A 71,765-nucleotide genomic window follows, 5' to 3' on the forward strand; every position below is an offset into this window, starting at 1 on the left:
AATTGGGCTAAGTACAATAATGCGCCTATTGCACCTAGATAGGGAATTTCAGCTCCCAACACCTTTTCGCCATCTTCCTTTGGACGAAATGGATCTTTCCTTGCATCCAAACTTCGACCGATCATGGGAGTGCTAGCAGGATGTGCTTTGTCCATGTTATATCGCCTGACTTTTGGACATATGCAGACTGGTGGATTAGTATTCCACAAACTCGGTGTTCTAGTTCAAGGCCTAGACAGAATCGAGTTTTCCCAAGATCCTTCATCTCAAATTCAGATTTCAAGTAGCTCGCGGTTTCTCTTATTTCATCAAGAGTACCTATTATGTTCATATCGTCGACATATACACCTACAATTGCAAATCCGGAACTTGTTTTCTTTATGAATATGCATGGGCATACTTCATCGTTCTTATATCCCTTCCCAATCAAGTAGTCACTTAGACGGGTATACCACATCCGCCCGGATTGTTTCAATCTGTAAAGTGAGCGTTTCAACTTAATTGCAAACGCACTCTGTGGATTAGAGTCACTTGACTTGGGTAATGTAAGGTCATCAGGCACTTTTCATATATATCTCTGAATCTAGATCCCCATAGAGATATGCAGTAACCACGTACATGAACTGCATTTCCAGTCCTTTGGAAATTACTAAGTAGCGGAACGTTATAACGTCCATTACGGGAGAGTATGTCTCCTCGTAGTCAATTCCAAGGCGTTGTGAGAAATCTTGTGCCACAAGGCGAGCCTTGTACCTCAAGACTTCATTCTTCTCATTACGCATTCTGACAAAGACTCATTTATGTCCTACAGGCTTTACACTTGATGGGGTTAGCACTACCTGACCAAATACCTGTCTCTTTGTCAGAGAATCTAATTCTACCTGGATTGATTCTTTCCATTTAGGCCAATCTGCTCTTTGTTGACATTTTGCAACAGAGCGTGGTTCGATATCATCGTGCTCTATGATTCCTTAAGCAACAGTATATATCATCAATGTGTATGGAAGATCTTTCTATCAACTCATATGCACTCTCATAATCCTCTGAGATTTCATTGTTCTCTGGAATCATTTTTAACATCGGAGCGTCCTCTAGTATTGATTCATGGACATAATTATAATCAGAGACAATCTCATGAGAGGGATTCTATACATTGATGATTGGTTTGTGCCTTACTCACCCTCTTCTTCCTTGGGTGAGTGTCAATCGAACCAAGTGACCTCCCCCTCTTCCTTGGGGAGCCACTGCCTCAACCATACCTCCACTAAGTGCGGTTGCAGTGCCTCTATCTGCGGCACCGTGCCCCTTATTGGGGACTTCTAACCTTGCAGGCACATTTGCAGCTGGTATATGTGATCTCGTCATTTTTACGATATCAGTAAACGCATCAGGCATCGAATCTGCTACGTTCTGAAGATCGATTATTCTTTTCACTTCACTTTCACTTTGTGAAGTGCGGGGATCAAAATGAGACAGAGTGGGGACAAACCACGACAATTCCTGTCGTTCCCTTGGAAAATCCTTTTTCCTATCTCCCCCTAACGACGGGAAGACTGTCTCATCAAAGTGACAGTCCGCAAATTTAGCGGTAAAGAGATCGCCTGTCAAGGTTTCCAAATAGCGGATAATTGTTGGGGATTCGTATCCAACATAAATACTTAACGTCTCTGAGGACCCATTTTGGTGCGCTGTGGGGGCGCAATAGGCACATATACTGCTCAACCAAATATGCGTAAGTGTGAAGTGTCAGGCTCATATCCAGTTACCAACTGGTACGCAGAAAATGGTTGGCTAGCTGTGGGTCTGAAACGAATAAGTAAAGTTGCGTGCAATATTACATAGCCCCATGCATATATAGGCAAGTTGGTGCGCATAACCAATGCCCTAGCCACCATCTGTAGCCTTTCGATGGTGGCTTCTGCGAGACCATTTTGTGTATGCACATGGGGTACAAGATGTTCCACATCAGTCCAATAGACATGCAATAATCATCAAATGCTTTTGATGTAAACTCTCCAGCGTTATCAAGTCTTATAGACTTGATAGGGTGATCAGGGTGGTGAGCCCTTAAACGTATAATCTGTGCTAGGAGTATTGCAGCATTTCTTGTGGACAATAAAACAACATGTGACCAGATTGTCGAAGCATCCACCATAACCATAAAGTACTTGAATGGTCCGCATTCTGGATGGATAGGTCCACAGACATTTCTTTGTATCCTTTGTAAGAATGGAATGTTTTGTGTTGTATCTTTAGCATAGGAAGGTCTCGATCCTGTTTTTGCTAAAGAGCAGGCTTCGCAAAACGAGTGATGTGCCTTTGAAATAGTCAATGAGGCATAATGGGAGGGAGGTAGTGCTTCTGGTACTTCCGAAGGCAATGACTGCATTTGAGCAATACTAGAACTGACACCTTGCAGTGTGGCGGATTTTTCTCCCATTTTTCACTCGAAAGAAGGGATGTCCGTGTGAGTTCTTTAAAAATACGGATCATCATCTCACGACCGGGGTGCCCCACGGTCGTGCCAAAGCCTGTATGAGTCAGTGTCCCACATTTCACTGTTGGTGACAGTATAGGATTCAATGATCCGAATCGTAGTGAGGTACAGTCCACTAGATTGACTCATAAGTTTCTCTAAGATGCGTTTCCTTCCACAGTCATTAGATGTAATATCAAGGTATTCAGTTCCATTCTCACGGTGTGTTTTTACATGATAACCGTTGGCACAAATTGCTTTGAAGCATTAACAAGGTTCGATTAGCTCTTGGTGCATATAGAGCGTCTGTGACTTTGAATATATCTCAGATTGTTTAGAGTATTTCTATTTTAGTAGAATGATAATCTTTTCATTCTAATAATAATTTTTCTCTAGATGTATTGCTTTACATCTTTATATTGCAATTTCAAACCATGTAAATATGTGTAGTAAATAAATTTGAATAAATTCAGTGCTTGAGAATAAAATTCAAAATTTATTAATGAGCCAACGATAATCAAATCAAGGTCTTGTTCTAATTCATCAAACCATTATTGAAATAAACTTTAAGACCAAGTAATAGTCTAATTAAAAATGAGGCATTATGCCTTCACAACTGTTTTTGGAAAATAAAGTAAATAAAGCAGATCAGTCAAAATCTGGTGCATCGGTTGACTGAGCAAATTCCTTGTTGCCATTAAAGTCTGCAATTGTGAGGTTGACGTCTGGGTCATGGCCTCCTTCTTCCATATAGTGAGCCTCTTGTTCTTTAGACTCCCTATACCTCTTGTAATTGGCTGCTACTCTGTAGCTTGCTTGGCAGTTCTTGTACCAATGACCAATGACTCCACACCTATAGCATGGTTCATTGCCAACTCTATTCTATTTGACTGAAGGGTTCTTAGGTGCCCTTTGCACCTTGTTTCCATGACCACTAGGGCCAGCACCACCATCTCTGCGCCATACATTGGGAGGGCCTTCACGGCCTATATCACGACCCCTATGTCCCTTGCCACGTGGTGCATTGTTGCCACGTGGGTAGGGATCAGCACATCCAACCCCCTTTGCATTGGGGTTCATTCCACCTTTCACTTTGCCATAATTAGTCTCAGGAATTTTATTTGTCCCAACAGGCCTGGCATTGTTGTTCAAAAGAACCTCATTATGCCTCTCAGCCACTTGTAGTAGGTTGATCAGCTTCTTGAAGGTTGTGATTCTTTTGTTATCATACTCCAGCCTATACTGGTTCGCTAGTCTAATTGCTGAAGTAGGAAAAGTGGAAAGAGTCTTCTGGATCATATCATCTTCTGTGAGTTCCTTTCCACAGAAATTTAGACGTGCTTTTAGGCGCAACATATCCTTGTTGAAGTCATTTACCCTTTTATAGTCAAGCAAGCGGATTTCATTCCACTGAACGGTCAGTTCTGGGAGCAATGTGTCATGAATGTTCCCAAAACGTCCCTTAAGGGCATCCCACAGTTCTTTGGGTGTCTTCAACTGAAGGTATTCCCAGCGAAGGCTAGGATCAATATGTCGCCTCAGAAACATTAAGGCATTTGCTTTCACCTTGTCAGACGGTCCATTGTCTTTGGGGTCGGTAATGGTGGCAGTGTAATCTCTTGCCACAAAGGCAGTTTCTACATCGGAAACCCAACGATGGTACTCAAGTCTGTTTGAGTCTAAAATGTCAAATTCAGGTCGAGTTAGATCAGCCATCTACATAAACAAGAGGGAAGATATAAATTACGCAGTCATAAAGACATCCACGTGAAATATTTTCCAAAAATATGAATTAGATTTCAAGACCAAGATTCGTAATGGTCACATTTTTTTTTTTCGATGCTATGTGAAAATACTGTATCACAGTAAGTGTGTGTGTATAATGCGCATGAATTTTCATTATCATGGCAAAACGCAATTTTTGTATATTGCATTCTAAAAATAGCCATAGCATATTTAATAATAAATCATAGCAAATAAAGGCATGCATAGGAAAATTATATAAGCATAAATAAAATAAAACATGCTAAAATTGCATAAATCACAAAATATATATGGCATGCTAAAAAAAATATAAGCAATAACATAATGAAAATGCATGTGTACGCATAATTATAAAGCGTAAATGAAATTCACAGAACATGCTTGAAATTTTACTAAACAGTAAAAATATATAAATCATACTTAAAGATAATCATATAAAACATAAATGACAAAGCATGCTTAAAATGATTAATATAATCTAACTAAACATGCTCGAAAAATTTATAATAAAAACATAAACAATAAAATATATAGCATGCTCAAGAAAATAAATAATGAGAATCTACTATAGTATGAAATTAAATAAATTAAAGATAACATACTTGGTTTCGAAAAAATAAAACAATCCTAACGCACGGGCGTGTTGATGCGGGCGTGCGTAGCGATGTTTTTGTGCTTATGACACTAGGCCGCTTCGTCTCCCTTTTCAGCAGTGGGCTTTGATCTTTTTTTTTTTTCGGGGCCTGGTCTTTTCTTTGGGCCTTCTCTTTTTTCTTTTATTTTTTCGTTTTTTTTATTGGACCGGAATTCTTTTTCCTCTGGGCCGGACCTTTTATTTGGGCCGGCTTACTTGTTTTTTTTTTTTCTCGCTTCTTCCTCCTTCTACTCTTCTTCTTTCTGATTTTCTCTGTTTTTTTTTTTTTTTTTTTTTCTGGTTTGCAGACAGTCCCAGTTGCTGCTCACGGTGGACTGACGCGAAGGGTGCTGCGCAGGGGTCAATAGCGGGGGCTGATGCGCTGGGATGCGAGGCCGGACGCGGCTGGGCTGCAGGGAGGTAAGGCCGGGCGCTGCTGGGCCGCTGCGACTGGATCGCTGTGATCTGCAGGTGTTGCAGGCGGCGAGGTCGGGGTGAGGTCGAGGCTGTTCTGGGGCCATTGAGGTTTGGTGGCAACGACTGCAAGGCAGGGCTGGGCAGTGATCGGGGTTGGGCTGCGCAGGTGAGGCCCGTGTAGGCTGGGGTATTGCAGGCAGGGAGGGCCGGTGGTCTGGGATAGAGTGGCCTGGGCGTGCAGGCTGGGATCGGTGAGGTGGGCACGGCCGCACGGGGATGCTGCTGGGGGATGCCGCGTGCAGGTGGGTTGGGGTGGAGGCCCGTGTGCTGGGCTAGGCAGTGTGGTGCTTGGCTGGGTGCTCGGCCGGAGAGGCAGAGGTGAGGCCGGTCTGGGCGTGGTCGGCCTAGGGAGATTTTTTGTTTTTGTTTTTATTAGTGGCGGCAGAAAAAGAAAAAAAATTCTCTAGGGTTTTGAGGGCTTATTTGCTCTGAGCGTGCTGATAACTTGTTAAAGTAAAATGACAATTGGAATTGGTCTACTCATTTCATTCATAACCCCTTTATATAGGGATAGGATTACAACGGAAATATCAATTACATTGATGATACTAAATACTGATTGAGCTGTGATTTGTAATTGCTTGATTCCCTCTTTGTCTGTTTCTTTGACGAAGGCACATAATGTGATTTTCCTTTAACACTTAAATATTAGTTCTGCAAATAGAAGAAGAGAAGTTTTAAATACACACCCTTAATTACTCAATACACACTCCTTACTCAATACACCTACCATTTAATTACTCATTCTAATATTTTACTAAATACACAACCCAAATTACCTAAAATATCCTTAACCTAAAAAACCATGAAATACACTATTATTTAACTACATTAAGGCTACTATTTAATTTGATTAGTATATATTAACATATTAGTATTTTATAATTGACCATATTAATTACTTGTGTTAGTCATTGAGAAATCCATAAGGAATTATTATTGTTCCCTTCAAATAGATGCTTAGAAATAGGTTTTGTATTATTTAAGTTCTCATCCACCAAACACCATACTGATCAAGTATAAAATTTTGAGTCGAACATTCAACCAAGACTGTATCAGTAGTTTCTTCACAATGGCGGAACTACTAAATTGTCATTGTATGGTCAAACAAATTAATAATTACAAAGTTTTATACCTGTGATTTTTTTATATTAGATAATAAATTGACTAGTCATAACTTTTAGAAAGAAAAAAAAAAAAGTGGGAGTAAAGCGATTTGTTTTTAAAAACATTTAATGCCATAGATTTTGAAATTCTAAATGATATGGTTTCTCACCCCATTTAATTACAATTTATTTAAGGAAAATTTAAATTAGATGGTTTCTAACTTTATTCTTGTTTTAAATGAGGATGCATGTATAGAAATATATTGTGTTTATAATGATAGAATCATATCAGGAAGATATGATTATTATTATTATTATTTTTCTTCTAATATGTAGATGTCTATTTTAGTCATTAAATCTACCTATAAAATCTTATTTGAAATATAAAATAATAAGAATGTGTATTAAGTAGTTTGAGGTGTGTATTTAAAATTTCCCACAGAAGAATGATAAAAGAACTCGTCAACACATTGGATATTGAAATCATTTTCATACGTAAATAGAAATCATAATATTGGATACTGTTTTATTTGTTAATCAACATCAACTACGGTTTCCCATGGTTAATAAGAATTAAACACTTTCTTTAGTTTGTTTTTTATATGGAACATATATAAATGTGAATTTATTGTCTTAAAACGGCACAAAAAGTCAACTAGATTTTGCTATGCCTTCATACATAAATCCATGGCTAATGAACTATGAATATGGATACTAGTGTGCAAAAAATGGTAGTGCATTGAGTACATATATATATATATATATATATATATGCGTAGTTAATTTCCAAGTATATGTATTAAATTAATAATAGAAAAGCTCTAATAAAATTTTAAATAGAAAAAAGGTCAAAAATCTTATTTTTGGCGTATTTCCAATACTGCTGCAAACAAGGAATGATTAATTTGTAAATTTGGATAAATTAATTATTAATAGGAAAAGCTCTAATAAATAGAAAAAATGTCAAAAAATAATATATTTTGGCATATTTCCAATACTGCTGCAAACAAGGGATGATTAATTTGTAAATTTGAATAAATTAAATGTAAAAGAGTGGTTTGTTAACATTACTTCACACCCTTAACAGTATGTATATAAAATGTTTATCTGAATATTAAATAATAATACATTAATTTAGCCATTTATTTAGCAATGAATACGGATATTTGTGTTTATCCAAATTTGTATTTTTTGTAAAGCATTTTGTAGATTATATTTTTTTTTATTTTGTCACAGTTATCATTACTCATAAAACAAATAATATATAGGGAGGTCTAAAACTCTAAATAATGCAAACCCTAGCCTCTCTCTAACAGCGCTCTCTCTTGCGCTGATCCTAGCGTTGCTCCCGAGCAGCACCGAACACAGCGGCTCCGGCCAATCAATCTCGGGATGCCTTTGCCCCCTTCCTCTCGATGATGTTTCGTTTTCAGCACTGGTTGGACTGTCCTCTTGGGCTGGTTCCTCTCCATCTCAGCTTCTCTGGTCGCGGCTGGCTTTTGGCGTCCCTTCCAAACCTTTGTGGTGGCCAGATCGTGGTCTGTACCAAGGCATGCAGAGCCGGTGTCCCAAACCCGGGCTGGAAAGTGCGGATTTTGGGCCACTGGAATTTTTGTGGCTCTCGGAGACTGCTATGATGGCGGCCGGATCCGTGCTACCAATATGCGACGATGCAATCTGGGTCGTCACTATGCTGATCACGGCGACGTTGCTGGTTGTGTCAGGCAGTTCCTGGGTTGGGATTCTTACGGCGAGGTGGCTGTCGCAGCGACGCCGGTCTAATTGCAGAAATGCCTGTCTAATTAGGCCAATATATTGAATCTAACCTGGACTGTTTTGCTGCTGATGAAGACGGTACTGGGAGATGCAAGCTTCGCAGTGATCGGGAGAGAGGTGATTCGAAGCGGTGATGCTAGGGCTCTTTCAATTTGGCTCTGGGTGTCCAAATCAGTATGGATGGCTATGTATCTGGGTTATGGGTGGACCCAACGTCAAACCGGGTTCTGGCTGACTTCGACCGCAAAAGTCCTCACTTGCCGGTGGCTTTCTAAGCTGGAGGCGCCGTCGTCCTTGTGGAGGCCAAAAGTGCAATTGTGTTTGGGCCTTAACAGGCTCATCGAGCCTCTATTTGGGTCAAAAGCCCGGATAGTAACTGAACTGGGTTTGTTGAGGTCCAGAAGGCTTAGTGGATCTCTTGTCCTTGATGGATTTCTCGGGCTGTGGACGAGGCCTAGAGCAGTGAAGATAGATCTGGGGCCTGGCTTTCTTGGGTCCAGACTGACTGTTGGGTTTTTATACCCACCCTTTAGTTAGTTTTCTTTTAGACTAGCCTATTACTATGCATTTTGGTTCATAGTTAAATAGGCTCGCTTTGAATAAGTGAGCATAACATGTCAAATGAATGGTCTTATCCTATGTATCACCGTGGTGTATTCATCACAACTTCTTGTCTATCTGTACATGGTAGCGGAAGGATATGTAATGGTCATTCTAGCCTTACTCCTACATTAATGAAATCTCTATAATGTTTTATTCAAAAATAAAACAAATAATATATACCACAAATACAAAAAGGTGTTATTTGTTATATCAAATGACACGGCTAATAAAGTGTATCCAAAAGAGGGGTGGCTAGTAGCCATATTTCTAGTAGTGGCCGTCATTCAACAATGACAAAACATGACTTTTGATCGAATTCTTCGGAAAATACTTTCTTTGGGATCATTGACCTTCAGCTTCTTCCTCATCCCCGAGGGTCCTAGTCAACTGATTTCAGACTTGGTTGATGAAGACACCACTTGCATGGGCTTCATTGAGTTGGGAGGGAGTGGCAACTGGCCGGCTAGGGTAAGAGCTTAATAAAAAAGGGTTTGTCTTCCCTTTTGAAACATACAAAAAGCAAACCTCGATCATATGTTTTTAACTTTTTAAGTGTTTGGTCTCGCGGTTTATTGATTCTTCATTATAGCTATACTTGATTTGTCGATCCTTGAAGAATTGCATAACTAAGGAGATGAAGAATGGGAAGAAACCACAACCAACTTGAGAGCTTCTCTCTTTAGGTTTTAGAGAGAGAAAACAGATCTGAGAACTACTTCCCCCTCCTCCTTCTCTCTTGCCCAGATCTTGATCCACCAGGATCTAGATCGACGGCTTCAGAGTTGGGGGCGGGTCTATTGTTAAGGCTTTATCACAAGTTCCTTCCACCTCCATTTTCCAAGCTCTTTCAGATCCTTTCTCACCCTTGTGGTCTTGTGGTGATATTTTGTACCCTTTGTGGTGATTTCTTAGCTATGTCCAGATTAGGAGGACCTTGTTCCTTGAATTTTCTTTTTCTTTTTCACATTGTCAACTGTTCTCATATGTTTCCAGATCTAAGATCACTCGACCTCCTAATATGGCATCTCTCTCTACCTCAAACCTCCAAGAGGATTCGTATGGCTGCGATTATAAAGTGCAAGTCACTTACCTTGGCGAGTATGGGTGCTCACGCATGGCCACCCCCCATTCTCCATCGTCATTGTTCTCTACAGGCTGGTTCTCGGTTCCATCTTTGCAGCCATGGTTCTTTCTTGAGATGTGTCTATGTGGTAGAGGGAATGATTTTGTTTTGAGGGATGTTCTCCCCTTGGATGTTGGGTGTCACATGGTTTGTGTTTTGGGATTCAATTGGCATCGGACAATCAGTACAGTACTTGAAGCTTTTCTGCTTCCGGCGGCATTTCAACGGCGACTTGCAGTTGACGGCGCAAGGATTACAATAGCTAGGGTTTCTGTATTGTATTGGGTCTCTGTTCTAGCTTTTAGTTTTTTAGGGTTTAATTTCCTTATACTAGCTCTTTATTTGAGCATAGGTGGAAATTAAGTTTCCTTTTATTATTAGTTCGATTGGGCTTGTCCATCGGACTTTATGTTGTGGTTATATTTTCAGCCCTTTGGGCTTGTTTTGGGGCAGCTTAAATGATTCCCCATTTACCAAAAAAAAAAAAGGAGATGAAGAATGGGTTTGTGAAAGTACGTGATGATAATGGAAATGTAAGAAATGATCGATAGATATTCATAAGAATATCATATGTTAATTAGGAAAGTAGGAGTTTCAAAACTTGCCCTTTCCATGGCGTTCCTATAATCTCCTGCCCCTTTTCCTAGTTTGAGTGGGGGTCTTACAATTCTTAGCTCCTTTTACAATCTCTAACCTCCAGGCTCCACTCATGGATTTTATCAAAACTAAAAAGAAAAAAAGCAAATCCTCCACTTACCAAAAAAGTGAATGGGCTAAAATCTTAAATTGTTTACGTACTTACCAAAAAGATGGGACTCTCACCTTTTATAGGTATAATTCTCCTATAAATACAATGCATGATGACATTGCTTCTCAATCTTCTCTCTCTGTTTAAGGGTTCTTCTTCTCTTTCTTCGGTAGTGTTATAGGCTTATAGCAAACAATTAACATACAATGACGAATGCAGGCAAAAGCAATCTGCTGCTGCTGTTATGCACTTGTCTTTTTTCAGGGTTTGAAGTAATTGCACCATCCTATGACTACACAGCCAGCATTGAGTGTTTGGAAAACCCTCACAAACCCCAATATGGTGGAGGAATCATTGTAAACCCTGAACTAAATCACGGCTTGAGAGGGTGGTCTACTTTCGGCTATGCAAAACTCCAACATAGAGATTCACAAGCAGGCAACAAATTTGCTGTGGCTCGTAATAGAAACCAACCACATGCTGGTATTTCACAAAAGACTTATTTGCAAAGAACAAGCTTTACACATTCTCCGCTTGGATACAAGTGAGTGGTGGTAGAGGTGTTCCAGTAACAGCTATTTTCAAGACGAGTGCTGGATCATTCATTCATGCTGGTGCTATTGTCGCGGAATCCAATTGCTGGTCCATGCTCAAGGGTGGCCTAACTGCGAATGCATCAAGCGCAGCTGAGCTTTATTTTGAGAGTAAGAACACATCGGTTGAGATTTGGGTTGATAGCGTCTCATTACAACCATTCAACAAAAAGGAATGGAAGTCTCATTATGATCAAAGCATTGACAAGAACCGAAAGAGCAACGTGAGAATCCAAGCAGTTGATGCAAAAGGAAACCCTCTACGGAATGCAACAATATCCATCCAACAAAAGGCTCCCAGTTTCCCTTTCGGATGCGCTATGAACAAGAACATTCTCACCAATACTGCTTACCAAAACTGGTTCACTTCGAGGTTTGGAGTCACAACTTTTGAAGACGAAATGAAATGGTACAGCACAGAACCTTCACAGGGACAAGAGGACTACTCAGTGGCTGATGCCCTGCTTCAGTTTGCTAAACAACAGGACATTGCAGTCAGAGGCCACAATGTGTTCTGGGATGATCCTCAGTACCATCTAGGTTGGGTCAAATCACTCGATAAACAACAACTGGCTCTGGCTGCTTCCAAGAGGTTAAATTCTGTCATGAACAGATACAAGGGCCAAGTTACATTTTCATTTCTTTGAAAGTAAGTTGGGTGAAAATGCTTCAGCCATTTTATACAATTGGGCTACTAAAGCTGATGGAGCAACCACCTTGTTCATGAATGACTACAATACCATTGAGGAGAGCAAAGATGGAGCCTCCACCCCGGCTAAGTACCTTCAAAAGCTCAGAGATATACAAGGCTTTCCCGGTAACAACAACTTAAGGATGGCAATAGGACTTGAGTCTCATTTCAAGACTCCTAACATTCCTTACATAAGATCTCCAATTGATACTCTGGCTGCGCTGCAAACCTACCAATCTGGATTACAAAGTTGGATGTGGAAAGCGGTCCCAATCAAGCATGGTACTTGGAGCAGATTCTGAGGGAGGTATGCGCTCAGCCTCAGATTCAAGGAATTGTTATTTGGGCTGCATGGAAACCACAAGGATGTTACAGAATGTGTTTGACAGACAACAATTTCAAGAACTTACCGACTGGTGAAGTTGTTGACAAGCTACTAAGTGAATGGGTTTGAAGGCTGGCTTCACCTTTTCTGCTACAACAGATACTAATGGTGTCTTCGAGGCCTGCCTTCCCCATGGAGATTATGAAGTGAAAATCACTGATCTGGAATCTGTGAAAGTTTCTACCGGTATGGTTCAGGGATTGAGTGTGGCAGCAAGTTCCACTGCATACCAACAACCATTGCTGGTCCAACTTGCTGCATGAGCTTTTCGTCATTGTTTTAATTAAAAATTTTGATTTTTTTTTCAATTTTTAATTTTTTTATGGAAGTCTAGGATTGGTAATTTGGTATTCACATTATGGTGAGTGATATTGGAGTTTAGTTAATTTGAGTTTGCTTGAAAAACTAGATTTTTTTTTTTTTTGAGTAGGAGGTCAGCCATTTTTATTCAATATGGAAAGAGCAATATTATACAGTGACCCGCCCCTGCGGGTTCAACAGAAAGAGACACTGCTAAACGCAATATCACTCCACCTATTGAGTGAAGCTCCGGGGGGAGTAAACTAATAAGAAAATGACAATAAAATTTTTCCGCATAATCCATCACTAGACTCACTGACAACCTCAGACCAATAATCCCTGCAGTTTCTAGCGAGCATTGATCCCAATAAAAAATTAGGTATCGAGACGCAAATTGTCCTGGATCCCAAATCTTTATAGGAAATCTACCAGGATCCCAAATCCGGATCCAGAACAAAGAGAGCTGTCATATTGCAACCCTTAGTCAGCCCAATTGGGCCCAAGCACAAATGTAATGGGGTTTTGCCCTTGCAGCCAACCTAGCGGAGCCTGTGATCTTGCCGCCGCTGCACCAACCCGCCACCAAGCCTCCAGCAGTCCGGTACCGCAGAACCAGTGAAACGTCCCTGACTCCCGTACCAACAGACGACCCAGATGGAGAGATGCGACGACAACAAACACCTCGGGAAGCCACATATCCCTCGAAGAAGTAAGACTCCGGCGGACCTGCAGCTTCCCCACAACTCCAGCCACCTTGCTTCTTCTCCACAGCCTGGTCCATTTGAATGCGCCCTCACCGCCGTCCATGGAGGACGAACTCCAGCCGAACCCGATCCAATCCCGGCTCAGTTGAAACCGTGAAATGCCCTGGATCCCAAATCTTCCAACAACCAGCAGCCACCAGTTCAATTTGCATCCGAACGAAACTCAGCCTCAAACCTTGATGCGAACCAAATTGAGAAGGAGAGAAAGCCCTCAATCTCGACTTAAAGTAGAAAACAAGGAGGATGGACTGAAAAGTATAGATAAAGAAAAAGTATATGAGTTGCTATTCTTATATATATTTCCCATATCAAGTCTATTCTAGAGAACAAATAATTATGATATAGAGACAGAAATTTGATGCCCTGAATTCATAAAACGTCTAAATAAAGCTAATGTACCGTGGTGTATTTCCAAGCATGCCATGAAATTGCTGTCATCTCAAGATGTCTGAGATACAGAATATATATCCCCAAAGTAGCTACTAATATCAGGCAGATCAAATTTGATAAATATATATTGATTTGTATTGTTATCTCTAATGATTTATCATTCAGCTTATTAAACCATCTAACAGATACATGAGAATCTATACATCTGCAGGTTTTCTCAACAGAAGTTAAGCAAACTAATATCATTTCTTGAATATACAACAAACAAAAAGAAACCTACACTGATATGAAGGAGACATACTTGAGAGATTTGTAAAGTTTGCATGAAAGGTCCATATCAAACTAACATATGGTTCCTTCTTTTCCCGACTACTGTCCATCTGCATTTGACAGTTCCTGAGATAAGAGTCTGATTGACTTACAACAGTTACACAATAGTGAAATTTAATGAATGGAAAATAAAGATCTACAGACTGCAATACAGGAGACTACAAGCTTTGGAGCTCATTTTTGATTTGCTTCCTTAGAAACACAGCGCAAGTTGGCTGAAAGTTGAATGGAAAACTGAGGAAATTAAACCAGCGCAAGTTGACCGAAAGTACCTCATAGAGCTTGCGTATATAATCCCAATATTCACAACAATTAACATATTGCAAACATATTTTGTAATCAATATCAAACATGTTAATGCAGAGACGTTTTCCTTGTTAGTGTTTACAGTCACTTGTAATCATCATATTGGAATATAGAACTTATGATATAAGTTGAGGCCTATTACACCATGATATTGTACTGAAAAGAATCCATCCAGCAATGAGTTTAGATATTTGAGAACATACTAGAACATGGATTACACAATAATACATCCAAGTCATTAAACCCATAAAAGGGTTGGTAACAAATGCCATTGTCAACCTGATCAGTACTACACACATCCACTAAACCTGCGGAGATAAAAGTTAAATATACGAAAATGAGAGATTAACAGTTGTTAATCTAACTTGTAATGGACTGCAAGGTATAAAGGCTGAGACTGCAAGAAAGGCCTCAAAACCATAGTTATCTTATAGGTTTTTTATCTGCTAAAGCAAGTTCATTTTCTCGAGTTTGAAAAAGAAAGGATCTGACAAAAGAGATTAGAAACATGCTCCATGACTAGAGATTTTATCTTTTACATAGACCTGAGTTATATATAAACCGATCAACATGCCAACTACCACAAGTATTTGTTAAGAAAAAAAAACTCATCACGTACTTCCATAAATGTTCATCTCTCATTTGAATAAAAATGCTTTGAGCATACAAACATTTGATGCCAAAATGGCACAAGGAATGGTGTGATTCATTCATTTGAAAATGTAAAGGAAAACATACAAACAGCTGTGCTTCTTGGCAAATCAAATGCTGATGGCTGACGATTAATTCCTTCAGATAGAAAGCGACATCCTTCAGTAGCATAAGCCTTCAAATCATTTAACTTCTTCGTTAGTCAGTTCAAAATGCAACTCTTCAGACTCTCATCAATCATTAGCATAAGCCTTCATACTTTTGGACAATTCTAATCCATGATTCAGCCAAGTAAGATTACATGAATGACGGTAGCAAGCTGGTTCTGTGACAGCAAAATGACATCCAAATCAGCACAAAACAATGACATCAGTATCTACAGTCTCTAATGGGTTTCATTCAGCAGCGGGAACCAGGCAGAACCCAGATACTGCCGAGTTCAGCCTAGTTTAGTGATCTATTTCAGAGAAAATGATCACTATCGAGTCATTAGACAAAACAATCAGGAGCATATAAGGATTATGGTTTCTTTAATAAGTAGCACGTCAACATTTGGTTCCTGAACTAGGAAATTAGAAAAGCACCCTTCAAGGTTTGTATGTGACATCTAAAGAAACAAACGAGGAGGTGCAAATGGCTGGGAGTTCTGCCCATGCCCCGACACAAACAGGTAATTACTAAGATATAATTACTCCCAAATATAAATGAAAGTAGTGATGTACCTTATCTTATTACTTCAGGATTGATGCATCACTCTCAAACCTTTCCTTCCACACTTTCCAAGCATTTCTAAGTTCATCCAATTCTATATCTGGAATACCTGTGTTTCTATCCAAGTTTTCAATCCATTCTTGCCAAGGATATCCTGAAGGTTCTAAGAACTTTGCAACTTGAGGCAACATTACAGATGTGAAGAACTCATCAACCTGTTTGATAATTTCTTCTGATTCAACCATTGCAATCATTTCAGGCCTTGTTACATTTCCAGGTCTTTCTCTAATTGAAAATCTGTTTCCTCTTAAGATCAAAACTTCAGATGGAGCAAGGGGTAGGATTACCCGTGAGAACTTGGCCAGTGATAATGTCAGAATATCTCTTGGGAGTAACTTGCGCTTTATGGCCACAGCAGTTCCAACCATTTTGCGAATCTGGTGAGTGTGTCTAAAGATTAGTGTTATGTAATTAGCTGTCAAGCTAAGAAGCAGCCAATGACTGCAAGAACAAATCTATAAATTATGAAGATGCAATTTTGAAACAAATAGATGATGAAATTAGGGTAAAGCAAACAGAACTTACTTGATGTAACATGAAAGACTCTCCCCATATGGAGAGCTCAACATACTCATGTGCCAGCGATTTTTCAAGCTTTCCACAAGAACAGCGAAATATCTTTCTGAAATGAGAAGCACCGATTCTATCGCTCTCATCAGGTTCGTATAACCATTTTGCACGGATAACTGAATCAGTACTTTTCTCCTTCAGAACATCTTCCTGCTTCTTGCATGCTTTCAGTAAGTTTTCATTCCCATTGCTGGACAGGAAAGAATTTTGGTTCAGTACCTCAGTTTCTGTTGTATTTTCTCCCTCGAACTCATCTTCATCGTCACTTCCCTCAAGCTCGGAGGCTGATGCCTCAACAGTTGATCTTTCTGTTTTTGACATATTGCGGTATATAGGTGATTTCTTCCCAGAAAGTTTTTTCCTGTATTTAGATCGTACTGTATAGTTATGAAAAGGATGTTCACCCTGCAAAATGCATTCACACAGATAATTCAGCTATAGGAAGCTCTTCTCAATGCAGAGACTAAATTAGGTGCTTAAAACAATCAACTCCAATATCAATAGAGAAGCTTAAAACTCACATCAGTATAAGAGACATAACTATAAGGACAAAAACATCAAACCTCGAAAGCATTTAGTATATCGTTGAAGTCTGCAATGTGATCATCAATTTCAGCTGTGCTAAAGTGACTTTTGATTCCAATAACATCAGCAGGAAGGAGGTATGAATACATACGGAGATTACACTCCTTTCTGGGATCAAAGCTCCTACAACATAGGCAAACAAATTGACAATTGGAAAGTACATTTGTAGAGTATAAGCAAATGCATGCCATCATAATGAGTATGCATCTAAGGAATATCAAGGTTCAACTTTTATTAATACTTCCAATACTCAAGAGAGTTATATCTTGGAACAATCACATCATTAAGGAAATGCATGTCATCACTCCTCTAACGACCAAATCTATCTCTTTTTTCATGACTACCAAAATTTATAATTTGCAGAAGAGAAATGATAAATAAACTCAAGGTCTCACCTCTGTGCAGGTAAAACACTAAAAATTTTGATATTATGAGGAAGGTAACAATTGATGTGATTCACAAGAGCAATGCCATACGGGTCTCCGTCCCACGCATTTTCAGGGATTTCCATTTTCAATGATATCATTGTCGCCAAGGAGTGAACCTAAACATAATAAATTCACCACACCAAAGATAACAAAACCAGCATTAGATGCAATCACAAACAATATCACTACAAGTCACAGTATCAAACACAAATTGGTTATAAGTAAGCTTACTTACTCCCTTATCGGTTCTGCTGCTTCTGGCCCACGCAATCTTGTTCAGGTTCCCGAAATTACTCTCGCGAATACCACCGGCCTTGAATATGGCAGTTTCCAGTTCCTTTTCAATAGCTACATTTCAAAATTACAATGCTTTTTAGCCACATTCCATCCACGCATGCTAAGCTGATTCAAGTACATGACATGGTTATTTTAACATTACCACTTCATCAACATTTCCAGATTTTGATTACTCTTATCAGTAATTCATCAAAATCAAAAAGTTAAAAAGAAACAAACTTTTACATTTACACCAAGCTAAACCCAATTTCCCAATAACAATTAACCAGTAAAACTAATTTTAGCAAGGTAAAAGATGAAGAAGAAACTCACTAGATATTGAAGGGTCATCTCGTTGCATTTGCAGACCTGAAATGAATTAAAAGAGGCATAAAGTATTGAACTTTAGAGTATTAACGTTATCAATAACATTGGTCAAAGTTGAAACGGACCTCGGTAATCGGTGCCCACATACCCGACCCGGAGAACCACTTTCTTCTTTCGAACGGGTTGCCATTTTTCAGTGCGGGTTAAGGTTTGTTGAGCAGTGGCAGCGGAGGGGGAGCAGCAGTAAATAAGGTTCAATCTTGAGGGTATTTTTGGGTTTGAAAAATGGAAGCTCTGGTTTGGGTGTTTTGGAAGCCAAAGCGAGACCGGGAGTCGCAGTGAAGACAGAGCCATTTTCACACAGCTCACGTACTGCAGTGAGGAAGAGGAAGACGGAGTCTTTGTTTTGCTGAAAAAATAGAATAGAAAGACCAAAATGCCCTTCACCTCGCAGGCCCATCGACGCGCTTAATTGCACTTATTTATATTGCAGGCCCATTGAACGTATGTAGGCCGACAGTAATAATGGACCTAATGCATAAAAATATTTAGGTGGAAAATTAAGGGGGGTGTTTAGAAGATTTCTAATTTTAATTTCATTATACAACATATGTAATTTTTTTGAGTTTCCAAGGAAGGAATTATACAACATATGTAATTAAAATAAAGAAAATTGAAAAATCTATGGTATATTAATATATCAATACAAGAAGTAAACTAGATTTGATATAAAGATAGATTGACTCTATGCATCAGTAGATTAACTATGGAGAGAGAATAGTTGGGAGCAAGGTTCTAAAAAACGGCCTACGCGGCCGCCTAGGCGGCGCCTAGGCGCTGGAGTACCGTTCCGATTTTGGCCTGGGCAAAAGTATTAGGCGCTGGCCTCTTAGGCGCCCGCCTAGACGAGCTAGGCGGAGGTTAGTCGACCTGGGCAGAGTCGGCAGGGAGCTGGGCGCTTGATTTCTTTTTTTTTTTTTTATCGTCATTCGTCAAATCGACTTATTCTCCTCTCATTCTCTGTTCACCGATAACCCAGAACTAAAATATTCATTTTCTAAGCACACAAATCAGATTTCAAAATCAAAATCATCTATTTGAGTGCAGAGAAAACATGGGATTCTGCACTTTGGTTCAAGAAAAGCAAAAGCTTCAATAGAACACATTTTCTGGGCAACGAAACAGAGAAAGAGAGTAGTAGCTTACATGATAAAGATTAGAAATTAGATTGAGGTAGGTGGAGATCATGGAGATCTCAGATATGTGGTGGCCATGCTTGGGTTCTCAGATCTGTGGTGCCTTGGGTTTGAAGCAGAGAATGGAAGAGAGAGAGAAAGAGAGCTGGAAGAGAGACAGAGAGTGGAAGAATATTAGAATAGTGGGAGGTTGGATTGAGCCGAAGTCTCAAGCTGGGGTTTTTAATTTTATTTTATTATTATTATTATTATTATTATTTTTTTTTAGGAGAAAAATGTCAACCAACAAATGGTGGAGGCCCAACCCGAACTTGTCAATGAGTTATGTCTTGGTACATGCCATTCTTTATATTTTCAAAGATTATCTATATATTTTATTTTTTATTTATATAATTATTTGTTATAAAAATAAAAATAAAATATAAAAATAAAAACCGCCTAGTCCCCCTGGACGCTAGGCCTTGAGTCACCGCCCGACTAGCGCCTAGCGTTTTTTAGAACCTTGGTTGGGAGGAAGTAGAATTGTTCTCATTCAGTCTCATTTATATAGAGGTAGGGTTTACATCAAAGTACATAACTAATGAGTATTTACATGGACATCCACATAGATAATAATATTTACAACATTCCCCCTTGGATGTCCACCAATGAATGATGGTATTAGACGCGCTTATTATTGCCTCGTTAAAAACCTTGTCATGTAACAAAACAATGGGACAAAAATAACCCTGGTCAAAGGACAAAAAGAGCACAACTCGCATATGTCCTAGGTAGCATGCTTCTGGATGCTCCCCCTGATGAGAATCTCCCACTGATTGTTGCAAGCCTCATTCATGTATGCGATAAGCTACATGTACCATGTATATTAGTTTAATGTGTCTATCACTGAAGTGAGACCATGTGTGCTTTGCATACAGGGGCTCATCACAAAATTTCATACCTGCAAAGTTAAAGCAATACTAACAAAGCTAAACGATTTTCAATATGCCTTACCTCATATGATAAGGTTAGAAAACAATCTCATATGCTCAAAATCATACACAAAGTAATAGTTAAACAATATAAAGAAATTGACACATTTAACTTTGTATAGTTTGAAACATTGAAAAATCATCATGACATACCTAGCCATACACATCAATATCTTTATGTATTGATATGTCTCATATAAACTCTTCAAGAAATCTAAGTAATTCATAACTTTACGAAAGTTAGAATATGTTGCAACATTATATTCATAATTCGAATTCGATAGTAGTCTCTTCATAGTACTCATTAAGGCAATTTAGATCTCGTTGACTAGAACAAAATGAGTACATATGAGCTAGCTTTAGACTCTTTGATTCCATAAGTGAGCTTCAAGCTTTTTTAACCTTTTGGGAATAACAAATTGATAAACCAAACAATGAAAAGTAAGAGTACTGACAAAGGGTTGCTAAATCCAATTGAACCAAATGATTTGATAGCAAGTCAGCAGCTAGCCATCCCTTAATCAAGATATGTTAGGAAACATGGTAGTATATCCAAATCAAAACGATTTATTTGCATAATTACATAACCTGCGAATATAGGTTAAACAAAATCAACCGCTATAATTATGAAAATTAAACTCATAGATCATGAATCATGGTCAAAAGCAACAAACGTTGCGCCAAAATGTCTTAGATCATCATCGAGTTTTTAAGAAAAAAGAAGAAGAGCAAAACGTGTTGATAACGTGTTATAAAGTAGAGAGAATATGGAGAGAGAATAGTTAGGAGGAAGTAGAAGTGTTCTCATACAGTCTTATTAGCCTCTTTTATATAGAGGTAGAGTTTACATCAAAGTATATAACTAATGAGTATTTATATGGACATCCACATAGATAATAATATTTACAACATTGATATATTAATGTACCGTAGATAAATATTTAAGTAAAAAAATAGTACGTAGTAGCATAATCAATTAAAAACGTAGAAAAATAGTTAAGCATATAATAAGTTAAATAAAAAATATTTTTTATTTGATAAAAGTAAATAATTATGTATAACAATTTTTTAAACTCAGCCCATCTCGAAGTGTATATAATCTCGTTGTTGTTGGTCACGGAGATGTCGAGCATATTCCTCATCACGTTTCTCCTTGGCAGACATCATTGATGTTTGGTTCGTTGCTATAGTCTCCACAGCGGATGTCAGATGACTGGAATCATTACATGCTTTCTTTCCTTTCCGAAGAGCTTCTTTGGTAGCCTTCTTTCCTTGAGGCCTCACCGAAGGATTGGGAGTTGCATCGGCGTTTACCTCATCTGCATCTATGTCCAACTGGACATGAGAATCAGGAACGGATTGTTGTGTGTGCATCCGTTGAGTTCCTCCCCTGGAGGTTCCTCCAGCCGAAGAGGAATGGTTTGGAATGTCATCAAATTGTTGAAACCCCTTAACAATCTCGTAACATTCTAAACTAATGAAATCACCTTTTTTTTCTTTTCCTTTCAATTTGGTCATCGCAGCTCTCCACAAATCTTGTGCTTGACGTCGCTATTTAATTTAAACAAAAAAGTATAAATCTATTAGTACAAATATAAACGAGGTACAATGTATCAACTATTTAAGTATAAATTGGTATAATGTATAATTTAAATAAAATGAAGTATAAAGTTTGATTATAAAGTACTAATTTGAAGTATAATTATCAACTAAATTTTAATATATGAACTAATAATTTAAAGTATAATTATCAACAAAATATTTCAACTAATAATTTAAAGTAAGATGTATCAACTAATTAAATTTTAATATACACTAAAAGAATCATAAAAATTAAAATTCGTGTTACACTACAAATTCATACCTCATCAATCATATTCGCACCACTCTTGTACCAAATTTTCGCTTGCCTTAATGCACAATGCCAAACATAAAGTTCGACTTTCAAGGTTTTCCACCTCTCTTGAAAAGCTTGCAATGATCGGACATATCCATCCCAATGTTCGGCATAGTGTTGGCGTACCTCTATCCATAGATCATCTTTTCTTCGTTCCGTACCCTTTGCCGGATCTTTGCTAACATCTTTCCAAGACTTGCACAATTGAATGTCTTCACTAGTTTGCCAACGTGTCCCGTCAATACTTGGATCTCCTACGGGTTGGACAATCGTATTGCCTCGTACACTCATATTGGAATCAAAAAATTGTAGAGTATGAAAGCTATGAGGAGAAGGAACAAAAAATTTTGAGGAAGAAAGATGATTTTTTTGGTGTGAGAAGTAAAATAGGAGGTGAGGTATTTATAGGAAATTGTGGTTATTTTTTTTTTGTTACCGTTGTAATCTAACGGTTAGTATTTTTTTTGTTTTAAACCACTTGTACCAGCCGTTGGATCCCTTGAAGGCTCAAAATCAATGGTCCAGATCTGTGGACCGTTGGCTTCAATTTTCCAAGCAAACCAACGGCTACATGCCACGTCATAAACCCACATGCCACAACCGGACAAAATCCGGCCTCCCACGCGCTGCAGCCTTTTCTCCGCTAGAAGACAAGCGAGTGGCAACACTCCACCTTCCTGGCGCGTCTCCCCTCAGCTCATCTTTTTGGGCCAGTTGGAGGCTTGGGTCACGGGCTCGGGGAGGAAGTTGCCCGAGCTGTTGTCCTGGGTCACCTACTGTTGGGGAAGCCCAGCTCGGTGGAACGGTGAACAGTGAGATTTTGGTGACTTCAGTCACCTTTTGACGTGGTGCCCGGGCACCACACGCCCCGGTGAACTTGCTCTAGCAAGGACTAAGGAGGGATTTTCAGAACATATCGAGGCCCAATAGATAGGCCCATTTGTATTGTATATCACGTCATTTTGTCTTATTTGCTTTTGCTTCTCTATCTTCACTTTCAAACTTTCACCCTATCTTCTTCTTCTTCTCCTCCTCTTCCTCCGCTGGGTCTTCTTTAGTTGTTAAACCCTATATATAACAAACCAACTCTCCGATCCCAAACCCTAGAAAAGTAAGACTTTTAGCTCCTCCACAGTCCCCCAAACGACGTCGTCTGCTCTTATCCAGAGGGAGCCATGAATCCCTCCACCCTCCTCGCCCCTTCTTCTTCAACGCCGCAGCGTTCAATTCTCCAGTCGCAGTTCCTCAACCCTATCCCTCTCCGCGCCACCACCTCCGCAACCGTCCCACGGCGCCGTTTCAGGGTCTCATTTCCCCGCAACTCGGCTGCCCAGTCGGACGGCGCCACGTCACCACCACCGCCGACAGATGTCTTTGGGGGCAAGAGAGAGCTCAGTGGAGTCCAGCCCCTTGTGGAGAAGCTTTCGCCGCCGCTAAGGTTGGTGACATCGGCAATTGTGTTCGCCGGAGCGGTGGCTGCGGGTTACGGGTTGGGGCTTCGGGTCGGGAAGACCCAGAACACCGCGTTGGGTGGGGCTGTGGTGCTCGGAGCTGCTGGTGGAGCCGCTGTGTACGCTTTAAATGCCAGCGCTCCGGCCGTCGCCGCCGTCGATTTGCACAACTACGTTGCCGGCCGGGATGACCCCAGAGCTGTGAAGAAGGAGGATGTTGAAGGCATTGCAAAAAAGTGAGTATCAAGAAGTGAAAAATTTGAATTTACAGTGTTGTTAGTGATTGAGTTTCGGTTCAAATGTTTCGAATTTGCAGGTATGGTGTGAGCAAGCAAGATGAGGCATTCAATGCGGAGCTCTGTGATTTATACTGCCGGTTCGTTACTTCAGTGATACCTCCAGGAAGTGAAGAACTTAAAGGGGATGAAGTCGATACCATAGTGAACTTCAAAAATGCTCTGGGCATCGATGACCCTGAAGCAGCTTCAATGCACATGGAGGTGGGTGTTGGTTACTTATCAGTTTATTAAAGAAAATGAATTTCCGCAACTGATTTGGTGCTTGTTGGGTTTTAGATTGGCAGACGCATTTTCAGACAGAGGCTTGAGACTGGGGACCGTGAAGGTGATCTAGAGCAGCGTCGGGTAGGTCTTTTGTGATTGAGATTTTGAGGTTACTGTACTTTTTTTTTTTTTTAGTGGTGGAGGGATATAGAGCTTTGACCATTGTTAGTGACCCTCCAGTGCAGGCATTTCAGAAGCTGATATATGTCTCAACACTTGTGTTTGGAGATGCTTCATCTTTCCTCTTGCCTTGGAAGCGTGTTTTCAAGGTCACCGATTCCCAGGTAACTTTATAGTTCTTCCCATCGTAACAGTTAATGGTATCAGACCTTATCCAGGATCGAACTCACAAGATTTCATAATTCTGCTTTGTTTTCACTCTTTACTTCATGATTTATAACCATGTTATTCTGGCAGGTGGAGATTGCTATCCGTGATAATGCACAGAGGTTGTATGCTTCCAAGCTAAAATCAGCTGGCAGAGGTAACCAAATTGTTATTGATCCTTTAGGGAATTGTTTCTGGGATGCAAGGGCAACTAATACTAGCGGAGTGGTGGGTGATGAGAACTTTGAGAATTGGGCCTAAAGTTGATGTCTTGTGTTCATTTGTTTTGTGTTAGTCGTGGCATTATTAGTTTGATGGTCCAAAACTCTAAGACACCTGGAATGAACAATTTGTTAATTTTTTTCATATCCTTTTATTAGAAGTGTATTATATGATGCTACTCCTTCAGAGGCCGACTTTAATTTTGAACAATTCTTTAAGAGAGTTTGATTACATGAGTTGAAGATTCATGTTTTTATGCTTCAAGTGCTGACAAAATCAGCAATATTGTTTGACAGATATTGATGCAGAGCCACTTGTTAGGCTTAGAGAAGCACAACTCATGTATCGGCTTTCTGATGAGGTATCTTCTGTTCAAGTTGTTTGGTAGGCTTTCTGTAGTCTGCTTTTAGTTGTTAATTTTATAATGTGGATGATACTGTTCCATACAGAATGCTGCAGACTTGTTCAAGGAGCACATAAGAAAACTGGCCGAGGAAAATATTTCATCAGCACTCAATATTCTCAAGTCCAGAACAAGAACAGCGTATGTTCATCACTTCTATGAATAAGTCCAGTCAATATAATCTTCAGTATATAGTGTTTGTTGCATCTAATAAGATTAAGATTTCCAGGGGGGGTGTCACACGAGTTGTGGAAGAGCTTGATAAGGTTCTAGCACTCAATAGTTTGCTCATCTCACTAAAGAACCAGCCAGATGCTGTTCGCTTTGCACCTGGGGTTGGGCCAATTTCTTTACTTGGTAAGAATCCGTACAGTTTTCTTGTATGTTTCTAGTGGCTGCTTTCTGAAAATCGTAACTCTACTTATTTCTCTTGCTTAGGGGGTGATTATTATGGTGATAGAAAGATAGATGACTTGAAGCACCTTTATAAAGCATATGTCACAGATTCTTTATCAGGGGGTCGCTTGGAAGAGAATAAGGTAAACATAGAATGGCCTGTATATTTTTTACCTCATGAACTGAGGTAACGACTACTGCTGATGTTTCCATTTAGGCCTATTGTTATTCATATTTACTTTATTCTTGTGCAGCTTTCTGCATTGAATCAGCTTAAGAATATATTTGGGTTAGGCAACCGAGAGGCAGAAGCCATTGTGCTAGATGTTACTTCAAAGGTATACCGTAAACGTCTTTCACAGGCTGTTAGTGGGGGTGATTTGGAAGCAGCAGATAGCAAAGCAGCCTTCCTTCAAGGTATCTGTGAGGAGCTGCACTTCGATCCACAGAAGGCGAGTGGGATTCATGAAGGTAATGGAAGTTGTAATTCTTGTCATTTGAAACTTGACTCATCCTCTCAAGTCTATTTTTACATCACCAACATTTGCACTAGTGGTAGGAAATTTTTTTATCCAATTTTAGTTGTATGATCAATCTTCTGGCTTTTGTATTGATTGCTGCCTTGTGATGACTGCATCAAGATTGCAAGAAAACAAAATAAGAATTGCCATTTGTAGTATTTATCATGTCGCATAAGCGCGCCCATTCCTATTTTTGTTTTCTGTCAATCAAACAGTTCACTGGGCAATTGGGAATATTGGTTCTGTTCCTTGGTGCATTCCAATGAGAACAACACTAGCTTTATGCTATAAGATTGTATCTGTTTTGTTCCTCTTATAAGTTGACTTTCTTTTCTTTTTTCTAGAAATTTACCGGCAGAAGCTTCAGCTGTGTGTTGCTGATGGAGAGCTTGATGAGGAGGATGTTGCTGCCTTGTTAAGGCTGCGGGTCTTGCTATGTATACCAAGGGAAACTGTTGAAGCTGCCCATACAGAGATCTGTGGCAGTTTGTTTGAAAAGGTAACTGCATTGTTTTTCTTAAAATCCTTTTACAGCTGTATGAGATGAAAACCCTCTGATTTACATGTGCACGCTATCATGAAAACTTGTTGCTGAGTTTTAGTTGCTCTTTAACTGTTTTCTTTTGAGGGACTTGTTTAAGTTTCAAGATGCTTTACTACGCAAAAAAAAAAATTATGTAACCTTGAAATCCTACTTGGTACAATATTTCTGGTGGTGTCTGTTCAGGTTGTGAAGGATGCAATTGCATCTGGTGTTGATGGATACGACGCTGATGTGAAATTAGCTGTCAGAAGGGCAGCCCATGGCTTGCGATTGACTAGGGAGGCAGCCATGTCTATTGCAAGCAAGGCAGTGAGTATCCATTTTGATTGCTGTTTTTTTGTTTTGTTATCTTTTATGTTAAGTTTATCTTTGGATTTAACATGTTGCCTTTCTCTTTTATTATACTGCTATCTATGCAGGTCAGAAGGATTTTTGTTAACTACGTAAAACGAGCACGGGCAGCCGGGAACCGTACTGAGGCTGCAAAAGAACTTAAAAAGCTGATAGCCTTCAACACATTGGTTGTGACTGAATTAGTGGCAGACATAAAAGGGGAATCATCTGATACATCGACAGATGAGCCAACAAAGGAGAAAGAAGTAAAAGAGGAAGAAGAAACAGTCCCAGAGGATGAGGAATGGGAATCTATTCAGACACTTAGAAAAATAAGACCTGACAAGGAACTTGCAGCGAAGTTGGGGAAGCCTGGTCAGACTGAGATAACTCTGAAAGATGACCTGCAAGAAAGAGAGAGGACCGACCTGTACAAAACATACTTGCTTTTTTGTATAACTGGAGAAGTGAAGAAGATTCCATTTGGTGCTCAGATCACTACAAAGAAGGATGATTCAGAGTATCTGCTACTAAATCAGCTTGGAGCAATATTGGGTTTGAGCACTACAGAGGTCGTGGAAGTACACAGGAGCCTGGCCGAGCAAGCTTTCAGGCAACAAGCAGAGGTGATTTTAGCTGATGGGCAATTGACAAAAGCCAGGGTAGAGCAACTTGATGAGTTGCAGAAGCAAGTTGGGTTGCCTCCACAATATGTTCAAAAGATAATAAAGAGTATAACAACTACAAAAATGGCGTCTGCCATTGAAACAGCTATTGGCCAGGGGAGGCTCAATATTAAGCAGATAAGAGAACTTAAACAATCAAGTGTTGATTTAGAAAGCATGATATCTGAGAGTTTGCGAGAGAACCTATTCAAAAAAACTGTTGATGAGATATTCTCATCAGGAACTGGAGAGTTTGATGAGGAGGAAGTCTATGAGAAGATCCCAGCGGATCTCAACATTAATGTCAAGAAGGCAAGAGGTGTAGTTCTGGAGCTTGCAAAGAGCAGATTATCTAATTCACTGATTCAAGCTGTGTCACTTTTGCGGCAGAGAAATCGTCAAGGAGTGGTATGGACATTAATTTTGTTGTTATCTAGTCTTGTGCACTGAAAGGATTAATTTTTTTTTTTCAATTGAAGGTCAAAATTTGAATGCTTATTTCTGGTTTTGCAGGTTTCTTCTCTTAATGACATGCTGGCTTGTGATAAAGCTGTGCCTGCCCAGCCACTTTCATGGGATGTTCCAGAGGAGCTGGCCGATCTGTTTGCCATATACCTTAAAAGTGACCCAGCACCTGAGAAACTGTCACGCTTGCAGTATCTGCTGGGCATTAATGATTCCATGGCAGCTTCCCTCGGGGAGATGGGAGACAGATTATCCCCTGCTGGTGCAGAGGAGAAGTTTGTATTCTGAACGTCAATCTAGACACACATGGGAATAGGCCTGTTCCTGATTGGCTCATTTTTGTCCACAACCTGGTTTCTTTAGGAAAAGACTTATACTATGGTCATTGTAGACAAGTTGTGAATCGAAACAAGAAACTTTTAAATTCTGGCTTAGCCGAAAAATAAGATCTGTTGTATTTCGAAATCTCGATATAGGAGGAAGTTATCTGCTTAGAGGAAAGGATTTTAGAGTTTCAAGATATCAGAGAAGCTCACTTCTGTTTTGAAGTCATGTTTAGAACTACAGGTTTTTTATTTTAATTTGAAGTGCAAACCTACAGTCGTGAAGAGGTAACTGTTTGGTTCACCTTGGCAGTATTGTATTTGTTTTGTTCATGCATTTGTGAAATGGAAGTTAAGTTTCCAAAGTCATAATTGTAGTTGATGTTTCCTCACAAAGGTTTTACTTTAAGCTAAGATGGAGGCCTAGCAATATTCAAAGGGAAACCGAAAACTTTGAATTTGAGTATCCAGAAAGCCACGAAATTCGTAACATCAGTCTTTATAAATAATGATTTATGTATCTTCTATTGGCCCTTTAAAGCTCTATGTAGAATTATATGCACTAGTTATTGGAAGATTCTGAAGTTTGGGGCAATTCCAAAACATGCCTTCATCCATACGCCCGTGCAGAAGTAGTAAAAAACACCTTGCAAGTGGTATCAAGTTATCAACCTTTTGTTGGGTTGACTAATTAGATTCCAAATGACAATTTGTTCACACACGTCATATAGACATGCCTTGCATTACAAATTTACAATTATAGACAAATTACTTTTTTTTTTTTTCAAAGGACGTGGAGGTTGGGTTGAAGCCTTTAGACACTAGAGGATAACAAGTAGTGTCATTTTTGATCTTTGCTGGTGAAGATAACAATTGAACTCAGACAACTTTGGTGGGTTTGGATAAAGTATTCGGAACTTTGACTGGGGACATACAGTTAATAGTCCACTAGAGCTATCCTCTATTTATACAGCACTGGAGCAAAAAGAAGGGGAAAGAATTGTACTATCCTCTATATTTTGTTTTGGAATTATGGCTTTTACCTCACAGAACAACAGCTTCTGCTTCTTGGTGCTTTTGTTCCTGTTTAGCATAGCTTCAGCGCAATTGTCCTCAGATTACTATGCAACAAGATGCCCGAAAGCCCTTTCTACAGTTCGGACTGCAGTTATTAATGCAGTGGTGAAGGAGCATCGCATGGGGGCATCCTTGCTCCGTCTCCATTTTCACGATTGCTTTGTTAATGCATGTTCCTTCCCCCTCTCACTCTCTCTTTTATGCTAGCTTAATATACATCGGTGACCAATTTCCGGAGCCTAAGCTTTTGGAGCTTAAGGGTTGCCTAGCACACACACAGACATATATACTTCCATGCATATCATTTTTGTATTAACTTCATCATGTTAAGAACCGTGTATTATATATGCTAATTTTGTAGAGTTGTTAACTAGTTAGGTTAGGCTAGTTGTAAAATGAAAAATGGGAAACTTGTATACAATTTTCTTTCATGAATCACAAATATCACTAGTATATGTATATGCATTTCAATTTCTTAAATCACAAACAACATTCATCTTGGTCATTATTATTGTTGACGAACTTTGGTTGACTCAAACAGGGATGTGATGCATCTGTTCTATTAGATGACACTGCAAATTTTACTGGGGAGAAAACAGCGTTACCAAATTTGGACTCTATTAGAGGATTTGAAGTGATTGATACTATAAAATCTCAACTGGAAAGCATCTGCCCTGGGGTTGTTTCCTGTGCAGACATCCTTGCCATTGCAGCCCGTGATTCAGTTGTTTTAGTAAGTCCCAACAGTAATAAGTACCCGCTAATGTTATGATATTATACTATCAATCTGTACCATTGATTAGAACGGTTTCTATTTCAATGTTTTACAAAACTAATGTATATTTCTGCAGTTGGGAGGGCCTTCGTGGATAGTTCAGTTAGGCAGAAGAGATTCCACCACAGCAAGTTTAAGTGCTGCAAATACTGATCTCCCATCTCCAAGCCTAGATGTTAATGACCTCATCTCTGCCTTCTCGAATAAAGGCTTTAGTGCCAAAGATTTGGTAGCTCTCTCAGGTATTAAGTGAAACAACAATATTTGGGTAGTTCTCATATATATAATTACATAACTTAATTTCAATATGCATAATCTTTCTCTGATGAAAATCTTGATTCCTTATGAATAGGATCTCACACAATGGGTCAAGCCAGGTGTGTATTGTTCCGAGACCGGATCTATAATGAGACTGACATCAACTCAGCACTTGCTACTTCACTGAAATCAAACTGTCCAAGCTCAGGGAGTGATGACAACCTTTCCCCACTGGATGTTACAAGTCCTGTTTTCTTCGACAACGCTTATTATAAGAACTTGGTTAATAGCAAGGGTCTCTTGCATTCTGACCAACAACTCTTCAGTGGTGGTTCAACAGATTCTCAGGTTACAACTTACAGCACCACCCCTTTAGCTTTCTTTGCAGATTTTGCCAATGCCATGGTGAAAATGGGGAACCTCAACCTGCTTACTGGATCCAATGGTCAAATTCGTACTAACTGCCGCAAAATAAATTAGACTGCTCAGAATGGAAACGTTATCTAGTTCAGTAAAATCAAGTGATTCATCTGATAGTAATTTTTGTTTTTACTCATTCCAGTAGTGAAAAAATATAATGTTTTATGTTGTACTTGTATACCGATGCCAAAGCTAAAAAGCCGAAAATAAATACCGTACCTCATCGATATAATGCATTCATATTTAGCATTAATTTCAGTTTACCCTCCTAAAATTTAGAGGTGTCATCATGTCACTCCATGTACTCTCAATTTAAAAATTTTACCCTCCAAGTTTTCCAATTTTAATCTTCCGTGCCTAATATGTGATGCTCCGTCCAAATTTAATCTTCCGTGCCTATATATATAATTTTTTTTTTTTTTTTGCTGATTGTCTATCTGTAAGAATTAGAGAAGTAATCTGGTTATTCTCTTACCTTTCCTTCAAACTTACCCCAAAAATCCTTTGTTTCTTTCATATTTTGGATTCCTGTGTTTACATAACAATACAACTTTGTTCCTAATCTTCCTTTAGACCAAATAGAGACATGACTTTTCCAAGAAGATTTGTTTCAATGGTTTTTGAAATTCCACTATTAAAAGAAAATGTAGACAAACAGTGTTCTTGCACGATTTATTGTTGGTTCATGTATGTGTGTCCGCTGTCTGTGTTTAGCAAAGCTTTGTTTATGCAGGTCAAAGCCTCTGTTCTGTTACCAAAAGACCGAGAAAGGCAGCCCGCCACTATACATTGAAAGTAAATCAAAGTCAAATCCTTTTATATAATGGCTGTTCTCAAATTTTGATTAGATTAGGAAAACTACATTACTAGTATATCGTTGAATCGTTTCTCAAATGAATGTAATGTGTTAAAATAATTGCAGTGACACTGTTTAGGTCTCAAAAATTCCATTTTGAAGTTAAGGTCTATTAATTTCCTGGATTACACTAAATGATTTCCATAGTTGAGATTTTTTTTTTTTAATGAAGACAACAGAATCATGTTCCTTTAATAATATCAAACAATCGTACAAGGTCAATGTTGAGAGATTCGAAAATCCCTCGTATTACAAGTCATTTGCTCAATTATTCACAAAACTAAAAAACCAAAATAGAAACTGTAGAACTAAAAATAAAAAAGAAAGACAAAAAAGAAAAACCTAGCCTACACAACCTGTATCAAAGCAACTGTCTTGAAACTTTGACGCCTAAGACTCTCATGGTGTACATCGTAGTATCCAATGTAGCAACAGCTTCAACCTAAGGCAGTATAGGGTAATGCCACTCCCCAAAAAGCCCAAACCAAATCAAACCCAAAAGAAAAAAAGAGAGAAAGAAAGTGGGCTAGCTAGCCCAGCCAGGCTACATTGCTGCAGCTTGGGCAGACTAAGGCCCAATGGCCCAAATCCACTTGCTTCACCTCGTCATCCCAGACCAGCCGGTGTCAAACCTCTAAGGGAGTAGCACTCTGTTACCCCTCCGAGAGCCGCTAATGTCCCTCTGCCATCAAGCTTAAAACCGCCCTAAGCCCAACCAAGAAACACAGTCGGCTGCTATAAAGAACTGCCCGCCGCTGCCTACAAACTCAGACTCTGACTCGCCGCCTTTAAAACGGAGATCTTCGACTAGTCTAGACCCATATCCAAACACCTCCATAGCCTAGCACCTCAAATCGGACCTTTAACACCACTGAGATATTACGCCGCCGATGAAAGAGATCCCTCTCTCCAAGCCGTTGCCATCCCTGTGAATTCTCACTAGAACCTCGATTATACTTGGTTGCCATCCTAGTGAATTCTCACTAGAGCCTCGATGATACTTGGTCTAGGGAATGCGAGTTTACTACCTCTACCGCACGAAACCCTAAGTTTCGCCCTCCAAGGTCACTCTTAAATCCTCAGAGGTCTTCCGCTCGTTCTCTCTTCCTAGCTCTCGATATTATTTTCATAGCTGAGATTGATTTGTATGATTAGACATAAAATCCATCATTATATAACAATTTCACCTGACTATATTGAAAATATGAATCTCACATGGGAAAATATAAGGGGGAAATAATGCAGTATATTAATATATGACATACATGCAATTACCGAGTGTTCTAAAAATCGGTTGCCTCGGCGCTGGGCGGCAGCTCTTCGACTTGATTAATGCCAAATTAGCGAAATTGGATGAGCAGATTAGGCGCTGGGCAGGTGAGCATTAGGCGGCCTGTCTAGACAGGTTTTCGCGTTTATATATTCTGTTTTATTTTTTTTCAGTCTTCCTAATCGCTCTGCGAGGTGTTAGATTCAATATGAAACATAAACATATAACTCAAGTATACTATCTCAAATGTTAGATAAATATTATGAAATAAAATCATAAAACTAACTTGGTGGATTGCTGCTGTTATCCATTTGGTGATCTGCTGCCATTATCTATTTGATCTTCTCCTAGATACACACTGTATCTCTCTTTATTGCTTGATGGGACAAACTCAATGAGAGCGTTTTTATGTTCTAGCAGGGATCAAATACAAATTCCACTTTATTTATAAAGCTGTTCAACACAGCAGTTACATGGCAGTTCCTTCCATAAAGGAACTGTCAAAATAACTTCCTAATAGATTTGTCTGGATAACCACACAATTGAATTTGAAATTCTTTAACAGATATTCTAATATATAAACTTAATTCAATTACTTAATAAGTTTATATATCTTGGTTAATGTATTTACATTTGAATTCAAAATAGCTCATTTACATTAACTGATGCATACAACATATAATAGCTAGTTCATATCTATTGCTGTGCAATAGCTATGATCTTACAATCTCCCACTGAACTAGATATTGTATGATGTATACCATGTAAATAACCTATTTCTTAATTGTGCACTTGAATTCAAAAATACTATCTATTTTACAAAACCCTGTCAATTAAGATTTACTAAGCTGAATCATAGAAGAGAATGACAAATTAGCAAGTTGCCAGTCTTTTATAATCACATCATAGTAATCAAAAATTACATGGATTACCACAAGTGTGATCATGCTTGTTATGTAGTAATCAACTTTCACAAGCATTGGTGATCCTGATGGAGTTATTCAAACTGCATATTTGCTGATGTGACATCTGAATGTATATACACACTAAATTATGCAGTACTATATTTGAATAAAACAATTTCATTCAAAATTATATGAATGAACTTGATAATGACTAATATGATTAATAACAATGCATTACTAAATAGTTGCAATACATACTAGTAACTTAGTGAAATACATAACTAACCATCAATACTACCTAAAACGTACTCCCATATTTTCCACATGTTTGATGAACACAGAAACTGGCAATGCTTTGGTCAATGGATCTGCAAGTTGGTCTTTTGTACCTATTTTGGTCACCTCTATTTCATTGTCTCTCACAATTTCTCTCACAGAGAAATACTTCACATCAATGTTTCTAGATCCAGAAGTCCTTTTGTTGTTCTTTGAAAAGAACACAGCAGCTGCATTGTCATAGTAAATGGTCATTGGCCTTTCAATTAAATCCACCACTTTCATTCTTGAAATAAAATTTCTCAACCACAAAGCATGTGCAATAGCTTCAAATATTGCAATGTATTCTGCTTGAAAGGTTGAAGTAGCAGTTAATGATTGCTTATTAGTCTTCCATGAGATAGCTCCGCCAGCAAACATGAAAATATATCCAGATGTTGATTTCAAGTCATCCAAGTCTTGTTTGTATGAAGCATTTGTATAACATTCCACTTTCAATTCTTGATCTTCAATCCTTTTGTATACCAGCATGTGATCTCTGGTAGATTTCAAATATCTCAAAACTTTCTTCCCAGCAACCCAATGTTCATGTCTAGCATTTGATTGATATCTGGACAACATATTAACAGCAAAACTTATATCTGGCCTGGTACAAACTTGTGCATACATGAGACTTCCAACCAATCTAGCATAAGGTACATTCTCCATGGTTTTCCCTCTAGAACCTTCTGAGGACATTGCCGTTTGTGCAGCTTATCACCTTTAGAAACAGGAGCACTTCTTGATCTGCATTTTTCTAGACCAAATCTCAGCAACATCTTATTTATGTAATTCTTTTGTGATAACCCCAGCATGCACTGATTTCTATTTCTGCTGATTTATTTTCCAAGTACATAGTAAGCTTCCCCCATATCCTTCATGTCAAAATTCTTCATCAAAAATTCTTTTGTGTCTTTCAGCAAACCAATATTGCTGCCTGGCTAATAAGATATCATCTACATATAAAATTAGAAATATGAAATGACTCCCACTAACCTTGCAGTACACACACTCATCTAATTTATTTTCTTCAAAGCCAAAATCTGAAATCACAGCAGCAAATTTTAAGTACCATTGTCTGGATGCCCACTTGAGTGCATAGATGGACTTGTTGAGTTTGCAGATTTTCTTTTCATCCTCAATGAACCCTTTTCGTTGAAGCATGCATGCAGATGTTTTCTTGCAAGTCTCCATTTAAAAATGTTGTCTTAACATCCATCTAATGCAATTCTAGATTGTAATGTGCAACCAAATCTATTACAACTCTGAAGGCATCTTTAGTTGAGACTGGTGAAAAAGTCTCGTACCCTCCTTCTGATTGTATCCTTTCGCCACAAGCCTAGCTTTGTATCTTTCAATCTTGCCATTTGCATCCCTTTTTGTTTAATAAACCCATTTGCAGCCAATTGGTTTCAAATCTGCAGTTCTATCTACTAATGTCCAAACTCCATTCTTTGACATGCTTTGAAGTTCATCTTCCATTGCTAACTTCCATTTGTGGCTGTTATTAGATTGCATAGCTTCTTTCAATGAAACATGATCATTTTCTTCCCCCAAATCAAACTCAATTGCAGTTAAATATAGATGATAATCACTGGATATTGCAGATTTTCTTGATCTTTCTGATCTTCTTAAGACTTCATGTGCTTCTGCTACTGGGATTTCTGCATTTTCACTGTTCTGAACATCATTGTTTGGATAATTTTGATTTCCAAAATTGACTGCTTGAGATTGATTTTCAACTTGTGCTACTGGTATGAATGCTTCACCTTGTGTTGCTGGTATGAGTGCTTCACCTTGTGCTGCTGGTATGAGTGCTTCACTAATCATCCGTGTTTCAGGTGGCACAAATTCTGGAAAAATGAACCAATCATCCATGTTGTTATACATTTGATCAACACTGGTCCCTTCACTTACATCTTCATTCTGATCAAACATTTCATCATAGAAGATTGCTCTATGTGTCTTAAAAATTCTGTTGATCCTTAAACGACAGTAAAATTTGAATCATTTTGACTTCTCTGAATAACCAATAAAATATGAACTTATTGATTTTGAGTCAAATTGTCAGTATCTCCATTGTGTTAATTTGATTAATGCTCATTAGAAAATGCATAGTTGGATGAAATTAATCTAAATCAGTCATTCATCATATATTCCAGTTTGACTATATACTAGAATTATATGCATATCCCAAATGTTAATTCATATAGAATAAACATTTTAAATGAATCACATACAGATATATAAATAAACATATATCATGTTCAAGATGCTAGTATCATTTGTGATACACTTATCTCTAACGATATATTTATGAATGTTCATTATCAAATATATGTTAAACTAGAAAGTCTAATCTTGATATCCAACCGCTTTGGAAGTTAGATTTTAATTAAAACTTTCAAGTTTTCTTCTGTGAATGTATGTTCATACATATACATTACAGCTATTTTGATAGCATTGAATACATATGCAGAACACATTCAAAAGAAAATTTCATTTAGCCTATTGCATATATCAGTATAATCATGGCTACTTTGGCAGCAATATGAATCTACATGAAATATGCAGTAGTTTTTGAAGTTAGCACAATTTTCACATGTATATATATATATAACAAATAATCATTATATAATTTGATAAAAACAATACTCAGTTTATACAGATAACAGCAGTAAAAGTCACTATCGCTTTGTATTTAATTGATATGCAGATATATTTATACGAACAACAACATGTTATTATCAAGTCCCAGGATATATATAGATTTGCATTATAATAAGAATTGATCTAAATCTGAGCATAGTTGCTCTGATACCAATTGTTAGATTCAATATGAAACATAAACATATAACTCAAGTATACTATCTCAAATGTTAGATCAATATTATGAAATAAAATCATAAAACTAACTTGGTGGATTGCTGCAGTTATCCATTTGGTGATCTGCTGCGTTTATCTATTTGATCTTCTCCTAGATACACACCGTATCTCTCTTTATTGCTTGATGGGACAAACTCAATGAGAGCGTTTTTATGTTCTAGCAGGGATCAAATACAAATTCCACTTTATGTATAAAGCTGTTCAACACAGCAGTTACATGGTAGTTCCTTCCACCAAGGAACTGTCAAAATAACTTCCTAATAGATTTGTTTGGATAACCACACAATTGAATTTGAAATTCTTTAACAGATATTCTAATATATAAACTTAATTCAATTACTTAATAAGTTTATATATCTTGGTTAATGTATTTACATTTGAATTCAAAATAGCTCATTTACATTAACTGATGCATACAACATATAATAGCTAGTTCATATCTATTGCTGTGCAATAGGTATGATCGTACACGAGGCGCTATCTACTTCCCTCTCAATCCACTGCACGCCTCTCTCTCTCTCTCTCTCTCTCTCCTCCTCTCTCTCCCCTCCAGCACCTGACTTCCTGACTTCGTAATCCGAATATGAGGCTCTGACTCCTCTCCAATAGTGCTCCTCTATGTCAATCTTCAGCCTCCATCTCTGATGCCTGAGATTCAGTTCTCCAATTTTTTTATTGAGTTTTCTGAAATTTTTACTTCTTATTGATGGGTACGTATATGAAATCCATGTTTTGGTTTATTGATTGGATGGTTCCTGGCTTGTCGTAATTTCTATTGTTTGGAATTGATGTTTTGTTAATGGAGTGATGGTTGGTTAATGTTTATTCAAACAATTGCTTATTGTTTGATTGTTTGGATTATACATGCAAGTCTGTGAGTTTGTTTATTCAGTTTGATTGTCTGGGATTAAACCTGCAAGTTTGGTTTATATGAATCTCATTTTGTTTAGCCAGGGTGTTAAATTCTCTAGTTATGCATGTTAAGTTTTCAGGTCGATTGGCAAAGTTGCCAGTTAAGTGAAGTTTTCCAAATTATGCTTACTATCGTCGATGATCTTGTGTCTGTGGATACTCTCATTGGAAGAAGTCCCTTACTGTTGAGCCATGTGATGACTGGATCCAGAGTTGTGATATTGTTGCTTTTAACAAGATTTAAGTAATCTTGTTCAATTGACTTTGCAATATGTGTGAGGCAATTAAAAAGGAACATTTGATAATCCAGTCCTTAAAGTTCTACTTCTATGAAATGGATTGAAATCAACATTGATTAACAAAAATTTATATATATATATATATATATATATTATATAGTTTTATTTTTATTTTTATTTTTATTTAAAAATAAAAATAAAAATAAAAATAAAAATAAAAATAAAAATAAAAATAAAAATAAAAATAAAAATAAAATAAAATAAAAACCGCCTAGCTGTCTAGGCACTAGATCCTTGGTCACCACCCGACCAGCACCTAGCGATTTTTAGAACCTTATAATTACCACCTTTAGAACTTAATCACTCAAATGATAACCTTCTTTACTCTAATGAGAATCTAATGAGAATCTTATTTACCTTAATGAGAACTTTAGTCTAGTTACTTACTCTATTCTAACGAGGACCTTATTTATCTTAATAAGGACTATTTTTAAGTTACCATATGAGTCCTCAAAATGGTACTATGAGTTGTCAAAGTAGTACATAGATATTATATAAAATATGACATGGATGAGAAATGTTAACGTACCATACACTACTAGAATAATGTCATTAGACATCGCCACTATTAAATCGGTTAGGATTGCACCTGATGTTAAAAAAGTGCTAACATCAGTTTGTGAAATAACCGATTTCTATTGTTATTATGGACATCAGTCACCAAATAAACCGATGTGAAAAGTTTCGTTCGGAAAATTTGCAAAAACGCGGAGGGACTAAGTTGAAAAATTTGAGAAACAGGGGACTTAAAATTTCATTCCCCCCACACTTAGTTATTTTTCCCACACGACTTGCATTGACTTTGAGTCATTCCCAAACCCTAACTCATTTTCACCCGTCTTCCTCCTCCGCCTCTGAGCAGCACCCTACCCTTATCACTCGCAACCCTTATAACCTAGTCTTTGAGCTTCGGCTGCTGTGCCTCCTCAACACCACAACCCTTCAGCACTGGTCCTTCTCTCCCTCTCTCTCTCTTCCCCTTCTGTTTTCTCTTGTTCCGAATCTGAACAAGCCTTGTTGATTTCGTAATCTAACAATCTGTTTCTTCTGGAAAACTCTAATTGCAGGCATCGGAGAACCCCATGAGGGAAATCAAGATCTAGAAGCTCGTCCTCAACATCTCCGTCGGCGAGAGCGGTGATTGTCTCACCAAGGCCGCCAAGGTCTTGAAGCAACTCAGCGGCTAGACCCCTGTTTTCTCCAAAGGTGAGATTTTTAGGGTTTCTCTGTTCATTTTTGTTTTAGGGTTTATGTGTTGGTGGGTTTTGACTGTGGGTGTGCAGCTCAGTACACTGTGAGGTCTTTCGGAATCAGGCGTAATGAGAAGTCTATTTTGCTGTTAGGGGAGAAAAGGCAACGTCACTGTTGGAGAGTGGGCTGAAGGGTAGGCCCGTAAATGGACCGGGTTCGGATCAGATCGACCTAAATCCAAATCCGTTTACTAAAAAAAAAATTCGATCCAAATCCGCTCCGTTAACCCGGCGGATCATTGATACCTCGATCCAAATCCGTATCCGTTGGATTAACGGATACCCGATCCGCTAATCTGATCCATTTATAATTTCAAATATTTTTAAATTTTAAATAGTAATATTAAATTTATATCATAATATCTCATAAGATATTAATAAAATATTAAAATAACATGATCTACATGAAGAGTATCACCAAAAATAAAATTACGAAGACTGCCTCTTAGATTTCTGCAAAAAAGTAATATTAGAAATCTTTAATATTTTATATTTTATATTTTATATTTTTAAAAAATAATAATATATTAATAAAAAATAATATTTTTTTATTACTAAAACGGGTCGGATCGACCTAAATCCAAATCCGATCCGTTTATTAAACGGGTTAACGGATTCGGATCATTAACGGATCAACGGATCAAAATGTTCGATCCAAACCCGTTTAATAGCTACGGATCTGGAGCGGGTCCGGATCAAAATCCGGTTCATTTACAGGTCTACTGAAGGGGAAGGAGTATGAGCTTTTGCGTAAGAACTTCAGTGATACTGGCTGCTTTGGATTCGGTATTCAGGAGCATATCGATCTTGGAATTAAGTGAGTGCTTTGATACTTTGACTCTGTCCTTGGAGGCTTTGCACTATGACTCAAGTAGAGGAAGTAAAGATTCTATTGAAACTTATTCCAGTCCTAGCTTTCTAGGGGACACGTTTATAATCTGTTCTGGGATTTACATGTTTGATACTCTTTTTTGGGTTTGAATGAGTTATCTCGTATGTTTGGAAGGAGAATGTGAAGTTTGGTATGTCGGATTTCTTTAATAATTTTATTCAAATGTTGAGTCTTTAGCTTCATTTTGATATTGGCTTTTGCTATTACTATGTTTGTCTCACTTTCTGCAATCAAGTTTATGTTTTTGCTGCTAAGTTTTGGAATTCTCAGCAGCATATATTATGGGTTGGCATCAAGTTTGGTATTTGAGTCCTAGCAAAGCATATTAGTATTTGACTAATAGAATACCTGTGCCTTTCATTTTTCTTGCAGATCTGAATTTAGTGTTCTGTTAGCATTCTTCAAAAAAGGTGACATTGACGACTTAATCCTGTTATGGTAGATATTTTTCAAATTGTTTGGCTTTCAAATCATTTTGAAAATGAAAAGAAGAAATTTTGATAGATATGTTCCTCTTGTTTAGTATCGTAGTAGCACTTGTGCTAACCAAAGTGGGAACATAGTAAGTGTATGCAGACTTCTGCTAACTCATAATAAAGCCAGATCTGCATTATTCACTAATTGCATGAATATCACATTCATGTGAATTGTACAGATTTTCTTCTCAAAATAAATAAATAAATAAAAAAGTGAATTGTACAGCACTATACCATCTATGTTATTTGTCTAATGGTGGGCTTGTCTATTGTTTCAGCTACTGAATGGGTGAAGGGGAAGCAAATGGAGGAGGTCTTGACTATTAAGAACACATGAGTTCTTCACTTCTGCTTATATATATATATATATACAGATCCTATCCAGAGCGAGGCATCGCTTTGAAATTTCAGAGCGAGGTTAGGGTTTAGGGTCACTTTTCTGTCGCATATCCACATCTCAACCGTTCAGTTTCTAGGTACTAATATATAGATCATCTCTACAAAATTTCAGCCAAATTGATGGTCATTAAGGCATTGATAACTGCCTTAAAGCTAGTACGGTTTAGGTTGGACAGATTCAGTTCGTCCATTGGTTTAAGCGAGTTAGATACCTTAAAGACCATCAATTTTGTTGAAATTTTGCAGAGATGATCTATATATTAGTACCTAAAAACTGGACGGTTGAGATGTGGATATGCGACCGAAAAGTGACCCTAACCTCGCTCTGAAATTTCAAAGCGATGCCTCGCTCTGGATAAGAACTGTATACATATATATATATTATAGATTTTCTTATGTTTGTTTTGTTGCGGATATTGTGTGCTCGACATGATTGCCTAGATGGGTGCATATATTAGGTTTGTAGCTCTAATCGTTATAGCATGTTAAATTGATCCCTAGACTTTGTGTGTGAAGTCTATTTTGCTGCTCTACTATTCTCAGAATTTAGGAATTATTGTTAAGAACAGGTTGAGTTCTTCACTTCTGCTTGCATTGTTATATAAATATATGAATTAATGTTATGACAAAATATTAGCTAAAGTGCACTTCTATGTCATGGTAGGAAACAAATTTACAGAAATGAATTGCTTACACTAACTTTTCTTTTTCATGCATATGTATGGAGAAAACTACACATTGGTGTAGTTTAATACTTGCGCCCTTGATCCTAACAACTTTCTCTTTTCAATAAGAAAAACAACTTAAATTTTCTATTGTTCATATACTGGTTTCTATTGTTTGCTCTTTTCAACCCATTTTCTACTGTTCATTTACTGGTTTCTTAATCTGCATCTACGTACTAATTAACTAAAGCAAAAATTGATTCTTGATTTTATCTATACCAGTTCCGTAGCCTTGCCTTTCTATCATAAGCTGAAATCAATTTGGAAGCACAGACAAAGAAGTGGTGACTATGTATCCTCTAGATCAAAAGTGAGTAAACTTTACTTCAAGTATCTTTGATTTTTCCTAAAACCTCTGCACTGTTCTCTCCCATTTTGACTAACTACAATGGACAACAAGAAAAGGATGTTGTGATGTTGTGTAGTTCTTCCTATACATTGTATTTTAAATAGAGTTTAAATTGTATTTCTTCAAATTGGATTTAAAGCATTCAGTTCTTTCTGTACAAGTATTTTCAACTTTTTATTGTGTTTTAAATAGAGTATTGGCTATCCCTATAGACATACCAATTAACGTTATGACAAAGTATTAGCTAAAATATTTTCTGCTGAAGTTTACTAAGATGTTATCATAGGTACGGATTACAACTTACAGCTTCTTTTTCCATAGGTCCTGTTGCTGAGGATATGTTCCATTAGCAAGCAACAATTATGGGTCTAGCCGACAGCCCATTTACTGGAGGTGTTTTCCTTGTATCCATTTACTTCCCACTCGATTACCCTTTCAAGCCACTTAAGGTACATATAGCCTTGCGATGAAAAATTTCATTTCTTGGTACCATTTAGAAGAATAGAATCACTTTGATGACCTGTGATAGAATAGAATCTCCAAAGATCCAAGAATTAGCAAATAATCAGCAGAATTCAGCCAAAGAAGGAGGGGTTTGGAACTAAATCCAACTTTAATTACCAGGATTACTTATTGTTTCAATTTGTTCTTATATGATATATTATAATGTTTTCTGTGCAGGGAAGTCAGGAATTAGGTTGAACAGGATGAGGAGACTTAAAGTAGCCCTTGGCGCAGCAAGAGGACATCTTGGAAAAGCTAATGTAAAACTCTTGGTTTACAGTACTACAATAGTAATTGCTAGGCTAGCCTTGTAGTAGGTGAATTGGGGTTTTATTTTTCCCATTTTATAAACTATTAAGGATGATCATTTCAGATAAAATCACTCTTGTCAACTGTCGAAATTGCAATTTATAGCAACAGCTACATATTTTGTGGATATCATCCTCTTTATAGAATCTGATGTCTAGATATAAAGTTTAACCATAAAAACTGATGTCTAGTAATTGAGTTACATCAGTTCCAAAATGAAAATTGATGTTACTAAAATATACAGATATCGATTTTTTTGGCAAAAACAATATATTACTGAGTACTAGACATCAGTTCCAAAATGAAAATCGATGTTACTAAACTATACAGACATCGATTTTTTGTCAAAAACAATATATTACTGAGTACCAGACATCGTTTTTTCCTTACACACTGATGTTAATCTAAGTAAATATATCGGTTCATATAATACTAGACTTTGTATATTGAATCTAAAATCATGGAATATGTGGCAAATTACGCTTCAAAATCATGAACAACAAGAAATGTTTATGGGAACCGATGTTTGTAACAGTATCAGTCATCGTTTCCTAAATCAATAACGATGTTAAAATGAAAAGTTGTGATGTATGATCTATATTTCTTTAAGCATTAAATACAATAAAATGAGGGTTTAAAAATAGTAAAACATGCAAGTTTGTTATCATTTAAACATATTTACATCGATTTATAATGAGAAACCGATGTCTAAACTAATACTAGACATCGGCTAAAAACCGATGTCTGGATTTTCCGGATCTTTCTCATCACTCACTAAGACATCGGTTGAGTTTTTGTTTCTCATCGATTTTTGGCCGATGTCTGGGCTATAATTCTAGTAGTGATAGTTTTACCCAGTATAAGGATTTGGATCAAGTCTAACCATTGTCAATTGGTTTTGGTTGTGTGAAGCCCGAATTACTTCACTCTGTTGCTTAATCACTCAAATGAGAACATTCTTTACTCTAATGAGAATTTTATTTACCTTAATGAGGACTTTAGTCTAGTTACTTACTCTACTTTAATGAGGACCTTATTTAACTTAATAAGGACTATTTTTTAGTTATCATATGAGTCCTCAAAAAGTGGTAATATGAGTTCTCAAAGTAGTAGATATTACATAAAATAGGACATGTATGAGAAATGTTAACGTACCATAACTTTACCCAATATAAGGATCTGGATCAAGTTTAACCATTGTCAATTGGTTTTGGTTGTGTGAAGCCCGAATTACTTCACTATGTTGCTTTATTTATTATTATGATTACATACTTGTTACTCCTCACACTTTTGCCTAAAAAACAGTTTAGTCCCTCGCCTTTTAAATTGAACGGGATAATCCTTATTCTCTCTAATTCTCACACAATAGGTCTAAAATGACTATTATACTGCTCATTTCATTTTCTTTTCCTCTCTTTTTATATTTTATATTGTTTCTGCTTCTCTCTCTCCTCCTAAAAAAAAAACCCCTAAAACTCACTCTCTCTCTCTCTCTCTCTCTCTCTCTCTCTCTCTCTCTCTCTCTCTCTCTCTCTCTCTCTCTCTCTCTCTCTCTCTCTCTCTCTCTCTCTCTCTCTCTCTCTCTCTCTCTCTCTCTCTCTCTCCCTCCCCCTAAAGCTCCAAGGCAAAGACTTTGAGTACCACTCCATAATCCTCGATCGCAACTCCAAGAAATCAATGGTGGACTTCGACCTCTTCAGCCTCAGCGGCGACATGAACATCTCCTGCCACCACGCGCGCATCGTCTACGACCTCACCTACTACCGCTTTGAGATGGAGGTCCTCGAGAAGCGCGGCTGCCTCTTGGAGGGGGTACTTCACCTCCTGAAAACCTTCCAGTCAAGCTCGATTCACAGGATCTGCTTCAGATTAGGGATAAAGAGTTTTACTTTTTGTTGCTAGTAAGGAGTACTCTAGGTGGACCAACTGAATCGAGGCATTACGCGGTGGCACTCAGGGGCAGTACGTGGTGGTAGTGGAAAGAAGAGGAGGGAAGGGTATAAGGGTTATGGGCACTTTTTTTTAGAGGGGGGGGGGGGGGGGGTTAGCACCAAGTTGGGTTTTTCGGCTTTAGGTTAGTGTTTGTTACTGTCTAGCTTTTTGTAGAGGTGATAATGTGATGGATTGATGTTGGTATAGCAATTAGAATTGGGATACATTTTGTTTTTTGAATCATATGATGGCCGAGGAGTCGCGGCTGACAAAGGATTAATTGGGAGTGGGAAGGGGAGTCGACGGGGCTGGACTAAAAAGACGTGGTGATCTTCTCGCCATTGCGGGAGGGGCTTTGGACGTAGTAGATTGGGCGACAAGGGAATCAGGGACGATGGTCTGCACTAATAGCGGAGTACGCCTACACCAACAGAGAGAGTAAAATTAAAAAGGCGAAGGAAATTATATATATATATATATATATAAGTGAAATTAAAAATAGAGAAGAAAAAAAAAAAAAAGGAAGTGAGGGTATAATAGTCATTTTAGACTTGTTGGGTGAGAATTAGAGAAAATAAGGATTATCCAATTTAATTTAAAAGGCGAGGGACTAAACTGTTTTTTTCAGGCAAAAGTTTGAGAAGTAACAAATATTTAATCCTTATTATTTTTTTAAAACGGGCGAGGGCTCCAGTTAGGTTGGAGTGGTGATTCTCCACCCTATATTATTATTAATATTTAGATAGTACAATGAGGGGGACATGGAGCCTAAACCTCGTGTGAAATACAACCATTCTCTATAAGGACATCCTGAATAATATCAGGAGTGTCATCAACTCTCCGTCGCTTTGATTAAATACATGCAATTTATATGTTTTATTCATTACACTTGTAAATTAACTCATACTTTTAGATACCCAAGGGATCATATAGATTTAATACACAAGAGTCGGCTTCAGTTTCCAGGGTATATCTTAGCTAATTATAGGATTTGTATATCTAGTATAGCTAGTTGATTTTCCTGCAGTTGAGTCTAATCTCACCATCAGATCCAGTGAGAGGCTTCATGTTACCCATCTTGATCATGGAAGCTCCAAAATCAACTGCAAAGTCGTTCGGGTTGTTAGCGTAATGCTGCACCAGGTTATCACTGTCACTACCATCGCCTTTAAAGAGCTCCTGGTCAGAGTGAAGTAGACCCTTTTTCTCTAGCAAAGCCTTGAAGTAAACAGTGTCGAATTTCGCTGTAGTTGAGTCCAGAGGTGCCATGTTGTTGTCCCCATCGTTTACCGGACAACCCTGTTTTAGGGAGGCTGCAAAGTCAGGGTCTATGTTGGTTTCGTTGTAAATCCTTGCCCGGAAGGTGGTGCACTTAGCTAGTCCGATGGTATGGCCCGCAGAGAGAAGGACTAGGTCTTGTAGGTCTAAACCATGGGATTGAAAGTTGGAAAGCAGTTGAGGGAAGTTGAAAAACGGAGGAGGAAGGTTTCTGTTGGCATCATTTATGCTTGTAGTTGTTGCATCTCTTCTACCCAATAATACTTCATAGGAATAGGACGGGCCTCCCAACTAATTAACAGAAACACATATTAACATAAGAACGGAAATGTTCTATGACATGTAATGTTGTGAGACTCTCAATTTAGATATAGTATCCATCTGATCGAGTTTAAGGTAATCATTTTAAAGATCGGAAGACTTTGCATACTTACAATCTCAACGGAGTCACGAGCTGCAACAGCTAAGATGTCTGCACATGAGACCACATTTCCACGGCAAACGCTATTGAGGTTTGCTTTAATATCATCGACTACGCCAAAACCTCTAATGGAGTTCAGATTTGGAAGTGCCGTCTTCTCCCCAGTGAAGTTAGCAGTGTCATCCAGCAACACTGATCCATCACACCCCTGCAATTACAACCACTAAGATCATCAAGAGTTCATACTAATCAATGCATCACATGCATTAATTTGCGAATATTAGTGTACATGCATAGGTTTCAAATTAAAACAAAATTCAACCAACGGTTTGATATTTGTAGCTCAAATAAATGAAGTTTAAGTTGCGAGAGAATATGCTAATAACAATATTTTAGTAAGCTAAGCTAATTATTCAGACCAAAAAAAAAAAAAAACTAAGCTAACTATTAGCTCAAAATAAAGTTCAAATTGTTAAAGAATATGCTAACAATGTATAGTAATGCTATTTCAGTCGCGAAATAACAAAAAACTGAGCAATAACCCCTGAACATATGTGAACCTTAAACTTACATTCACAAAGCAGTCATGGAAGTGAAGTCGTAGTAGCGATGCTCCAATGCGTGCCTCGCGATTAATCGCTAATTTGACAACTGATCTGATAATCGGCAATGCCTGAGGACATGCTTTCATATATACATCGGTATCAAGTTGTGCTGTAGTACACGTAGGGATCATCACAATAGCTACTGCAGCAACAATAACGACCCAAACAGAGACGGATTGACCAGCCATAGTTGGTGTAAACTAGCTACTAGAGATATAACTGACTCTGAATTGGATACAACAAGATGAAGAGGTGTGTGTTTATAAAGAGATCAGGTGATCATAAAATACTGTTATCTTCCCCATGTTTGTATTATAATTGTCATATTATTCATTTATTCAGAAGGTTCATTGTTTAATTATGATTAATAACCAGTTCCATAATATATAGTAGCTGGTTGGCTAATTCAATTATTTGTACACGTTTACACTTCAGAGATCGTGGACTTCCTCCAACCTTTTGATCAAACACACACATATTCATATGATCTTAACAAGCAAGAAAAACCTTACTAAATAAAAAGACAAGCAGATAAGAAAGGGAGCCATTAAACCAAAACCCCGATAGTAAAATTAGAATGACCTAGAGGCTACAGCCACAAGAATAGAAAACCAACAGAAGAAAACTTTCCCAAGTTGCAAGAAGATAAAAAGTTGAGTTTTAGCATATGCTTCTTATATATTTCTGGAAGTGTATGGACCCGGCGAACTAACTGGGTAGTGCCTAGGGCGTGTTTAGGTTTTCCATCTTCTTTTGCGTTGCATTCAAACAAAGCTCACTAAACACTTTAACTAGCTCCATCACTCTTCGCATCGTTTGAGTAATTAAGTCCTAAAATTAGTAATTGTATGCATGTTATCTGTTAAAATATTGTAGAATTTCAAGAAGTTGATCGAAACATATTCTCGAAGAAAATATAAGATAAAGTTTGTTGATTTATCACTACATGTATCTCAATTCTAGATAATGTTTACTGCTTCATGCATGGGGTTTCTGTCCAAATGTATTATCCAGTTGAAATTAAGTTGCATAATTGTAATTCTAGCTACCTTTATAGCACTGACATATTTGTGCAATTTTAAACCTTAGTATCTAAATCCAAATGCTTATATACGTACGTGTTTCTTAAAAAATTAATTAATCCCTGTCTTAAACAATTTTCCCCCTTGGTCTCCTATGTTGAGGACACATGACTATCAAAAAATTTCATCTGTGTATTAGACATATTTTGATTGAAATTTGAAAAGATAACTAATATATCATTTCACCATTGTGTTTTCTATAAATCGAGAGGATTGGATTAGTTATAGCACTTTTTTTTTTGCACTTCATCATAATTTCGGTCATTGCCAAAAACTTTTCAATAATAGAAGATTGTCTGATATTGTATGAGAAGTACCTACCCTCATAATCACAAGAGACTAGTTCTTGAAACCCGCAACCCCAAGGAAACTTCCTAAGACTTTTATTGAAAAAGAGTTATTCCTTCATCATTATAGTATTGTGGTCTGTTACTAGGTAACGTCTTAGATATAAATTAAAAATTCATTATAGAATGAACTAGGCGGTTTTAAATTAGGAATAAATAAGGGCTAGCCTAGCTACACTTTTGTCTCGTAGCTAGGTACACCCCAAAGAGAAGGAAAAATTATAAAGGTCCTTGCTCTATACCGCTTAGTTCCTACCTGAAAAGTATGTTAGTTTATATGTTTGTTAGTGCCTACCTCCGGCGACGACTCTGTTAGTTTATATGTTTGTTCGTGCCCACCTCCGGCGGCGACTCTGTGATACAAGTATACAACTGGTATAAACTTAATTGACTTTAGTATTAGTTATTCAATCGTTTCAATTTTCCCCAAAAGTCAAGATATTTGGATTTCATTTTCACTGTCGCTCACTTTTATTGCCAGCAATGGGCTAATACAAGCATCCCTAGCTAGCTCTGCCTTCACTATATAAATTATCAAAATAAAGAGTATAGAGAGGAGGATAATAGGTGCAGTCCTAGCTAGTCGATCAATGAATTTCGTAAAACTATCTGTTAACATATTCGTTTCTATATGTAATGAATTAAATCCGAAATCATTAATCATATCTAGTACGTTATGTATTTTTATTGATGTTGCATGATAATTTCTATGTCATGTTTCATATAATTAGTAATAAGTATCTATCACAAATTGAATTCAGGTGAATGAACGCGGGACTGTAAAGGATAGAATTCTAACTAGTGAGGAATACTCCAGATCGAGTTGCATTTTAAAAATCCAAGATCCATTTGAACATCGATATGATTGGATTGACTTAAAAACATTAGCTTCCAACCGATGAACACCCCTGAATTTATATAATTAATTGCATGTAATTCCTTGATAACTCCTTGCAAACCGTTGACATTTAAACTAAAAGAGATGCATGATTGCATTGTCAAAACACATCTTCGATCTCTCTTAGTGTGGTCATATACATCTCCTTGATCTCTCATAATTTATTTCAAAATTGACTTGGCAATTTTATTTTATTTTGTCAATATTGACTTTGCAAATTTTATCATATTAATTCGACCGACAAATGCACGTCCTTGGGTTGATTGCTAGGGTGATAAATCTTTCTTTTTTCTAATGATTTAACTACTCCCTTCCACAATCAACGGGTGATAATTAATTTTTTTGTAAGCATTTGTCACATAAAACCAATTAATTTTGCATGGTGCATCTGTTAAATCAATGAATCCTATTTTAAACTGTTGGAATAGGTGAAAGTTTCATATAAAATAAAAATAAAAGAAGAAGAAGAAGAAGAAAATATGCAGAAGTTAAGAGAGAAAATGTATACTCTTGGTCTAGTAATTCGTTACAAAGAGAAAGGAGTTTACAACCTCTCCTAGTAGTGAAAATGAGAAATTCTTACGTAGGAGACCTATGCTATGTGTCTGGTAAGGCTGTTCAATCAAAACTCAGAAATTAGGTGGGACCGAGCTTCTAAAATTTTGAAATTATCCTTCATTTATTAAATGATATAACCAAAATACCCCATGCATGTGTGATTGGTCAGCCCTACGAATACGTGGTACGAGTGTCTTACATAAGAACAACAGTTGTAGGCCACTACCTAACTAACATGCAATGATGCAATTAATTATCTGATCTATTAACAGCTAATTATCTGACTTTATCAACAAGCAACAAGTTAATCAATTATGTTTAACAATAGGTCCATTTTATATTTACAGCTACCAATGATCTTACTTCATACGGCATATACAACAAGAAGTTATTTCATCTTCATTAGTCCATGAGACCAGATCATCACCTACTATGTAGGAAAATATCATATAAACTGAAAGCACGTACTCCTTCATGTTCATCAGTAATCAGCAATCGAACTTCTGCACAATTATCAAAAGCCTAGGCATGCATGCATGGCTACTCTTCAATCTTTCCTTCTGCATGCGTGTACGTAGCTGGCATTGTTACAATAACTACTTCTGCAGAATTAACTGCTAATTTCTACAACGAAGTGTTTCTTCAAGCACTTCAATTCCAGCCATCAGAAGAATTGTTACCCAGGCCATCTTTCGTGAACCTCAGAATGGAAGCTCTTTACTTCGCTTGCAACTCCATGACTGCCTGGTTAAACGGAAGCTTATTCCTCATGCATATGCATTCTACTTGTAATAATGAAAAATTATTTCTTGATAAAGTATTATACGCATCATCACACACAAAACTATTTTGGCACAACGCTAGTGCATGTTCTGTCGTGCGGCGAATTCAAACCAAATATGTAGACTACTTATATTGAGTGACATGCAACATGTGTGACCGGATCTTTGATCATTCACATCCGGTAGTAACTCACTATGATACCATAATTAAACAATTTTGAACATTACAACCAAAATCAATTAACAATATATGGGTGGAGATGTTGAAATTCTTCTAAATTCTTATGCAATGTCTCAATTTTTCAATGTACAACAATACTCCACTTTCTCAACCTTTCATCCTTCCCTTAATAACTTAGCTGGAGTTCAATATAACATGTCATCGAGAAAAGCGTAGTATATATAACTGAGAAGTTCCATATTCCCTCTGATCCAGTGTACAAAATGTTGAATAATCAACTTATCTACTGTGGGATATGTATTTGATCCGTACATTCCTAACAACATGATTTTTTTATTTTTTATTTTTTCAGTAATACAAGGTTGCAATATATGCATCAATTCTGCTCAACAAAACTTCCAGCTAGCTTCACCAGTGAGAAGATAATCGTCCCCAAGCGAATTCTCTTAGGGATTCGAATCATTCAATATCAGTTCTGCCGTAGAGGAATGATCAAAAGAGGACCTCCGTAAACTTAAAAAGTGAGGATGTTATAGAGGAATGATCAAGAGATGACCTCCTTAAACTTAAAAAGTGAGGATGTTTTTATTTTTAGCATGTATTTTAATAATTTAAACCATTCATTCTCTAGTTACAGGCACACATATCAATCCTACAAAACATTGGCCAAATGGAAAACATTTAACCATTTGATTAGTACAATGTTTGTTTTAATTTTATCTAACGGTTTACATTTGTTTACACAATTTTGAGTGACCAAATGATTATGGATCTGGTTGATTTTTCGTAGACACAATTCTTGCATAGGAATCTAAAGGATCAACGGTTGAAATCATTGAATTAGGTCATATACTAATGTGAAATAATAAAAATCCCCAAATTCTTAAAGTAAGGATGTCCTCTCTTGATTCTCTGTATATGGGGGGAGGGTGTTTCCACTAATGGATCTTGGGACTCACTTTTTGATCACATTTTGTCATCTCGACCGTTCAGTTTTTAGGTCCTAATGTGTAGATCACTTCTAAATTGATGGTCGTTAAAGCATTCATAATATTGATTTACATTTCTAAACATGAACCGTTCACGTTGGACATATTCGGTTTGCCCATTGATCTAATTTAGTCCAGTACCTTACTGATCATCAATTTGGCTGAAAAGTTGTAAAATGATCTATTCATAGGGTCTTAAAAACTGAATGGACGAGATGTCATTATGTAATAGAAAAATGGATCCCACAATCAATCCCTTAAAATATATATATATATATATATATATATATATATATATATATACAGATCCGATCCAGAGCGGAGCTCCGCTTTGAAATTAACGTGTGAAGTTCGAGTTTTGGGTCACTTTTCGGTCGCATATCCACATCTCGACCGTTCAGTTTTTAGGTACTAGTGTATAGATCATCTCTGCAAATTTTCAACCAAATTGATGATCGTTAAGGTATCTAACTTGCTTAAACCAATGGACGGACTGAATCTGTCAACCTGAACCGTACTAGCTTTAAGGCAGTTATCAATGCCTTAACGATCATCATTTCGGCTGAAAATTTGCAGAGACGATCTATACACTAGTACCTAAAAATTGAACGGTCGAGATGTGGATATGCGACTGAAAAGTGACCCAAAACTTGAACTTCACACGTTAATTTTCAAAGCGGAGCTCCGCTCTGGATAGGATCTGTATATATATATATAAAAATTAAAAAAGGATCTCTCACTAAAAGGGCTATATATAGACACACACACACACACATACACATAGCCAAATCGGAAAACGTTTAACCATTTGATTAGCACAATATTCATTTTAATTTTATCTAAAGGACTACATTTGTTTACATAATTTTGAATGACTAAATTATTATGAATTTGGTCGATTTTTTGTTGACGCAATTCTTGCATAAGAATTTAAGGGATCAACAATTGAAATCATTGAATTTATGATAGTGCAAAATAGCAAAAATCCTCAAAATTTTAAAATAAAGAGGTTCTCTCTAGAACAGGCCTCTATATATGTGTGAGACACACACGCTAATTTGTTGAGATAACTAACTTCTTAATTACCTTCAACTATGTATGAGCAGCTCCCAATATAAAATACAAGTTCACCGGGTCAAATATAGCAGTTGGAGTGTAAGCCCCGGAAAAATGTATCGAGTTTAATGGAGATCGCGTACACGAAGTTATTCAATGATCTCGATAAATATCAAGATGCTCGAGAATACTTTCAGAAATTTTCATAAAGTGAAAACCTCAATTTGAGGGCTGGATGATAAAGTACATGACACAATGAGTTCGTGAAAATTTTCGGAGAATTTTTCGCATACTCGAAGTATTTATAATGAATTTCTGAAGTTTGGAAATTATGAAAATCCATTTAAATAAAAAAAATTTCCGCGGTGCAATCCTAGCCATTGATCTCACCACCGTTTCATCCCAGTTCTTGACTATGTGTGGTTGAATTGCACGTGGTAGCTCCCTTTTGTTTGGCTACTGGTCATTGAAGATTAATTAAGGTTAGTAAGGTATGCTATGATATATTGGAGAGAGGTGAAATCGACTTGGCATAATCAAAATCGACTTGGCATAATCATGGTTTATTTATGGGCAAAATACTGTTTACTCCCTATACTTATAGGGAGTCGACGTTTCAGTCCCTGACCTTTCAATTTCACCTAAAAAGTCCCTAAACTCTCCAATTTCACCCAATTGGTCCTTACCATCAATTCTCCGTTAAATTGATGACGTGGCATTTCATACATGCCGAAATGTCTATTTTACCCATCCTAACTCTTTTTATTATTATTATTATTATTATTATTTTTTTTTTTTCTGTTTTCTCTTCTTCTTTCAGCTCTCTCTCCTTCTGTTGATCTCCATCTCATTTCAACCCCAAACATAACAGAAGTCATGGTAATTGGTAAAGGAACTTGAACCAAATTGACTACAAACTCGAATCAAATCACAATCACAAGACCAAAGGCAACATATAACTACGAATTCAATAAATCTAATCAACTAAACACACAAACAACCCTTGCTCTCTCTTCATTTCCATGGATCAGTCTCACAAACCCAGAAGACCCAAATCCCAAGAAGTAAGCGCCCACTTCCCATCCCCACCACCCCAGAAATCTCCACACTTCCATCTCCAAACCACCCTCTCTCGCCGGCGAGTTCGAGAAAGTTGGGGGTGGAGGTTTTGTCCAAGCACATGAGTGATATTCATATCTCTCTTAGAAGCCGCTAGTTTTCTTATCTGGGTTCCTTCATATCTCTCTCATTGCCCTCATCCCTTACAGACTTTCCTCTATAATTCAGGTCTTCGATTTCCATAATCAAGGCCAATTAACAACAGAAACAACGAGAACTACAGCACCATAAGTACAATTTACACGAACCCAAAATTGCCAATTCATTGGATTCATGAATCCCTATTCTTCTGGGCTTGATTCTTCACCCAGATTTCAGCCCAGACCTCCTACACACTGATCAGAGTCGCCTCACTCTCTTCTTCTCCGCTACAATCTCCACAGCTCTTCTTCTCCATCTCTCTGATTACCCGAAACCCAGCCTAGAACCAAACACCTTCTTTTTTTTTTTTTACCTCCGCCTTCTTCTTATGCCAGATCACTGTACACCTTACTGCAAAACACATCAAACTCACCTAATTCACAAAAACACAGAAACCAAAACCGAAAACAAACGGAATTAGGGTCTTACATCTTGGACAGCCTGTTCGGTGCTCCACCAGTGACCTTGGCGACGCGGAGGAGGGCGAGCTCCGCCTTGAGATCCTTGAACTTGGCCAAAAGATCGGCCTTCGACTTCTACCTGAGCTTGTGTATTATAGATTCAAACAACAAGAACGAAGATCAATAATTGAAAATGGGTTAACAATGAACAAAATCGAAGAGAGAGAGAGAGAGAGAGAGAGAGAGAGAGAGAGAGATCGGGAGGTACCCATTGTTGTGTGTGTGAAGTACGAAATCGAGGAGAGAGAAAGAAAGCGAGGTACGAAATCGAAGAGAACTACTTTGCTGAGGAGATAGCTGAAGAAGAAGAGGTAAAAAGAAAAAGGCAAAAAAAAAAAAAAGGAGAAAAAACTAGATTTAAAAAAAAAAAAGAGGGTATAATAGACTTTTTAGAGTGAAATACATGCCACGTCAGCGATTTAACTCTGATTTTGACGGAAGGTTAACGACAAGGACGAATTGTGTGAAATTAGAGAGTTTAGGGAGTATCTTGGTGAAATTGAAAAGTGAGGGACTGAAACGTCGAGACCCTATAAGTATAGGGAGTAAACAGTATTTAGTCCTTTATTTATCTTGGCTTATCTGCATGTTGAATGCTACACTGTGAGACTTTAGAAAGTCCGTCATGGTTTATGTTAAAGTTGGGTGCCCTTAGTAAACTGGGCGCAATGAATATGAAGGTGAAATAATTTCATTTAAGACATGATTCGTTGTAAAGGCTTGGATTGTCCACCTGCAAATCCTACCATAGAAGGTAAAATTGAAGTTCTACACTTTTGGTGCTCTTGACAGATTGGATAAATTGTTGTGTTGTGGTTGAAATCGAAATACCCTGGTTATAAGTTTGAATGCATGAGCAGAATGGGTTATCGTGTATTGATTTAAATGAATTGTGATAATCAAGTTTGATGTTTTGGTCAAACTATTATGGCTGCTGGTTGTTCGGTGTTTTTGACGACTTTTGTTCAAAACTGGTTTTGGTATTAGTGTTGAATTGAAATCATGCGGTGGAGCTCAGATTGCCTTGGTTGTGTGTGTGTGTGTGTGTTTTTTTTTTTGAAAAGGAGTTTGGAACCCAGCCTAACTGGGAGGCTCAGCCCCACACCCGTTATTATTATTATTATTATTATTATTTAAAAGATAATTATACTGCGAGGGGGACATATAACCTGAACCTCAAGTACTAATACATGAATCCTCATAGAGAACATCCCGGATCATCACAAGAGTTTCCTCTAACCAATAATCATCTAGCCACTCAACACTAGCAAGATGCGTCAATCTATGGGCCACACCATTTGCTTCACGATAAATAGATCGTAGAGTAAAGGAGGAAAGTGAGCTCAAATAGGCTTTACAATCCTCCACTATACAACCTACCTCAGAAAGATCTTCCGTATTTCTATGAAGAGCCGTAATCACCGCAACACAGTCGGTCTCAATATCAACACTATCCATGCCTTGGTGAATAAGTAAAAGAAGACCAACTCTCATAGCCTCCACCTCCATTTGGAAAGCTGATCTAACCCGGGAAAAAGGCCGTGCAATTGCAGCTAAACACTCACCATCTTCATTTCTAATAACGGCCCCGATCCCACCATAACCAGTTGCTCCATGAAAAGCCCCGTCCGTGTTCAGTTTAAGTCTACCCCTCGGGGGAAGCTCCCATTTCACTTGCGGCCTGGACTTATTCTTCCTAGACACTAGGTGTGCCTCGTGATAATCATCAAGAAGTTTGCTAGCCCAGCTTGCAGCATTAAGAGGACAAAAAGAATTGCCCTTCCATACAACACCATTTCGTTCATGTCATAGGGCCCATAACAACATATAAAACAAATCCCATTTGTCTTTAGGAAGAGAATCACATGCATGCAAGATCCATGCAGAAATGGACATGCATTGAATGTTACGTACCTTTAGGTTGAGTGGACCACATAACTAAAACTCCTCTACCCTTTTGCACTATGTCAAAACATGCAGGTCATCTTCACCATGCAACCCACAGAAAGGACAGCTAGTATCTGTGATATTACACCTACGAGCCTTGGTTGTGTGTTTAGTTTGTTTAGTTGTTATGAGTTAATTGTATTGAGTTGTTAAATTGGAAAAGTGGCACCAGTTAATAAGTGAAAGTACAAAACATGTGAATTAGTCGTGATTGTGGTTGTGGAATATTTGAAAAATGATCGAGTTTGGGCGTCCATAGTAGTTTTGGGCACACCTTGTATGAACATTAGAAAGTTGGGTGTCCATTGGTAATTTCTATCGAATTACTATGTGTGAAGTAAATAGGGATCTTGAGCGCATTGGTCAAGTCATTATGGGTTTGCTTGTGCATTTCACGGTTTGATAATAAGTGAAGCAAAAAAATTACATATATACATTGGGTGGCCTTAGTAAATTGGGTGCACTCAATATATATATGGTCAGTACCGTAAACCTCAAGAAATGTTTGATAATTTAAATTAATTATCGAACTTGTCGCGATTGGTCAACATTGGTTAAACTAAGAACTGTTGGTCAAATATGGTTAAAACGGTCAATACTGGTCAAACCAGGAAAGGTTGGTCAAACCTTGGTCAACTCTGGTCCAACTAGGAAAATTTGGTTTAGACGATTTATTAATCGTCGAGATTTCGTAAAATTGTTCAATGGATTATTAACTGTTGAAATGTCGAAATCTAGGACTCTAGTTACTTGAGGAACAGAAGGTTCGCGACTCTCGGAATACGTGAGAGCAAGCATCAGAATCCAGGTAGGGATTCAGGACTCTCCTCGGTTAGTTGTTTTCTTATATATTGTGTCAAAATGATGCATGGTTGGTCGTATGGTTTGGTTATGTTAAAATGCAATGCATGCTAACCAAATTGTGAGAAATGTGATGGCTTGAGAGCGAAAGGGGCACTGACTTCCTTGGGTTCGATTCCCTAAACCTCTGGAGGGTTAGCTATGTTGGTCGTCCGAGTATCCGCAATCACGGACTCGGCACGTGTGTGTAGCTAGGTAGTGGACGCTCTTGCTATGCTTACCTGGTGATAAATTAATTTGAGGTAAGGTGAAAAACATTAAAGTTTGTCGTTCCTTTAAATATTTGGTTTAAGCATGTTTTCATATTGGAGCTCCAAACATTTATCTGTTGATTTTCAAACCTAGTCGAGTTAGAGTTTCTGTTGAGCAGCGAGGACGAAAACTCACCCCTACAACAGTATGGATGCAGGTACTGTGCACTGGTGACGGGACAATAGCAGACGGAGTTGGGTGTGCAGAACAAGTTTGATAAATTACTGTGTGAATTTTATTCTAGATTCTATTTCTTGAACTTCGTGTTCCAAAAATTTTCGATATTTAGTCTCGAGTCAAATTTAGTTGAATTCTTCTTCATTGGGATTCGTACCTCGTGTTAGCCTTTATTCAAGTGCTGGACAAATGAAATAGATTTCAGCAACTCAAGTTTTTCACCTCAACAACATTTGTAGCTTCCGCGGTGTTTATACAAGAAGTTTTTCAAACAAAATGCCTAGCGATTCTCTAAGATGTAAATCGAGCGTTCGGATTATGTTTTAGAGAATCGCGACACTGTAATGAGCTTAGGATGGTGAGGTGCGGCTTGGGGTGTTACATGGCAGGAGTCCTCTAATTCCAAGTTACCAACAGCATGCAAGCATATCTAGTTGACTTTCATATTATATAGTTATTCGTTTCAATACCCACAAATATTTTCGTTATTCCAATCTTAATGCATGTGTTTGTTTGTTGTGAAATTACGTAGATCCTGGTACTTAATAAGCATGGTTTTGTTTGCACCCAAGTTTAAGATGTCAAATACGAAACAGCAATGACTCCAATTACTCTTAATCAAAATGAGAATCACAAGCGTTAGCACCCTAACTTGCAAAAGGATAGCCACTTTATATGCTGAATTTATATTATTTCTTCTCTTACAACTCCTTGATCGACCTAGGAGATATTCTCTCAACCCTAGCAACTCTTCTCTCAAAATCCTAGCAACATATGTCGGTGACTTTTGCCGATATTCCTCTCTTTTGGCTACTCCAATCCTCAATGGCTTCCATTGATGTTGCTACCACTAGCTTTGCTACCTCTCTAGCACTTGCTGAAGGGGTAATGCCCTGGATTTGGGGAAGATTGGAGGTGGACCTGTGCTCAGGTCCTCTCAGTCTTTTCTTCTCGGGAAACCGCTAACCCGTAGGCCGGTTGATTCTGCTGCTTTCAAATCACACTTTCTCCAGACTTAGATGGTGGAGAAGGATTTTGGGGTATAGGAACAAGCTGATAACCTCTTCTTATTTTCTTTTGAATTGGTCTGGAACTGGAATAAGGTATTTAAGGGTGGAGTTTATTATTTTGATCGGGCTTCGGTTTATCTGGAGTAGTATGACCGTGTCCTCCTTATTGCTGAGGTTCCCATGAAGCACGTCAGATCTGGGTTAGGGTTTCTGGCATTCCTCCTCTCTATGAAGAACCTGACAACTTCATACTCATAAGAAATCTTTTGGGTGGATATATGGACTATGACAAGAAGGAGTTCCGGAAAGGAATCATTCGCATTCTTTTCTCTCATGACATCTCCAAACCAGTTCTTCTTTAGCGTAGAATCTTTCTGGCTACAAGAGTTGAGCCTCTGTTAAAGTTTCACTTTAAACATTTTAAGGGCAGGTGTTCTCAGTATGGACTCGTTACTCACTTCGGGGATAGGTTTGAGGAACCTAATGCTGCTTTATCTGTTTCTACGGTTCTAAATTTTGGCGGCCCCTCTATCTCAGGAGGTTCCTTCTCCTTCTCTGCTCAGTCTAGCAGGGATTTACCCAAACCTTCTTCTTCCTTGCTGAAAAAGAAGAGGCCTATCATTCGACTAATGGATCAATTGATCTTTGAGCTTGGTTCAACTAGGGATACCGTGCAAAAAACAGCAGAGCTCGAGATAATGGAACAGGTGGCTGTGCTGCAGATTACGACCACTGAGCCAGCCTGGGAGGTGCCATTTGGTTCGGGGACAATAGAGGCGTCTGCTAACCCTAAGACCTCTGAGCAAACAGAGCAGAAGAAGACTCTGACCTATAAGAAACTAGGCCGGTAAGAAGGAGGCATTCCTTCTCCAAAGAAGTTCAAACCTATTCTGGGTGGTAAGCTTCTTACTCTTCATGCTGATGCATTTGGTTTGGTTGAAGCTGATGATGAGGTTGTGCTTGTGACTATGAAAAAGAAAGTGGCCAGACCACTTGGAAGCAAGAAAAAGAACCCTCGCTCTCATAAGAAGGTGAGAATGACTCCATTACGTCTCACCTATGCTTATGCTACTACTACTCATGAGGTTGGCCCTAAAGATAAGCCAAAGGGAAGCTTTAAGTTCCTTGTTTCCTACTTCTCTACCTAGCATTTGAATTAGGGTCTTCTGCTATTTAATTTGGTTTCTCTAGTTATACACCAATTGAGGTCTCTGGGCGATTAGAGTTGCTATGGCAAGGATTTAGGTAGTCTGGATTTTGTTTTATTTGGCTAGGCTTAATAGTTGTGCGTATTTGTTTACAATGAGTGTTACTTCTAATTTGCTGGCGGCTTGTGTCATTTAGAACTTTTGGTGTGAGACAACTTATGATGTACGTGCCTTCTAACCATGGATAAGTAATGAAATTATCTATTCTTAAAAAAAAAAAAAAAAATACTCGTTGATCGACCTTAAAATGAACTACATGTTTATGTAGTGTCAAAGACAATTTCTTCAACCCTTGTTTATATTTTATTTGCTCGTGTATAGTGAAACCTAAATTCAAATATGCTTTAAATACTTTAGCTTATTTATTAAATTACAAATTTTACTTGTACGAGTAACACAGACAAATGAATACTGGACCAGCTGTGATACACGAATATTGGTAGATCAGTATTGTCCTATATTGATATTAAAACATTACAAGACAGTTGATAAGGGTTACTTTTAATCTCTTCAACAAAGTGCATCCATCAAGACCCTTGTCCTATATATAGGAGTTGAAAACAAAACCAAGAGTAAACAATTACCAAACACACAATCAATAATGACTTCGAACAATCTTGTTTGAGTGCTGAGATCAATCCTTGCATATGTTCTTTTCGTCTAACAGAATCCTTCTCTAAGAGCTCGCTATACTGCAAGAAGAGAATTTTATGTTCCATAAGTTTTGTAGCTCCAGCTAACTAGGTATGTAGAATCCACATATGACAAAACCAGTTGCCGCGTGCTTCACAAGGAAACAGGGAATTGGCCGGAGGAGGTAAACTAGTTCTGAAAAGCTATATGCATTGTGTATGACCAAATCAATAAAACACTAAATGTAATTGGGTTAATATATAATTTAGGGATTGTGACCAGTTACACATTTTTAGCCCAATATTTGCCCAACCACTCCACCTTCATCTATTTGTGCCCACTTACCCAATTCGATCTTGTCAGGACTCATATAGGCTCCGGAAAAAAACATTATTACTGTAGTGCCACTACACTAACACCGCACGACTCATCAGTTACCCATCTTCATCAAACGTCAAACCGTTTCAAATCTCTTCCTCCCTCCCATACCCGATTCTCTCTCTCTCTGCCTCACTCCCTCTCTATCTCTCTCTCTCTCTCTCACCTGTATTCTCATCGTTCTACGGCAACGACGCTTCAAGGTCCGGCAGTTGAGTTTCTAGTTTTTCCGGCTTGGAAGATATCGAAACAGGTAAAAACTCAATTCCGACTCCATTTTCCAGCTTTTTCATGTTTTTTGAGATTACAAAATCTTTCATTTAAAGTAGCTTGAAGTTACATTTTGGTGTTATATCTATGAAATTTCTCGAACGACTTTGCATATCTGTGAAATCGGTGAAATATAGGGTTTCTCGTTTATAATTGAGAAAATCTGATACGAATGTTGTTTGTCGATTCTAAACATTTATTTTAGATAAAATGAGGTTTGATCAAAAGCCTATTGTGGAGTTGACATAAAAGTTGTAACATTAGTGCCCCCCAGTAGACTTCGTACTGGGTGGCCAATGATCACTGATTCATTCATTGGCGGAATGAAATCTGCTATTCCAAAGTAAATTTAGTGTGAAATTGCAGTAGTCGATTATTGAATCAAGTTATGTTGTTTATGTAAGTCTAGTGGGGGGCAGTAGACAGTTTATTGACAATCATAATGCGTGATTTAGGACATTAAGTGTTGTTTTGAGTGTGAATAACTGCTATAAACTTTGAAACATAGGATGCGGTGTAATGTTTGATGCAAATTGTGAGGGTTGAGGCAGTCTAGTGGGGGGCAGTAGACATATTATTGACCCTCATTCTGTGTTTAATTTTAGTCATTAACTATTATTTAGAGTGTGAATAACTTGTATAGTCTGTGAAACATAGGAAGCGGTGTATATATTGATGGTCTACTGGGGGGCAGTAGACAAATTAGTGCCACCCAATAATGATTTTCTTAGGAGACAGTCATCATCTCTAGTTGATTATGAAATGATCATTTTTGGTTTTCTTTGTGATATAGTGCAATACACTGTGAATCCAAAAAACTGGTCCTAGTTTTGATGGCTTAGTGGGGGGCAGTAGACACATTACTGCCCCTCAATAATGTCTTCATACGGAGTCAGAACCCGTCTAATAGCTATTTTGGATTGATCATTGTGGTTTTGTTTTCGGTGCAGAATGGGTAGACCAAAATTCGCATTGATGTGTGACTCAGAAGAAGATGACCGGACTTCACAGAGTTCCGATAACTGTACTGAGACCACGTTTAACCAACCACTGCAAAAAAAGTTTGTCGAAATCATAAAGAGGAAGCGACAACAGGCAGCACAGATTTCTGACAAAGAATCTGCTGAAGAAGAAGTAAATGAAGATTCAGGACGATCGTCTGAAGATGAATCAGAATCAGAAGGTGAACAGACAATGAAAAGGTTTGTAATCAAAACAAGACAGCAACAAAAAGAAAAAAACTTCAAGAAGAAGTAGATACAGAAGAAGAAAAACCAAAGAAGAAAGCCAAGAAGCAAACGAAAAGGGCACTGAAAAAAGAGGAGAAAAAAGAGACACAGAAAGCAAAGATTGAGTGGAAGCAACAGAAGCGCACGCTCAGTGCATTCTGGAGGATGGTCAACACACACAAAGGTAGAATACCAGACCAAACGAAAGAGATTTTGATGGGTACCGACTTTGGTGAAATGATGGAACCTTTCTGGCAGGATAAGATAACCGAGATCCAGCTGCACAAACATGAAGCGGACCTAGAGATACTCCTAAGGCACTTCGACCGCACCGACAACAAGTGGAAGTTTGGGGATATTGTTATGGAAATAACGGAGGAGGATGTCACGGCTTTATTTCACCTTCCGGCTGAAGGAGAAGTGTTCAATGTGAACAGAAGGGTGGTAAGGGAAGAGATGGAAGACTCTCTAATATTTGGCAGCCCTTTAAAGACGCAGGCTGTCCTCAGAACAAGGGTGGAGTCGACACTGATAGATGAGTTGACAAAGCCGGCAGAAGAGAGAGATGCCAGGAAGATAGCTGTGCTAATGATGACATATCTATTCAGCACATTCTTCTTCACCCGAACCGGTGCTCAGATCACATGGGATATGGTCGCGATTTGTGAACGGATTGAGACCATAAACATGTACAACTGGCCAAGATTAATTCTGAACTTCTTGATGGAAGGGTTACAAAAGTATAGGAGGAACAGTCCATCTGTTTTGAATGGATGCCTTCTTCTCATCTATTACTGGTTCCTTGAGAAGACCGAGGCAAAGACTTGGATTCCTGGAAAGTAGAATGAGACTCCACGATTCATCCGATGGTCAATAAAGGAAATTTTTAACCTGGAGCAGATGTACATGAACGAGAACTTAGCCGTGGTAAGCAAATTACAAAAACATTATATATATACCTTATTTTCAATGTTTACTACACATTACTTACTTGTTAAATGTAACAGGATCTGATAAAAGCTAAACCATGGCCTGCAAAAATTAGACTGGAAGACCTCGAGCTGGGTGATGAGGTGCAGGACACACCAAGCTTTGACAACTGGGTGAGTGGCACAACTGAGCTTGTCTGCGGCTACTAATTGTTTTTGTAATAGATACATTATTGGGACCCAGTAATGTGTTAACCCAGTAATAGGCCAGTAATAGATACCTTAAACAAAGCCTATGAACTGAATAACTGATGTTTGTTGGTTGAATTTTAAATCATTGACTTGTTTACATGTAGATATGTGCTTTTATGTGAGTCTACTGGGGGGCAATAATATTATTACTGGCCCCTAGTGAACACATTATTGGGGACCAATACATTGATGGTTTTGGTTATATTTTGTTGGCAGGTACCCCTGGCAAGCCAAGCGGAAGAGCAACAAAATGAAAGGCTGACGGGGAATATCAAGGAACTAATTAGGGAGATGGAGGAAGCCATTGGTGAGACAAAGCCAACAAAAGAAATGGAGGTAAATTTAGCAAGGCTTGCCAAAGGAAATGAGGACTTGACTGCACAGAACAAGGATTTACGGGGAAAGCTTAAGGTTGCCGACGAGAGAATTAGGGAGTTGGAAATTGAAAAGCGGGCCAAAAATAACCTCATCAGGGCGTTGTACATACGGCTTGAAAGGGAGAAAGGAGAGGTCCCCCCACCTGTAACCCAACTTGAGATAGTTCCTTTCAAGATGAGAGTGGTCCCCCAAGATGAAGTTGAGGATGAAAATCCAAACTTTGGACCAAGTGTTGGAGAGGAAACCCATTATGCAGCCAGTGCGGGAAAGTCGACGGACACGGTGACGTCAGCGTTTCCTATTGCACAGGAAGTGTATGAAGAGGAAAATGTAAGCCGTTTTCCTCTGGGGCAACAAGAACATGGGTTTCAAGAGGAAGATGTACAACTTGACAACATTATAAGGAATATTGTTGAGAAAGAAGTGATGGAATTAATTGTTAAGGAAAAAAAGATGGAAGGGACCCATGCAGATCAGGAACAACAGAAGAAAACTCCGCAAATACATTCTATAGTGAAAAACGTGAAGACATACCGGAGGGCTGCCAAGAAGGCTAGAGAGGAGGAGTGGGAGTACGACACTCCGGAAGAGGCAAAAATTTCAAAGCGAGCTGCACCTAAGAAAGCAGGAATCATGCCACAAGCCTATGGAAAATTTCACAACAAGATAAAGCTTAAGGGAGTCAAATGCGATAAGCAAACATGGAAAACACTGGTCCCAGCAGTGGCAAGACACTATCGAGACTTCTTCAATGTTGCTCAGAAGGACACGTAAGTACACAGCGTGGTTTAAATTGGTGTAACAATTTAATTTCCGTTTTTCATACTGATAAAATCTGTGTTGGAATCAAATGTTTCTGTTTCAATAGGACCGAGTTCTGGATCAGCAGTGATCTTCTACGCCGGATCACCAAGCACAACCTAAGAGTAATAATCCAAGAGGGGGACATTGAAACTGACGTAAGTCTTTCAATGAGTGGCTCCATTCAATGATCTACTGCACCCCAGTATAATGATTACTGCCCCCCAGTAATCTCATCAATTACTGCAAGTTTCCTTTCTCTTATTACTTATACAGTTTTGATGGAAAGTCCACGTACCCAATGTTGCAGGTGATCACCGTTTATGTTGACTTGCTGAAGTCTGATGCTGAAAAGCAAAATGCGCAAGTGGGACTCCTCGTAGTAGACGCATCGGTAAGTAGCCTAAACCAAATGTATTGAGTTATGTGTTTATTGGAAAGCAACATTGAGTAACATGCTGAAATATGGAGTACTCTTTGTGTTTACTGGGGTGCAACAATCAATCTACTGGGGTGTAGTAGATAGTTTATGGCCCAATTTCTGGCAATGAATATATATAATTTTGTGTTTTGAAGATGTTCTATTTATTTATTTCATTTTGAATGAAAAATAAACTATTCTATGTCGGCCTATTGGGGGCCAGTAGGCATATTATTGCCCCCCAGTAATGTGTCTACTACCCCCACTGAACAAGCAAAACTTGAACCAGATTCAATGATAAGTTTTATTGTTAACTTGAATTAACTTGGTTACGTTCTTTTCACAGTACTATGCTATAAAGTATGAACAGACGAAAGAACAAGACGAGCACCCTCGACCTTTTGAGTGTGGGGTTGAGACAATGATTTATGAACCACTGTGGTCAGTCTTCCGATTCAAAAATGTGCTATTACCAATTCACCACATCACAAGCATGCACTACACCTTACTGGTAATTGACAATGAAAAAAGGAGCTTCAGTCATATGAATTCATTGAGGCCGCTAGTAGATGAATTCAACAATGAGGAGAAGTACCACCTGAATGCAGCAAGAGTGTTATGTAGTAATTACACAAATTCAGTTTCATCTTTCAATACTGTTGGCATGCTTTTGTGGAACTAAAATTCTATATCTGCAAAAAACAAGTAAAGCACATAAAGAAATTCATACATTCTGTGAACTTGACTAAGATGAGAATGCCGGGAGAAAGCCAAGATCCAAATGTCACTCGAGAAAAATGCAAAGGCGAAGACGATAAGGAAAACCTGATTATTGTTGAAGAAGCAATGACCGAGGATGAAAAACAAACAAGGAACTGGATCTTACAGAATAACGTTGCAGAGACAGACTATGAACTCTATGAAGACTTTGACTGCCCGCAATAGAATCCATCATCGTAAATACATTGAAACAAAATATTTGTGATAATACTTGTGTAACATTTGTCGTTGCTGCCTACATTCCTAAACATAAATTATTTTTACTTCTTTACAGCAGTGATTGCGGGCCCTTTATGCTACATTACATGGAGAGCATTGTAAATGGCGTAGAACCAACCAAGGAAGGCGGGGACAACATGAGGAAAAGACTACTTGAGAGGTTCATGCACCTAGTATTGGGGAGAAAGTGAGGCATGAGATTAGATATAACATATTTAGACATGTAGTTTTCATATCCGACGTTTAGGGATTGTAAAGTTGTCGTAATAGCATAATCTTCAAACTATGGTGAAATGAACTGCGTTATTGGATGATATAGTATACTGAAGCTGACTTCAATTAGAAGCAGGCACTTTACACAAATGCTCTAAAAAAGACATGTTACTACCTCATATGTCCCAATAAACCAATTACTGCCCCCCAGTATTGCCACCCAATAAGCATTAAACCTGTTGGAAAATTGAACTTGTGCTATGTATTTGAAATTTTAATCATCCCAACAGTCAGAATCTGCCATGTGCAAAGAAAAATGTTTATTTGAGCCTGAATATAATCAATTACTGGCCCCCAATAAATCAATTACTGCCCCCCAGTACTGCCACCCAATAAGCATTAAACCTGTTGGAAAATTGAACTTGTGCTATGTAATTGAAATTTTAATCATCCCAACAGTCAGAATCTGCCATATGCAAAGAAAAATGTTTATTTGTGCCTGAATATAAACAATTACTGGCCCCCAATAAACCAATTACTGCCCCAGTAGACAAAGTCAAAACCTAAAAACTCTCTACAGAAACATAAACTACTGCTGAACGAGAGGTTAAGTGCATCTCAACTTGTTATGAGTGCCCATTTTGCCACAACGGCCACAACGAATCAACTTCTTTTCAACCTCGCCAACCGACTTGAACAGCTTCACCCTAGGCCTCCCGGGGGGCCTCTTCGCAAGGGGAGGTAATATACATTCAGAAGCAGAATCCGAAGAAGACATATCAACATTGGTTATCGGATGGATAGGAAAACTGTAGCTCTTTTTGAACATATCAACATGAAAGTACTTATCAATATAATCATATACATTTTCAGAAGCAGCTTGTAATGCAGCAAGACCGTGAGGACAAGGAAAACAATTGATCTGCCATTTAACACAAGAACATGCATGATCGGAAATGTTGACTACATATGAAAAGTCAGATCGAACCTCATAAACTCCAGGACTTGAATAATGGACACTGAAACGACGAGATTTCTCCATCTGCACCTTCAACCTTTCCTCCATTTTGGGAGTTAGTTCTGTGGTCCAACGTTCTGCCTCTTCCCTCCTTTTACCCGCCATCTCCATTTGTTTAATTCTTGTCTGGTCCAGCATACAATAGACTGGCATCAAACGCTCAATTGCAATCCAAGAGTTAAATGATTCAGCAATCCCATTAGCCATAATTCCATATCGGCAGCTAGTATAAAATGCACGGCACCAATTTTCCACAGGCAATTCAGAAAGAAAAGGGTCAATAATATCGGCACCTCCAACTGCTCTAAGTAACCGCAAATTGAAACGGTATTCCTTCTGTGTAGATGAATATGCAACCTTAAAAAACTTCTGCTTTACTTCTTTTATCAATTTTGAATTACCTTTACCACTATATTTACTAGCAAGGTTCGCCACCAAGTGCTTGTAACAAAACAGATGAGGATTACCAGCAAATACCTTATCGAAAGCGCTTAACAATCCAACACCCCGATCACTAATAAATGTGATAACTCTTCCTTGAGGTTCAAGCAGACTCTTCAAATGCTTGAAAAAGAATGTCCAGTTTGCATCTGTCTCAGAATCACAAAAACATATGGCTAGAGGATAGAAACCTGCATAAACCAGATCACAGTAAAATCAGTCTACTGGGGGCCAATAATGTTGTTATTGCATGGCAGGAAACTATCACAACGTCGCACAGCAATGTAAAAATGATATCTATCACAATTAAAGAAACTAAAACAAGCAACATTAAGCACACAGATGAAACTAACAAAAGCTAATATTACTAGGGGCCAAGAATACATTTTTTTTGGGGGGGGCAATAAACAATACAGTTACCTTGATTCCCATTCCTTCCAGTTGCAGACAGAATCTGCCCCTTGTAAATGCTTTTACCAAACGTTCCATCAACATACAACACTGGCAAACAGAATTGGAAGCCTTCTACACAACCTCCGTAAGCTACGAAAAGCCTCTGAAAACGATTTGATGATGGTTCAACCTCCAACAAAAAAGAAGAGCCGGGGTTACTCTGCAAAACAGCTTCCTTATACCAAGATAACTTGCTGAACGTGTCTGCATCGGAACCATAAATCGCTTCCTTGGCACGATGCTTTGCTTTCAAGGCAACCTTGTATGAAATATCAAACCCATATGTTGATTTGAACTTGCTCATAATCTCCCTTGGCTTCAATGAAAGATTAAAGCTAACATCTGCAGCAATGCAAGTCTTGACAACCTTGGATCCCAAAAGCTTGTGTTTTTGAATCCTAACTACACCCTTGCAAGTGTGAGTATTATTCAACTCTGTGATATAAAGGCAACCATTGGCAGATGATGAAAATGCACGAAGATGCCAATCACAACCTTCAGTTCCAACATTTGCACAGACTGCATGAATACGGTCCAAATCATTTCTCAGGAATACAAACTCGAAACCAAGTGCAATTGCATACTTCCTGAGCTTTTCACGGAGCTCAGCAGCGCCATGAAACTTATCCCCGACATTATGAATATAAGAACTCCACTCATCAGATAAATACGTCTTGTGAACTTCAGTCCTGAATGCATCACCCAAATAATCATCTTCATCAATAACTTCCGAACCACTATCCACCGAACAGTATCTCCTACAACCTCCCCCAGTCTTTAAAACTGAAACATCAACACACTCTAACCTATGTATTCTGGCAGAGCAAAACAGCATCTGGAAATCACGATCATTACGCAGAAAACAGACTTCACAACCTGGAACTGAATACTGAAGCTCAACAATATCAGTTGGGGAAAACTGGAATGTGCGGAAAATGTCTTCATACAACTCAGAGTAGCTCATGCATTGATTCAAAGGAATCATATATCCTTTGCCAGAGTAAAGGCACCTAGCAACCAGAGGATCAGCCATAGACCTACGAGGAAAACACAGGCAAACGAATCTATTATTAAACCTAAAACACATATTACTGCTCCCCAATAAACTGAATACTGCCCCCCAATAATGTAATCAAACCTACCAAAACGAAGTAGAAGCAGTACCAAACAACTTTTAAAATGATGAAAAGGATAAGAAAAAACAACAATTACAACTACTTAATAACACATAAAACATTACTACCCCCCAGTATAATGATTACTGGTCCCCAGTAATATAGTCAAAACAGCTATAAAAAATTTGTAAGACATAATAAATTTCAATGCATTCAAATAAAGCATCAGTAAGCAACAATTATAGATACTAAAATATCGTTGAACAACATTATTGGCCCCCACTAGAAATATTACTGCCTCCCAAGAATATAATCAGAACTACCGCAACACTTCGGAAACAGCTCAACTGCAAAATCCAAACATGAATTCACCAAAATAAACAAGAAATTAATACAGAAACTCAAAACTAACACAATGCACTCAAAAACAGCTGGAAGTTCAAAATCAAAATTACAAAAACAATTCATAACCAAAACAAACACCTGGAAGCTCTGATTCATAAAAATCAGTTCGAAAATAAGACAACAATTCGTACAAAAAAATTCCTAAAATCAAACATATTAAACAGAGCTAAAAGCCAAACGGAATAGATAGAGGTAAAGAAACAAAAGCAAACCGCAGTGGAGGAATACAAAGAGCATCTGGATCATGATCCATGTGAAAATCACAGCAGAATTTCTCTCTCTATGAATCTCAAAACTTCTACCACAAGCTCTAAATATAAATCGCAAGAGCTTCACACACCGAACTCGCCGTAAGGCTTCACAAACCGGAACCAGGGAGCTTCTCTCTCCTGTCTATGTAAATCGCACAGCTCCTCTCTCTCTCTCTAAAATGATAGAGCTCCACACTCAAAACCCAAGGGGCTTCTCTCTCTACAGATACAGCCGAACCTCCCTCACTAAAAACAGAGAGAGCTTCGCTCCCTAAATCACGTTTCTGTTATGATTTCAAAACGATTCAGTAATAGAGGGGCAAAAGCGTCCAAAAATTGAATAAAACAGCCACGTGTTGAAAAAGTTAGGTAATTGGGGTTTAAAAATGAAAACTGATGATTAAGTGGGTAATCTCTTAGAGTGTTTGGGTAAATGGGGTTAAATGTCCCAGAAATTGGGTAAATGATCATTTTCCCTATAATTTAAATAAGGACTACATTCAGTTTGTCCCCTTAAATTTTGGGGCAAATATCAGTTTGGTCCCTAACCTTTTTTTATATATCATGATGGTTCTTGCACTTCTATTTTCCATCACACAAGTCCAAAATTCAAATTTGGCTCGAAAGATGACATCATATGCTGAGCTGGACATTTCTAATTTAATATAATTTATTTTTTCTTTTATTATCTATTTTTCTTTTTTCTTTTCTCTCTCTCTTCAACTTCACTTTGCCTCTCTCTCTTGGCCGCACGACTTCTCTCTCTCTCTTCCCAGACCTTTCTTCTTCTTCTCTTCCTCTGCCATCACCAGAGACCACCACCTCTGGTCACCACTTCACTACACTGCCACCATCATCTGAACCACAACTGAAAACCCAACCAAGACCCAGTCTTTTCATCGTCGATCAAGACCCTCTGTTCACTGCACGCGACCTCCAAACCTATGACGCCACTGTTCCATGACCCTCATCGGTTTCCGGCCATCTCCTCACCGCACCACCATCACCACTGCACTCAGCAAGCAATGGAGAAGAAAACCCAGAAG

General features: G+C 38.1%; 6 protein-coding genes and 1 pseudogene across 6 annotated transcripts; 3 read left to right on the forward strand and 4 right to left on the reverse strand.

Moving 5' to 3' along the window:
• The first annotated feature begins 10,913 nt into the window (after positions 1-10,913).
• Positions 10,914-12,639, forward strand: LOC112164138 (annotated as a pseudogene).
• A 2,446-nt stretch (positions 12,640-15,085) lies between these two features.
• Positions 15,086-18,466, reverse strand: LOC112201541 (putative tRNA pseudouridine synthase). The gene is made up of 8 exons (XM_024342440.2): positions 18,200-18,466; positions 18,081-18,116; positions 17,707-17,819; positions 17,439-17,587; positions 17,022-17,166; positions 16,414-16,863; positions 15,840-16,265; positions 15,086-15,442 (listed from the first exon to the last, which is right to left on the reverse strand). The coding sequence occupies exons 1-7, from the start codon at positions 18,426-18,428 to the stop codon at positions 15,849-15,851; spliced, it is 1,539 nt and encodes a 512-aa protein (XP_024198208.1). The 5' UTR covers positions 18,429-18,466; the 3' UTR covers positions 15,086-15,442; positions 15,840-15,848.
• Positions 18,467-23,135: 4,669 nt separating this feature from the next.
• On the forward strand, positions 23,136-28,688 carry LOC112202520 (protein TIC110, chloroplastic). Its single transcript, XM_024343530.2, has 14 exons — positions 23,136-23,825; positions 23,906-24,089; positions 24,165-24,233; positions 24,338-24,436; positions 24,570-24,636; positions 24,998-25,062; positions 25,151-25,245; positions 25,334-25,461; positions 25,543-25,643; positions 25,755-25,971; positions 26,366-26,520; positions 26,749-26,874; positions 26,985-27,971; positions 28,077-28,688. The coding sequence occupies exons 1-14, from the start codon at positions 23,314-23,316 to the stop codon at positions 28,314-28,316; spliced, it is 3,045 nt and encodes a 1,014-aa protein (XP_024199298.1). The 5' UTR covers positions 23,136-23,313; the 3' UTR covers positions 28,317-28,688.
• A 647-nt stretch (positions 28,689-29,335) lies between these two features.
• Positions 29,336-31,176, forward strand: LOC112202521 (cationic peroxidase 1). Its single transcript, XM_024343531.2, has 4 exons — positions 29,336-29,596; positions 29,970-30,161; positions 30,280-30,445; positions 30,556-31,176. The coding sequence occupies exons 1-4, from the start codon at positions 29,384-29,386 to the stop codon at positions 30,939-30,941; spliced, it is 957 nt and encodes a 318-aa protein (XP_024199299.1). The 5' UTR covers positions 29,336-29,383; the 3' UTR covers positions 30,942-31,176.
• A 3,030-nt stretch (positions 31,177-34,206) lies between these two features.
• LOC121049285 (secreted RxLR effector protein 161-like) lies at positions 34,207-34,926 on the reverse strand. The gene has a single exon (XM_040505996.1). It carries the CDS (start codon positions 34,924-34,926, stop codon positions 34,207-34,209), a length of 720 nt encoding a protein of 239 aa, XP_040361930.1.
• Positions 34,927-45,873: 10,947 nt separating this feature from the next.
• LOC112201427 (cationic peroxidase 1) lies at positions 45,874-47,683 on the reverse strand. Its single transcript, XM_024342301.2, has 3 exons — positions 47,431-47,683; positions 46,873-47,067; positions 45,874-46,729 (listed from the first exon to the last, which is right to left on the reverse strand). The coding sequence occupies exons 1-3, from the start codon at positions 47,650-47,652 to the stop codon at positions 46,169-46,171; spliced, it is 978 nt and encodes a 325-aa protein (XP_024198069.1). The 5' UTR covers positions 47,653-47,683; the 3' UTR covers positions 45,874-46,168.
• Positions 47,684-68,358: 20,675 nt separating this feature from the next.
• On the reverse strand, positions 68,359-69,981 carry LOC112164139. The gene is made up of 3 exons (XM_024300375.1): positions 68,916-69,981; positions 68,456-68,686; positions 68,359-68,390 (listed from the first exon to the last, which is right to left on the reverse strand). Exons 1-3 carry the CDS (start codon positions 69,979-69,981, stop codon positions 68,359-68,361), a joined length of 1,329 nt encoding a protein of 442 aa, XP_024156143.1.
• Positions 69,982-71,765: the final 1,784 nt, after the last annotated feature.

This window comes from Rosa chinensis, chromosome 5 (genome assembly GCF_002994745.2).
Source record: "Rosa chinensis cultivar Old Blush chromosome 5, RchiOBHm-V2, whole genome shotgun sequence".
Classification (NCBI taxonomy): Eukaryota; Viridiplantae; Streptophyta; class Magnoliopsida; order Rosales; family Rosaceae; genus Rosa; species Rosa chinensis.

Coding starts and splice junctions, on each gene's coding strand:
- LOC112201541 (XM_024342440.2), bottom strand. CDS start 18,428: ATGGCTCTGTCTTCACTGCGACTCCCGGTCTCGCTTTGGCTTCCAAAA. Junction 17,588..17,706: donor GCAGCAGAACCGATAAGGGA/GTAAGTAAGCTT, acceptor TATTATGTTTAG/GTTCACTCCTTGGCGACAAT. Junction 17,167..17,438: donor AGTGTTTTACCTGCACAGAG/GTGAGACCTTGA, acceptor CCTATGTTGTAG/GAGCTTTGATCCCAGAAAGG.
- LOC112202521 (XM_024343531.2), top strand. CDS start 29,384: ATGGCTTTTACCTCACAGAACAACAGCTTCTGCTTCTTGGTGCTTTTG. Junction 29,597..29,969: donor TTCACGATTGCTTTGTTAAT/GCATGTTCCTTC, acceptor TGACTCAAACAG/GGATGTGATGCATCTGTTCT. Junction 30,446..30,555: donor AGATTTGGTAGCTCTCTCAG/GTATTAAGTGAA, acceptor CCTTATGAATAG/GATCTCACACAATGGGTCAA.
- LOC112201427 (XM_024342301.2), bottom strand. CDS start 47,652: ATGGCTGGTCAATCCGTCTCTGTTTGGGTCGTTATTGTTGCTGCAGTA. Junction 47,068..47,430: donor TCCATGACTGCTTTGTGAAT/GTAAGTTTAAGG, acceptor TTGTAATTGCAG/GGGTGTGATGGATCAGTGTT. Junction 46,730..46,872: donor CTCGTGACTCCGTTGAGATT/GTAAGTATGCAA, acceptor TCTGTTAATTAG/TTGGGAGGCCCGTCCTATTC.
- LOC121049285 (XM_040505996.1), bottom strand. CDS start 34,926: ATGTCCTCAGAAGGTTCTAGAGGGAAAACCATGGAGAATGTACCTTAT.
- LOC112202520 (XM_024343530.2), top strand. CDS start 23,314: ATGAATCCCTCCACCCTCCTCGCCCCTTCTTCTTCAACGCCGCAGCGT. Junction 25,246..25,333: donor AAGTCCAGAACAAGAACAGC/GTATGTTCATCA, acceptor TAAGATTTCCAG/GGGGGGTGTCACACGAGTTG. Junction 26,521..26,748: donor GTGGCAGTTTGTTTGAAAAG/GTAACTGCATTG, acceptor GTGTCTGTTCAG/GTTGTGAAGGATGCAATTGC.
- LOC112164139 (XM_024300375.1), bottom strand. CDS start 69,981: ATGGCTGATCCTCTGGTTGCTAGGTGCCTTTACTCTGGCAAAGGATAT. Junction 68,687..68,915: donor TGGAAGGAATGGGAATCAAG/GTAACTGTATTG, acceptor TGGTTTATGCAG/GTTTCTATCCTCTAGCCATA. Junction 68,391..68,455: donor TAGTAAATATAGTGGTAAAG/GTAATTCAAAAT, acceptor TCATCTACACAG/AAGGAATACCGTTTCAATTT.